This window comes from Myotis nattereri (genome assembly GCF_964212035.1).
Source record: "Myotis nattereri genome assembly, chromosome: X".
Lineage (NCBI taxonomy): Eukaryota > Metazoa > Chordata > Mammalia > Chiroptera > Vespertilionidae > Myotis > Myotis nattereri.
The window spans coordinates 51,013,194-51,085,282 of NC_138078.1; the positions used below are offsets into that span (position 1 = coordinate 51,013,194).

The 72,089-nt window shown below is 41.3% G+C and overlaps 1 protein-coding gene across 1 annotated transcript; it reads left to right on the forward strand.

The window, feature by feature from the left end:
- Nucleotides 1-1,126: 1,126 nt before the first annotated feature.
- Nucleotides 1,127-46,264, forward strand: DGAT2L6 (diacylglycerol O-acyltransferase 2 like 6; the record flags this gene model as incomplete). The annotated part of the gene is made up of 7 exons (XM_081080845.1): nt 1,127-1,211; nt 37,751-37,861; nt 38,556-38,626; nt 38,963-39,167; nt 40,582-40,756; nt 45,482-45,693; nt 46,110-46,264. The coding sequence occupies 7 exons, from the start codon at nt 1,127-1,129 to the stop codon at nt 46,262-46,264; spliced, it is 1,014 nt and encodes a 337-aa protein (XP_080936971.1).
- Nucleotides 46,265-72,089: the final 25,825 nt, after the last annotated feature.

The following is a 72,089-nucleotide window of genomic DNA, read 5'->3' on the forward strand; positions in this document are numbered from 1 at the left end:
CAGCACCAGAAATAGTGCACAGCAAACAGCAGTCACTCAATAAATAATTAAAGAAAAAATGAATCCAGCAGTCTGGGACCTGGGGACAATCTTTAATTTTGCAAAGGCTGGTATGCAGGAGAAAGCCTCTTACCCTGAAACCTAGTAGATATTCAATAGATATTAATTGAACTAGACAAATTATAGTAACAGGAAACACTTACTTAATGCCTATTGTGTGCCAGGCCCTGTGCTAAGCACTTCATATTCATTCACTCATTTAATTCTCAAAACAACTCTATGAAGTAGATATTATTATTATTATTATTATTGCCATTTTAAAGATGGGGAAACCAAGGCACAAAGGTTTACCAATTTGTAAGTGGCAGAGCTGATATTTGAATCCCAGCTATCTGACTCTGAAATCCATGCCCCTAACCACTACACTGCCTCCCAACAGTGAATGGTCAAACTGAGATGTAGAGAGATGAGCAATTTCCAAAGGTGTCATAGGAAAAACATAGTGGAGCTAGGACTGGAACTTAGGTTTGCTCTCTGTGAAATGGTTTTCCCACTCTATCATATGGTGTCTGACCACTGATACAGAGACTCTGTGAATAGAGGCACAAAGAGGTATTTGAGAAGTATAGATATCCATGCAGAAAAATACCCCTCAGCAGGAGACAGGAGGAGGCAAAGAGTAGCTACTAGGGCAGAAACAAATGTGGTCCCTAGGTCCCCTTTCTTAAGCAGTGAAAGGTAGCAGGTTGCTTTCAGAGGTCCTATTTGAGGCCTAAGCCATTCTTTTTTCTGCACAAATTTATCAGGGACTCCCTCCCCATACACACATAGCTAGAACCACCCCAAGGTCATTTCTGCCTCATTGCAACTGAGCACCCATGGAGAAAGGATATATGTATATTAGGGAGATTAGCTCGTAGGATCTGAAATCTGATGTGTGTAGGAAGTTGGGGCGGGGCAGAGAAACAGAGAGGACTGGAGGAAAGTTTAGGTCAACCCTAAAATCTCGAGCAGCTAAAGGGACTCTCTGATAACAGATTAAAGCAAAGCACCTGTAAGCACCTCAGCTTTAGAGGTGCTGGCCTTCCGTTTGGGCTTCTTGCCACAACAGAACAGCACCACGGTCATGGCCTTCCTCTCCCGACAGAATCTTCAGGAGATCCTCCAAACCCTCTCAGTTCTGCAGTGGCTCCCAGTCTACATATTTTTAGGTGAGTGAACCCCAAGAGCTAGAGAACACATGGAAACAGGCTAAGAAAGAGGCCAGGAATCCACAAATGAAGAGGGCTCCAAAGAGATCATTTGGTTGGTGCCCTCCCTCTGGGAAGGACTGTGCCTCCTCACTCAAGATATGGCTACTGTTGAGTTCACTGGATTTCTCTCCTCCCAACTGAGGGGTGTGAAGGTCAGGAATGAGGCTGTAGTTGTTCTAGTTTAAAGATCACCGCAGCCTTCTCAAGACTGCCCCCTCTAGTTCAGAGTCAGATTCAGACTGGAGCAAAGGTGGTGATGGCTTGCAGCATTGGTGTTAGTAGGTAGGTATAAGATGATTTCCCAATATAAGGTAATGGTGAGAGAATTCTGAAAAATCTCAGGGTTTCCTGAGTAACTCATTATACAGAATTTTGAGAAAAGGCCAATTGTTCAGTGGACTCTCTGTCAGAAACCAGGACTTTGTGGGCAGCCAATTAAGGGGCAAGCTTGGAAATTGGACAGGGAGAAATGTCATCCTGAAGGATGAGACAAGAAGGAGGCAGCCTATTCCAATCCATGGACAGCTGGCTGTATGACCCCTTAGAGCAGAGGTTCTTAACCAGGACCTCGAATTGGGGGTTGGGCCACTTTGAATTTGGATGGAAAAAAATTGCCTCTTTATTTTCACTAATTTCAAATAGAATTGATGAGTGTAAGCAACAAACCACAGAAGTGTTAGCAGTACCTGTGAACGTGTTAGTAACAGACATCGCAGAGATGTGCAAATCATATGCAAGTTGCAGACATTTCATTTATGCTCATGATTGTTTCAAAATTCTTATAGATATTTGAACTACCATTAGGTATGGTTATTTAATGCATAAATCAAGAAGCCCATGTTACTATGTCACTTTTTTGTAATGTTTTGATAACTGTGCTTTAATATGTTGAGTTTCCTTCGTAAATCTGTATTTTATTTTGTGCATTAAAAATATTATTCAGAGAAGGGTCCACAGGCTTCACTGGACTGCCAAAGGGTCCCATCACCCCCCAAAGATGCAAACTTATTGAGCCTTATTGAAGTTAAATCAAGTCCATCAATGGCTTGACTCTGGTAATAAGAGAAGGAAGCACTTTTTCTGTAAATGTATTTGTTTCTAGTGTTTCATATTTTCTTCTTGTTTTCCTTTGTATTCATCTTAATGTCCTCAAAAAGACCCTGTTGATAAGTTCCAGCCCTTAGCTAGGAAAGTGAGGGGTACAGGAATGTCCTAGGAGACTTGGCATTGTGATGGCAGCCACCATTTCAAGTCTGGATCCCAGAAAGATGGGACAAAGAGAGCAGGAAGAGAAGGTCAAAAGAGAAAGAGCTGTGTGAGCTGGCCCTTTTAGGTGTGAGGTCTGTCCCACCACAGAAAGCTTTTGTATGGTATTTGACACAAGGGCCCAGATTGTTCTGGCTCTTCTGGGGAGCTGTCCTCAAGAAAATGTTCTCACTTTTCTCCCAGAAAATGGTTTATTCTTGTTTTAAAATTTTTTTATTGATTAAGTTATTACATATGTGTCCTTATCCCCACATTACCCCCCATCCCCCCCAATCATGCCCTCAGCCTCCTGTTGTCTGTGTCCATTGGTTAGGCCTATATGCTTGCATATAAGTCCTTTGGTTGATCTCTCCCCCTTACCCCCACCTTCCCCTACCTTCCCTCTGAGGTTTGACGGTCTGATTGATGCTTCTCTGCCTCTGGATCTGTTTTTGTTCATCAGTTTATGTTGTTCATTATATTCCATAAATGAGTGAGATCATGTGATATTTATCTTTCTCTGACTGGCTTATTTCACTTAGCATAATGCCCTCCAGTTCCATCCATGCTGTTGCAAATGGTAAGAGTTCCTTCTTTTTTACTGCAGCGTAGTATTCCATTGTGTAGATGAGCCACAGTTTCTTTTGGTTTGTTTGTTTTTTAAAAATATATTTCATTGATTTTTTACAGAGTGGAAGGGAGAGGGATAGAGAGTTAGAAACATCAATGAGAGTGAAACATCGATCAGCTGCCTCTTGCACACCCCCTACTGGGGATGTACCCGCAACCAAGGTATATGCCCTTGACCGGAATAGAACCGGGGACCCTTCAGTCCCCAGGCCAACGCTCTATCCACTGAGCCAAACTGGTAGGGCGTGTACCACAGTTTTTTAATCCACTCGTCTACTGATGGGCACTTAGGCTGTTTCCAAATCATAGCTATGGTGAATTGTGCTGCTATGAACATAAGGGTGCATATATCCTTTCTAATTGGTGTTTCTAGTTTCTTGGGATATATTCCTAGAAGTTGTATCACTGGGTCAAATGGGAGTTTCATTTTTAGTATTTTGAGGAAACTCCATACTGTTCTCCACAGTGGCTGCACTGCATTCCCATCAGCAGTGCAGAAGGGTTCCTTTTTCTCAGCAGTACTTGTCGTTTGTTGATTTATTAATGATAGCCATTCTGACAGGTGTGAGATGGTACCGCATTGTCGTTTTGATTTGCATCTCTTGAATGATTAGTGACTTTGGACATGTTTTCATATATCTTTTGGCCTTTCTTCTGTCTTCTTTCGAAAAGTATCTATTTAGGTCTCTTGCCCATTTTTTCAATGGGTTGTTTATCTTCCTTTTGTTAACTTGTGTGAGCTCCCTGTAAATGTTGGAGATTAAACCCTTATCGGTGATAACTTTTGCAAATATGTTCTACCATGCAGTGGGCCTTCTTGTTGTTTTGTTGATGGTTTCCTTTGCTGTGCAAAAGCTTTTTATTTTGATGTAGTCCCATTTTTTATTTTCTCTTTAGTTTCCATTGCCCTAGGAGCAGTATCAGTGAAGAAATTGCTTCGGCATATGTCTGAGATTTTGCTGCCTGTGGATTTCTCTAGTATTTTTATGGTTTCCCATCTTATGTCCTTTATCCATTTTGAGTTTATTTTTGTGTATGGTGTAAGTTGGTGGTCTACTTTCATTTATTGCATGTATCTGTCCAATTTTCCCAACACCATTTATTGAAGAGGCTGTCTTGACTCCATTGTATGTTCATGCCTTTTTTGTTGAATATTAATTGAGCATAGTGGTTTGGGTCGATTTTGGGGTTCTCTATTCTATTTCATTGATCTATATGTCTGTTCTTGTGCCAGTACCAGGCTGTTTTGAGAACAGTGGCTTTGTAATACAGCTTTATATCTGGTATTGAGATCCCTCCTACTTTGTTCTTCTGTCTTAGGATTGCTGCAGCTATTCAGGTTTTTTTTTTTTTATTCCAGATGAATTTTTGGAAAGTTTGCTCTAGGTCTGTGAAATATGCCATTGGTATTTTAATGGGGAGTGCGTTGAATCTATAGATTTCTTTGGGTAGTATGGACATCTTGATGATGTTGATTCTACTAATCCATGAACTCGGTATGTTCTTCCATCTGTTTATGTCTTCCTCTATCTCCTTTTTCAGTGTCCTGTAGTTTTCCACGTATAGGTCTTTTACCTCCTTAGTCAAGTTTAGTCTTAGGTATCTTAATTTTTTCGTTGCTATGGTAAATGGGATTGCTTTTTTAGTCTCCCTTTCTATAAGTTCACTATTGGTGTAAAGAAATGCCATAGATTTCTTGGCATTAATTTTGTATCCTGCTACATTGCTGAATTCATTTATTAAGTCTAATATTTTTTTATGGAGTCTTTAGGGTTTTCTATGTACAGTATCATGTCATCTGCAAATAAGGACAGTTTTACTACTTCTTTTCCAGTTTGGATGCCTTTCATTTCTTCTTCTTGTCTGATCGCAATGGCTAGTACTCCCAGTACTATGTTGAACAGGAGTGGTGAGAGGGGGCATCCTGTCTTGTTCCTGTTCTTAGGGGAAATGGTTTTATTTTTTGCCCATTGATTATGATGTTGGCTGTGGGTTTGTCATATATGGCTTTTATTATGTTGAGGTATGATTCTTCTATTCCTATCTTGCTGAGAGTTTTTATCAAGAAAGGGTGTTAAATTTTGTGAAATGCTTTTTCTGTGTCAATTGATATGACTATGTGATTTTTATCTCTCAATTTGTTTATGTGATGTATCACATTTATTGATTTGCGGATATTGTACCATCCTTGCATCCCCAGGATAAATCCTACTTGGTCATGGTGTATGATCTTTCTGATGTACTGCTGGATCCGATTTGCTAGAATTTTGTTGAGTATTTTGGCATCTATGTTCATGAGGGATATTGGCCTGTAATTCTCTTTCATTGTGTTGTCTTTACCTGGTTTTGGTATTAGGGTGATGCTGGCTTCATAGAATGAGCTGGGAAGTGTTCCTTCCTCTTGAATTTTTTGGAATAGTCTGAGGAGGATAGGTTTTAGCTCTTCCTTGAATGTTTCGTAACACTCCCCTGTGAAGCCATCTGGCCCCAGGCTTTTGTTTGCTGGGAGCTTTTTGATGACTGCTTCAATTTCCTCCATAGTTATTGGCCTATTGAGATTTTTAGTATCTTCCTGATTGAGTTTTGGAAGGTTGTATTTTTCTAGAAATATGTCCATTTCCTCCAGGTTGTCTAGTTTGTTAGAATAGAGTTGTCCATAGTAATTTTTAATAATCCTTTGTATTTCTGTGGGGTCTGTTGTTATTTTGCCCCTTTCATTTCTGATTTTGTTTATTTGGGTCCTCTCTCTTTGCTTATTGGTGAGCCTGGCTAGAGGTTCATCAATCTTGTTAATCTTTTCAAAGAACCAGCTCTTGGTTTCATTGTTCTTCTGTATTTTTTTTTTTTGGTCTCTATGTCATTCATTTCTCTTTTTTAAAAAATTTCTTTATTGGTTAAGGTATTATAAATGTGTCCTCATCCCCCCATTAACCCCCAACCTCCCCTCCCCCACTCATGCTTTAATCCCTCTGTTTTCCGTGTCCATTGGTTTGGCTTATGTGCATGCATACAAGTCCTTTGGTTGATCTCTTCCCCTTAACCCCACCCTCCCCTACTTTCCCTCTGGGGATTGATAGTCTGATTGCTGTTTCTCTGTCTTTGGATCTGTCCCTGTTCATCAGTCTATGTTGTTTACTATATTCCACAAATGAGTGAGATCATGTGGTATTTATCTTTCTCTGATTGGCTTATTTCACTTAGCATAATGCTCTCCAGTTCCATTCATGCTGTTGCAAATGGCAAGAATTCCTTCTTTTTTACTGCAGCCTAGTATTCCATTGTGTAGATGTACTACAGTTTTTTAATCCACTCATCTGCTGATGGGCACTTAAACTGTTTACAGATCTTAGCTATGGTGAATTGTGCTGCTATGAACATAGGGGTGCATATATCCTTTCTGATTGGTGTTTCTGGTTTCTTGGGTTATACTCCTAGAAGTTGGATCACTGGGTCAAATGGGAGTTTCATTTTTAGTTTTTTGAGGAAACTCCATACTTTTCCCCACAGTGGCTGCAAGAGTCTGCATTCCCACCAGCAGTGCAGATGTTTTCCTTTTTCTCCACATCCTCTCCAAAACTTGTTGTTTGTTGATTTGTTGATGATAGCCATTCTGACAGGTGTGAGATGATACCGAATTGTCGTTTTGATTTGCATCTCTCATATAATTAGTGACTTTGAGCATGTTTTCATATGTCTTTCGGCCTTCTGTATGTCCTCTTTCAAAAAGTGTCTATTTAGGCCTGTTGTGCATTTTTTGATAGGATTGTTTATCCTCCTTTTGTTGAGTTGTATGAGTTCCCTGTAAATGTTGGAGATTAAACCCTTATTGGTGATATCATTGGCAAATATGTTCTCCCATGCAGTGGGCTTTCTTGTTGTTTTGTTGATGGTATCCTTTGCTGTGCAAAAGCTTTTTATTTTGATGTAGTCCCATTCTTTATTTTCTCTTTAGTTTCCATTGCCCTAGGAGCAGTATCAGAGAAGAAATTCCTTCGACATATGTTTGCGATTTCGCTGCCTGTGGATTCCTCTAGTACTTTTTTAATTAATTACTTTTATTTATTTATTTATTTATTTTTTATTGCTTAAAGTATTACAAAGAGTATTACATATGAATCCCTTTTTTACCCCGCCCTTGACAATCGCCTGGCCTCCCCTACCCCCCAGTGTCTTATGTCCATTGGTTATGCTTATATGCATGCATACAAGTCCTTTGGTTGATCTCTTACCCACCCACTTCCTGCCTTCCCACCCTCCCCAGCCTTCCTGCTGTAGTTTGACAGTCTGTTCAAGGCAGCTCTGCCTCTGTACCTATTTTTGTTCATAAGTTTATAATGGTCTTCATTATCTAGAAATGAGTGAGATCATGTGGTATTTTTCCTTCATTGACTGGCTTATTTCACTTAGCATAATGCTCTCCAGTTCCATCCATGCCGTTGCAAATAGTAAGAGTTCCTTCTTTTTTACAGCAGCATAGTATTCCATCGTGTAGATGTACCACAGTTTTCTAATCCATTCATCTACTGATGGGCACTTAGGCTCTTTCCAGATCTTAGCTATGGTGAATTGTGCTGCTATGAACATATGGGTGCATATATCCTTTCTGACTGGTGTTTCTGGTTTCTTGGGATATATTCCTAGAAGTGGAATCACAGGGTCAAATGGGAGTTCCATTTGTAGTTTTTTGAGGAAACTCCATACTGTCTTCCATAGTGGCTGCACCAGTCTGCATTCTCACCAGCAGTGCACAAGTGTTCCTTTTTCTCCACATCCTCTCCAGCACTTGTCGTTTGTTGATTTGTTGATGATAGCCAGTCTGACAGGTGTGAGATGGTACCTCATTGTTGTTTTCATTTGCATCTCTCGGATGATTAGTGACTATGAGCATGTTTTCATATGTCTCGTGGCTTTCTGAATGTCCTCTTTTGAAAGGTGTCTATTTAGATCCTTTGCCCATTTTTTGATTGGATTGTTTATCTTCCTTTTGTTAAGTTGTATGAGTTCCCTATAAATTTTGGAGATTAGGCCCTTATCAGATATGACATTGGCAAATATGTTTTCCCATGCAGTGGGTTTTCTTGTTGTTTTGTTGATGGTTTCTTTTGCTGTGCAGAAGCTTTTAATTATGATGTAGTCCCATTTGTTTATTTTCTCTTTAGTTTCCATTGCCCTAGGAGCTGTATCGGTAAAGAAATTGCTTCGGCATATGTCTGAGATTTTGTTGCCTTTGGATTCTTCTAGTATTTGTATGGTTTCCCATCGTATATTTAAGTCCTTTATCCATTTTGGGTTTATTTTTGTGTATGGTGTAAGTTGGTGGTCTAGTTTCATTTTCTTGCATGTATCTGTCCAATTTTCCCAACACCATTTATTGAAGAGACTATCTTGACTCCATTGTATGTTCTTGCCTCCTTTGTCAAATATTAATTGAGCGTATTGGTTGGGGCTGATTTCTGGGCTCTCTGTTCTATTCCATTGATCTATATGTCTGTTCTTGTGCCAGTACCAGGCAGTTTTGAGAACAGTGGCTTTGTAATACAGCTTGATATATGGTATTGAGATCCCACCTACTTTGTTCCTTCTCAGGATCGCTGAAGCTATTCGGGGTCGTTTTTTATTCCAGATGAATTTTTGGAGAGTACGTTCTAGGTCTGTGAAATATGCCAATGGTATTTTAATGGGGAGTGCATTGAATCTATAGATTGCTTTGGGTAGCATGGACATCTTGATGAAGTTGATTCTACCAATCCATGAACTCGGTATGTTCTTCCATCTCTTTATGTCTTCCTCTATATCTTTTTTCAACGTCCTGTAGTTTTCTGAGTAGAGGTCTTTTACCTCTTTAGTTAAGTTTATTCCTAGGTAGCTTAATTTTTTTGGTGCGATGGTAAATGGGATTGCTTTTTTAGTCTCTCTTTCTGCAAATTCACTATTGGTGTATAGAAATGCCATAGATTTCTTGGCGTTAATTTTGTATCCTGCTACTTTGCTAAATTCTTTTATTAAGTCTAATAGTTTATTGATGGAGTCTTTAGGGTTTTTTAAGTATAATATCATGTCATCTGCAAATAAGGACAGTTTTACTTCTTCTTTTCCAATTTGGATGCCTTTTATTTCTTCTTCTTGCCTAATTGCAATGGCTAATAATTCCAGTACTATGTCGAACAGGAGTGGTGAGAGGGGGCATCCTGTCTTGTTCCTGTTCTTAGGGGAAATGGTTTTATTTTTTGCCCATTGATTATGATGTTGGCTGTGGGCCTGTCAGATATGGCTTTATTATGTTGAGGTATGATCCTTCAATTCCCACCTTGCTGAGAGTTTTTTTTTTTTTTATCAAAAATGGGTGTTAAATTTTGTGAAATGCTTTTTCTGCATCAATTGATATGACCATGTGGTTTTTTTCTTTCATTTTGTTTATGTGATGTATCACGTTTATTGATTTGAGGATATTGTACCATCCTTGCATCCCTGGGATAAATCCTACTTGGTCGTGGTGTATGATCTTTCTGATGTACTGCTGGATCCGATTTGCTAAGATTTTGTTGCGGATTTTGGCATCTTATGTTCATGAGGGATATTGGCCTGTAATTCTCTTTCATTGTGTTGTCTTTACCTGGTTTTGGTATTAGGGTGATGCTGGCTTCATAGAATGAGCTTGGAAGTGTTCCTTCCTCTTGAATTTTTTGTAGTAGTCTGAGGAGGATAGGTTTTAGTTCTTCCTTGAATGTTTGGTAAAACTCCCCTGTGAAGCCGTCTGGTCCTGGGCTTTTGTTTGCTGGGAGCTTTTTGATGACTGCTTCAATTTCTTTCATAGTTATTGGCCTATTGAGATTTTTAGATTCTTCCTGATTAAGTTTTGGAAGGTTGTATTTTTCTAGGAATTTGTCCATTTCCTCCAGGTTGTCTAGTTTGTTGGAGTAGAGTTGTCCATAGTATTTTTTTAGCAATCATTTGTATTTCTGTGGGATCTGTTGTTATTTCACCTCTATCATTTCTGATTTTGTTGATATGGGTCCTTTCTCTTTGCTTCTTGGTGAGCCTGGCTAGAGGTTTGTCGATCTGGTTTATCCTTTCAAAGAACCAGCTCTTTGTTTCATTGATTTTCTGTATTGTTTTTTTGGTCTCTATGTCATTTATTTCTGCTCTAATCTTTATTATCTCCTTCCTTCTGCTCACTCTGGGGTTTTCTTGTTGCTCTCTTCCTAATTCTTTGAGCTGTAGATTTAGATGATTTACTACCATTTTTTCTTGTTTGTTGAGATAGGCCTGTAGAGCTATAAACTTCCCTTTCAGGACTGCTTTCATTGCATCCCAGAGGTTTTGGATTGTTGTGTTTTCATTGTCATTAGTTTCCAGGATGTTTTTTATTTCTTCTTTGATCTCATTGGTAACCTAATCAATATTTAATAACATGCTATTCAGCTTCCAAGTGTTTGAGTATTTTGGGTTGTTTTTATTATAGTTTATTTCTAATATTATGGCCTTGTGATCTGAGAAGATGCTTGGTATGATTTCAATCTTCTTGAATTTGGGGAGACTTTGTTTGTGACCCAATATGTGGTCTATTTTTGAAGATGTCCCATGAGCACTTGAGAAGAACATATATTTTGTGGCTTTGGGGTGAAATGTTCTGAAGATGTCAATTAAGTCCATCTGATCTAGTGAGTCATTTAGGATTGCTGTTTCTTTGCTGAGTTTTTGTCTAGTGGATTTATCCAGTGATGTCAGTGGTGTATTAAAGTCCCCTACTATGATTGTATTGTTGTCGATCTCTCCTCTGATATCTTCCAGGAGTTTTTTTATGTATTTGGGTGCTCCTGCATTGGTGCATATATGTTTATCAGGGTTATATCCTCTTGTTGTATTGATCCCTTTAGTATTATGAAGTGGCCTTCCTCATCTCTTGTTATGGCCTTCACTTTGAGGTCTATTTTGCCTGATATAAGTATTGCTACCCCAGCTTTCTTTTCATTTCCATTTGTCTCAAAGATATTTTTCCATGCCTTCACTTTCAGTCTGTGTGAGTCCCTTCTAATGAGGTGGGTCTCTTGTAGACAGCAAATATATGGGTCATGGTTTTTTATCCATTCAGCCACTCGATGTCTTTTGATTGGACCATTTAGTCCATTTACGTTTAAAGTTATTATTGAAAGGTACTTGTTTGTAGCCATTTCTATTTTTTGTGTGTGACTGTTTTCTTTCTGGGCTTTTTAGTTCTTCTTCTTACACCAGTCCCTTTAGCATTTCTTGCATTGCTGGCTTGGTGGTGATAAACTCCCTTAGCCTTTTTTTGTCTGTGAAGCTTCTTATTTTCCCTTCAAGTTTGAATGATAGCCTTGCTGGATAGAGTATTCTTGGATTCAGTCCTTTGCTTTGCATCACTTTATAAATTTCTGTCCATTCTTTTCTGGCCTGATGTGTTTCTGTTGAGAAATCATTTGATAATCTGATGGGGGATCCTTTGTAGGTAACTCTCTGTTTCTCTTTTGCAGCCTTTAAGATTCTGTCTTTGTCTTGTACATTTGCCATCGTTATTATGATGTGTCTTGGTGTGGGTCTTTTGGGGTTCATCTTGTCTGGGACTCTCTGTACTTGTGTAACTTTTTTCTTCCCCATATCTGGGAAGTTTTCTGACACTATTTCTTCAAATAGATTTTCTAATCCTTGCTGCTCTTCTTGTCCTTCTTGCAGCCCTATTATGCGTATGTTACTTCGTTTCATGTTGTCCCGAAGCTCCCTTAAGCTCTCCTCCTGCTTTTTAGTTTTTTTCTCCAGTTGCTGTTCAGATTGAGCTTGTTTCCCTGCCTTATCTTCTAATTCACTAATTTGGTCCTCTGCTTCTTCTAGTCTGCTGTTGAAACTTTCCATGGTGTTTTTGATTGTAGCTATATCACTTTTCATTTCTTCCTGATTCTTGCATAGGTTGTTGATTTTCTCATCCATCCTGTGAATGAATTGTACAACCATTATTCTGAATTCTTTTTCTGTCATGTGGCACGCTTAAACTTCATTAATTTCCTTTCTTGGAGATTCCTCATTGTCTTTCCTCTGGGTGTTGTTTCGTCTCTCCATTCTGATTATCTCCTGATGGTTCAAATGTCAAGTTGCGTGGGCCTGGGCCATGTGTAGTGGGAGCCTCCCGCCACCCTAGTGTCACTGAAGAGCTCTGACACTAAGATGTGTGGTTGTTGTGGGTTGGTGGGAACCAGGCTCGCTCAGAGTCAGTGTTGTCAGCGCTCAATGTGGCCTCGTACGCGCCCTTAGAATCAGGGACCCTGCTTGCACCGTGCTGAAACAGAGACCCCCCTGAAGCATGTTGAAAACCAGAGCCCCCTAGCATGAGCCAGGAGTCAGAGTTCCCCAGAATCCAGTATCAGAGTCTCTGTTGCTTCGCGTGACCTTACCTTGAGAATCAGGGTCCCTGTGTGCCCTTGCACCAGGAATTGGAGTCACTGGCTCTTAGTATGAATGCACAGGAAATCAGGATCTCAGGCGCAGGTGATAAGAAACACAGTCAAGTCACTGGTGCTTGGTGCTGCTGCCTGCCCAGAGAATCGGGGTCCCTGGGCCTGTGATATGCAGTACAAATTCCATGTGTTCGTGCAATTGCTCCCAGCCCAGGGCTCAGAAGCCGGCAGTGCGCCTAGGCTCAGTTCCTGGGGTTCGTGCGTTTGCTCCCAGCCCAGGGCTCCTGAACCCAGCCCTATGCGGGATCAGTTCCAAGGTGCTCGCGAGCACTTCCAGGCCAAAGTTCCTGGAGCGCTGAGGCCCCAGCAAGGGGTGGGTCTATCAGTTAGTTACTCTGGCGCTGCCCGAAAGCCTGTGGGCAGGGGGGATGGGCTCTGTTACTCATGGATCTGCCAAGGGGATTTCTGAACTTTTGGTGTCCACAGGTCTGTAGCTGTGGTCGCAGGTCTCTGTCCCCACTGGCTGCAGGGTCCTGGTATGCGTCTGAGATCAGACTGGGTGGTGCTGAGGCCAGGATCCTAGTCTCCAGCAGCTCTGTTTCCCAAGATGGCGTGGTCGCTGTGCCTGTGCTGGCCGCCCAGGAGTGTCCGCGCAAGGAGCGGGACTCTGCTGCCTAAGACTGCCCGGTTTAGCAGCCCCTTAGAAGACCTGCAGAATCTATCTGTCCCTAGCTCATACACATACACCACACACGTCCACACACTCCTCTATTGCCGGGGTCCAACCCCAGCGGGTCCAGGGGTCCCCAAAGGTGTGGACGGAGTCGGCGAAGAAGGAATGACATGGAGACGGAGTTCACTTGATCAGCAGCCTAGCCAGGATCTCTAGCCAGGATCTCCAGCCAAGTTCTGGTCTGGATCTCCAGAGAGGTTCTGCTTAGGATCTCCAGCCAGGTTCTGTGTCCATGGTCTCTTGCTAGGTTCTCCAGCCAGGTTCTCCAGGTTCTCCAGCCAGGTTCTGTAGCCATGTTCCCTCGCTAGGTTCTCCAGCCAGGTTCTGTCCAGGTTCTCCAACCAGGTTCAGTCACCAGGTTCTAGTCAGGTTCTCTTGCCAATTTCTGTAGTCAGGTTCAGTCCAGGATCTTTTGCCATGTTCTCTCCAGCGAAGTTCTTCTGTCTCTAGAGAACGTTCTGTGTAGGTTCTGTGCCAATTTCTGTCTCTCCAGCGAAGTTCTTCTGTCTCTAGAGAACGTTCTGTGTAGGTTCTGTGCCGTTTTCTGTCTCTGTTCGTTCTGTCTTCTTACATCTGTATTTATACCAGTTGATTCCAATCCTACCAATCTCTATTTCAAAGGTTAGGGCGTTTCTTATCTCCATTCCAGGGAGTAAAGATTATGTAGCTTAAGCATGATTGTTCGTAGTTAAAGTGATTAATTACCCACCTGGCACTTAGTTAAGAGGTTTTATTCCCTCCCTAACTTCAGGGGAAAATCCCTACCTGGGGAAACAACCTTTCTCAGAGACCTTGGTTAAAACACATAGTGCCAAGAAGGTGAGCAAACATATTAAAAACAGTATGCCATATATGCCAGGTCCCTTGAAACAGCAAGCATGGACCGGCTCCCGGCACTCTATCACTTCCTTGCGCTCTCACACTTTCTCCCTCCCTCCCTTCCTGCTGGTCGCCATTTTTCCTTCCAGAAACAATATCTCCTCTAGTATTTTTATGGTTTCCTGTCTTACGTTTAAGTCCTTTATCCATTTTGAGTTTATTTTTGTGTATGGTGTGAGTTGGTGGCCTAGTTTCATCTTTTTGCATGTGTCTGTCCAATTTTCCCAACACCATTTATTAAAGAGACTGTCTTGACTCCATTGTATGCTCTTGCCTCCTTTGTCGAATATTAATTGGGCATAGTGGATTGGGTCGATTTCTGGGTTCTCTATTCTATTCCATTGATCTATATGTCTGTTCTTGTGCCAGTACCAGGCAGTGTTGAGAACAGTGGCTTTGTAATACAGCTTGATATCTGGTATTGAGATCCCTCCTACTTTGTTCTTCTTTCTCAGGTTTGCTGCAGCTATTTGAGGTCTTTTTTATTCCAGATGAATTTTTGAAACGTTCGCTCTAGGTCTGTGAAATATGCCATTGGTAATTTAATGGGGATTGCATTGAATCTATAGATTTCTTTGGGTAGTATGGACATTTTGATGATGTTGATTCTACCAATCCATGAACTCGGTATGTTCTTCCATCTGTTTATGTCTTCCTCTATCTCCTTTTTCAGTGTCCTGTAGTTTTCCACGTATAGGTCTTTTACCTACTTAGTTAAGTTTATTCCTAGGTATCTTAATTTTTTCGTTGCTATGGTAAATGGGATTGCTTTTTTAGTCTCCCTTTCTATAAGTTCACTATTGGTGTAAAGAAATGCCATAGATTTCTTGGCATTAATTTTGTATCCTGCTACATTGCCAAATTCATTTATTAAGTCTAATATTTTTTTTTATGGAGTCTTTAGGGTTTTCTATGTACAGTATCATGTCAACTGCAAATAAGGACAGTTTTACTTCTTCTTTTCCAGTTTGGATGCCTTTCATTTCTTCTTCTTGTCTGATTGCAATGGCTAGTACTCCCAGTACTATGTTGAACAGGAGTGGTGAGAGGGGGCATCCTGTCTTGTTCCTGTTCTTAGGGGAAATGGTTTTATTTTTTGCCCATTGATTATGATGTTGGCTGTGGGTTTGTCATATATGGCTTTTATTATGTTGAGGTATGATCCTTCTATTCCTATCTTGCTGAGAGTTTTTATCAAGAAAGGGTGTTAAATTTTGTGAAATGCTTTTTCTGTGTCAATTGATATGACTATGTGATTTTTATCTCTCAATTTGTTTATGTGATGTATCACATTTATTGATTTGCGGATATTGTACCATCCTTGCATCCCCAGGATAAATCCTACTTGGTCATGGTGTATGATCTTTCTGATGTACTGCTGGATCCGATTTGCTAGAATTTTGTTGAGTATTTTGGCATCTATGTTCATGAGGGATATTGGCCTGTAATTCTCTTTCATTGTGTTGTCTTTACCTGGTTTTGGTATTAGGGTGATGCTGGCTTCATAGAATGAGCTTGGAAGTGTTCCTTCCTCTTGAATTTTTTGGAATAGTCTGAGGAGGATAGGTTTTAGTTTTTCCTTGAATGTTTTGTAACACTCCCCTGTGAAGCCATCTGGCCCCAGGCTTTTGTTTGCTGGGAGCTTTTTGATGACTGCTTCAATTTCCTCCATAGTTATTGGCCTATTGAGATTTTTAGAATCATCTGGATTGAGTTTTGGAAGGTTGTATTTTTCTAGGAATATGTCCATTTCCTTCAGGTTGTCTGGTAGTTAGAGTAGTGTTGTTCATTGTATTTTTTAATAATCCTTTGAATTTCTGTGGGGTCTGTTGTTATTTCACCTCTTTCATTTCTGATTTTCTTTATTTGGGTCCTTTCTCTTTGCTTCTTGGTGAGCCTGGCTAGAGGTTCATCAATCTTGTTTATCCTTTCAAAGAACCAGCTCTTGATTTCATTGATCTTTTGTACTGTTGTTGTTTTTTTGTCTCTATGTCATTTATTTCTGCTCCAATCTTTATTATCTCCTTCCTTCTGCTCACTCTGGGTTTTTCTTGTTGCTCTCTTTCTACTTCTTTGAGTTGTAGAGTTAGATGATTAACTATCATTTTTTCTTGTGTTTCTTCCCCCCCCCCCCCTTAGGTAGGCCTGTAGTGCTATAAACTTCCCTCTCAGAACTGCTTTCATTGTGTCCCATAGATTTTGGATTGTTGTATTTTTATTGTCATTAGTTTCCAGGATGTTTTTAATTTCTTCTTGATCTCTTTGGTAACCCAATCATTGTTAAATAACATGCTTTTCTGCTTCCAAGTGTTTGAATTTTTTGGATTGTTTTGATTGTAATTGATTTCTAATATTATGCCATTGTGTTCTGAGAAAATGCTTGAGATGATTTCAATCTTCTTGAATTTCTGAAGACTTTGCTTGTGACCCAATATGTGGTCTATTTTTGAAAATGTCCCATGTGCACTTGAGAAGAACGTATATTCCGTGGCTTTGGGGTGAAATGTTCTGAAGATGTCAATTAAGTCCATTTGAGCTAGTGAGTCATTTAGGATTGATGTTTCTTTAAATGGTTTCTTCTTAAGCATTTTTTCTCTCTTCCTGTTCCCTCTCAAGGCACACTGTCTCTAGACAGGAATAGGGTAGAAGGCATAGCCAACACTGCATATGTAAGGGTCCAAGAGGGTGAGAGCTCACTTCCTGGTAATGCCCACCCCCAATCTCCACAGCTTCTAGTCATCCTGATAGAGCTGGAGAAGTGGACTGAGGATGTCAGGGACAAATGATGGCATTGATGTGTCGTATGTGAAAACACTAATAATAAATGTGAATGTTTTCTTTCACCTGCATTTTTTTATTTTTTATTTTTATTTTTATTTTTTTTAGAATTATAAACATACTCAAACTTAACTTTATTTTTTTTTATTGCTTAAAGTATTACAAAGTGTATTACATATGTGTCCATTTTACCCCCCCGCCCTAGACAGTCCCCTAGCCTCCCTTATCCCCCAGTGTCTTATGTCCATTGGTTATGCTTATATGCATGCATACAAGTCCTTTGGTTGATCTCTTACCCACCCACTTCCTGCCTTCCCACCCTCCCCAGCCTTCCTGCTGTAGTTTGACAGTCTGTTCAAGGCAGCTCTGCCTCTGTACCTATTTTTGTTCATAAGTTTATAATGGTCTCTATTATCCATGAATGAGTGAGATCATGTGGTATTTTTCCTTCATTGACTGGCTTATTTCACTTAGCATAATGCTCTCCCAGTTCCATCCATGCCGTTGCAAATGGTAAGAGTTCCTTCTTTTTAACAGCAGCATAGTATTCCATCGTGTAGATGTACCACAGTTTTCTAATCCATTCACCTACTGATGGACACTTAGGCTGTTTCCAGATCTTAGCTATGGTGAATTGTGCTGCTATGAACATATGGGTGCATATATCCTTTCTGACTGGTGTTTCTGGTTTCTTGGGATATATTCCTAGAAGTGGAATCACAGGGTCAAATGGGAGTTCCATTTTCAGTTTTTGAGGAAACTCCATACTGTCTTCCATAGTGGCTGCACCAGTCTGCATTCCCACCAGCAGTGCACGAGTGTTCCTTTTTTCTCCACATCCTCTCCAGCACTTGTCGTTTGTTGATTTGTTGATGATAGCCAGTCTGACAGGTGTGAGATGGTACCTCATTTTTGTTTTCATTTGCATCTCTTGGGTGATTAGTGACTATGAGCATGTTTTCATATGTCTCTTAGCTTTCTGAATGTCCTCTTTTGAAAGGTGTCTATTTAGATCCTTTGCTCATTTTTTTAAATATATTTTATTGATTTTTTACAGAGAGGAAGGGAGAGAGATAGAGAGTTAGAAACATCGATGAGAGAGAAACATCGATCAGCTGCCTCCTGCACATCTCCCACTGGGGATGTGCCCACAACCCAGGTACATGCCCTTGACCGGAATCGAACCCGGGACCTTTCAGTCCACAGGCCGACGCTCTATCCACTGAGCCAAACCGGTTTCGGCCTTTGCTCATTTTTTGATTGGATTGTTTATCTTCCTTTTGTTAAGTTGTAGGAGTTCCTTATAAATTTTGGAGATTAGGCCCTTATCAGATATGACATCAGCAAATATGTTTTTCCACGCTCACCTGAATTTTTTAAAGTTTTTAAAAATCATGCTAAAATATACATAACATAAAATCTACCACCTTAACCATTTTTAAGTGTACAATTCAATGACATTAAGTACATTCACAATGTTGTGCAACCATCACCGCCATCCATCACTAGAACTTTTTCATCATGCAAACCTGAAACTCTGTACCCATTAAACAACAATCCCCATTCTTGCCTTCTTCTGGCCCCTGGCAACCAGCCTTCTAGTTTCTGTCTCTGTGAATTTGACTACACTGGTACTTCATATATGTGGTCTCATACTGGTACGCCATTTGTTCTTTTGTGACTGGCTTATTTCATTTAACATAATGCTTCAAGATTCATCCATGTTATAGTATGTGACAAGATTTCTTTCCTTTTTAACCCTAAATAATATTCCATTGTCTGTAAATATCACATTTTGTTTATGCATTCTTCTATAGATGGACGCTTGGGTTGCTACCATTTCTTGGCTATTGTGAATTGTCCTGCTGTGAACATGGGTGTTCAAATATCTTTGTGAGACATGATTTTAATTATTTTGGATATATACCCAGAAGGGGAATTGCTGGGTCATATCGTAATTCCATTTACAAATTTTTAAGAGCTGCTATACTGTTTTCCATAGCAGCTGCACCATTTTACATTCCCGTCAACAGTGCACAAGAGTTTGAATTTCTCCACATCCTTGCCAACACTTCTTTATTTTCTTTGTTATAGTAACCATCTTAATGAGTGTGAGATGGTATCTCCTTGTGGTTTTAATTTGCATTTTCTAATGATCAGTGTCTTTTTAATTAAATCTTTATTGTTCAGATTATTACAATTGTTCCTCTTTTCCCCCCCATAGTTCCCCTCCACTCGGTTCCCACCCCACCCTCTGCCCATACCCCCCCCCCACTGTCCTCATCCATAGGTGTATGATTTTTGTCCAGTCTGTTCCCGCACTCCCACACCCCTTTCCCCCCTGAGAATAGTCAGTCCACTCCCTTTCTATGCCCCTGATTCTATTATATTCACCAGTTCATTCTGTTCATCAGATTATTTATTCACTTGATTTTTAGATTCACTTGTTGATAGATGTGTATTTGTTGTTCATAATTTGTATCTTTACCTTTTTCTTCTTCTTCCTCTTCTTAAAGGAAACCTTTCAGCATTTCATATAATACTGGTTTGGTGGTGATGAACTCCTTTAACTTTTTCTTATCTGTGAAGCTCTTTATCTGAACTTCAATTCTGAATGATAGCTTTGCTGGGTAAAGTAATCTAGGTCGTAGGTTCTTGGTATTCATCACTTTGAATATTTCTTGCCACTCCCTTCTGGCCTGCATAGTTTCTGTTGAGAAATCAGCTGACATTCGTATTGGGTACTCCCTTGTAGGTAACTGACTGTTTTTCTCTTGCTGCTTTTAAGATTCTCTCTTTGTTTTTTGCTCTTGGCATTTTAATTATGATGTGTCTTGGTATGGTCCTCTTTGGATTCCTTTTGTTTGGGGTTCTCTGTACTTCCTGGATTGTAAGTCTATTTCTTTCATCAGGTAGGGGAAGTTTTCTGTCATTATTTCTTCAAATAGGTTTTCAATATCTTGCTCTCTCTCTTCTTCTGGCACCCCCATAATTCAGATGTTGGTATGCTTGAAGTTGTCCCAGAGGCTCCTTACACTAATTTCATATTTTTGGATTCTTTTTTCTTTTTGTTTTTCCAGTTGGGTGTTTTTTGCTTCTTCGTATTTCAAATTGTTGACTTGATTCTTGCTATCCTCTAGTCTGCTGTTGGAACTCTGTATAATATTCTTTATTTCAGATCTGTATGCTTAATTTCTAGTTGGTCCTTTTTTATATCCTTGAGGATAGATTTCTTGAGGGTCTCACTAAATTTATTGGCGGTTTCTAGAAAATTCTTGAAAAACCTTAAAAGTGTAGTTTTGAACTCTATGTCCAGTAGTTTGCTTTCCTCCATTTCTGTCATTTGTGACCTGTTTCTTTGTCTCTGCATTTTGGCTGCTTCCCTGTGTTGATAGAGTGGCTTTCTATGATAGGTGTCCTATAGGACCCAGTGGCTCAGCCTCCCCAATTACCTGAGGTGGACACTCTTGGTGCACTCCTCTGTGGGCTTTGTGCACAGTCTTGTTGTAGTTAATCCTTGATTGTTGTAGGTATCACTGGGAGGAATTGACCTCCAGGCCAGTTGGCTGTGAGAATCAGCTGTGTCTGCAGTGGGAGAACTTCTGTGCTGGAGACACCCTTCTGGGGCAAGACTTGCTTCAGTGGGGCTTTGGTGCTCACTGAGTCTGCCTCCTGAGTGTGTCTGTTGTGGATCTGAGGAGTTGTATTCTGGATCGTCCCACTCTGACCACTGGGTACACTGGCTCTTGGATCTCTAAGGAGGTGGTAATTTAGCCTCTGCCTGAGGCTACCCCGCAGGAGCTATGGAGATATCTTCAGATTCCTCTTCTTTGTTTGGGGTTTGGAGGTGCCCTGATGAGGCCCAGCTGTGAAGAAATGCAAGCTGCTGTGGGGCCTTGGGCCTTCTTTTGGATGTTCTGGGTCTCTCTGACCCAGGTGTAGTCTGTTAGGTAATTTTCAGATTGCAAAGGGCCAGGCCTTTCATATGCAAAAGCCTCTGCACACAGCTTGGGTGGGGCGGGGTCTTAGGGAATCAACAGGATGGAGCAAACAGCTATGGTTGATCCTCAGTCCTACCCTAAGAGGCCCTGAGTCTCAGTTTCCCAGTAATCGCTGCAAGCACCTCTGAGAGAAAGCTGCCTTCGAGGTCCTGTTTCTTCCCATATGAGTCTGGGTCCCCAAAGACTTGCCCGGAACTGGGGTTCAGAGCAATCGGGAACTTGAGACTCCCTCCTGATTGAAAAAGACAACCGTGTCCTCAGTTGCCAGTCCTTTGCACATGTGCCTCCATACCTCTGCACTTTACTTCCGCACCTCCTCTGAGTCTCAGTGTGCTTTTCTATTTCCTTCTAGTTGTAGAATTTCCACTCAGCCAGACTTCCTGTGGTTCTGGATGATGTCCGTTTTGTCTTTTAGTTGTATTTTTGAAATGGTTGTGTGAGGCAGCAATTTCCGGTGTTTACTTATGCCGCCATCTTGGTTTCTCCTCTCATTAATGATCAGTGTTTTTGATCATCTTTTCATATGCTTGTTGGTCATTTGTCTTGACTCTTTTCCAATTGATTATCTTTATCATTCCAATTATCTTTCTTGACTAGTTTAGGTATTATACATTCTGTTTCTATTCTTTTAGTAATTATGCTAGAAATTACAACACGAATCCTGAGTGTTGGAGGTTACCAAGGTAGCCATAGCACCTAACAGTTGTGATGTGCACAGAGGTACCTAAGAGATCCTTAAATCGGTTCAGCAGTAATAGATAAAATACTAATTATAAGACCTTGGCTGTCTATGCCACTACTATCTAGTAACAAAGATAAACCAATCACTCACTCCACCATTGTTCACCATTGTTCATTTTATGTGTTAGTGCTGGACATATGCACAAGTCACTACAATGTAAGACAGACTGTGGTAAGTGAAAGAAAGAGCCACAACAAATTGATATTAGGGTTTCAAAAAATAAATTATTACACTAAGTTGAGAGGATCAGGGAAGGCAGGAAAGGAAAGCGGTGTGGCATGATGAACAGGATGTCGGTTCTGGAGTTTGTCAGACTTGGATAAAACAATTCGCTGTGTGACTTCAGACAAGTACTGTAACGCCTTTATACCTCAGTATCTCCATCCTCTAGCCTGGTCCACAGTAAATGCTCCATACAAAAAAAAAAATTGTCCTTCCTCCATCCTCTCCTCCCTCCCTTTTCCCCTCCTTCCTCCCCTCCCTCCCTCTCTTACATTCTTCCTTCCTTCCTTCCTTCCTTCCTTCCTTCCTTCCTTCCTTCCAACTTCTTTCTTCTTTCTCTTTCTCACCCTCTTTTCTTGATCCCTCTGTCTTGTTCAGAGCATCTCTCAGTGCTTCTCCTTCCCAACTGATGTTCAGAATCATGGCTAATTACTGAGCATTACTGGAAGTGATGGGCAAGGAAAAATGGAAAAGGGGAAGAAAAAGGCAAAGAGATAAGAAGGAGGGAGGGAAGGAGTGAGAAGAAAGAAATTAAAAAACTGTTTGAGGGAGATGTGGAATACAAATACTCATGACCCTTAGAATTAATCAACAGCCCTGAGAACCCTCTGAAGGCCAGCTCCTATATAAAAGATGGCTTTCAATCTGTCTCCTCTTTTCTGGGCTTATATCACCATCTACCTAAAATGTTACAATATTCTCTTTCCTAGCCCTCTATTCTCTACTCTCCACCCTCTCCAATCTACTCCACTGCCTGCTCCCAGAAGAGTCTTTCAAAAGCATGTTTAATTATAGCCCTCTCTTGCTCAAAAATAGTCAGTGGTTTCCCATTGCCTACTCGATGGAGCACACATGTGTTAGCTTGGACATTCAAGGCCCTCCTCCACTCTCTGGCTCCCTATACCAGCTCATCCTCCTACTCTTCCCCTGGAAGCTTGTCTTCCAGACAATCTATTCACAAAACAAACACAAATGGTACTCTCCCACTGCTTCACCTCTGCTCTATTTCCTCCACTGGAAATGCCCTGATCACTCTTCCTGGATTATCCATGGACAACCCCTCCTTTTAGATATTGCTTAAGTCACAGCTTCTCTGCAATGTTTCCCAGAGAGCCCGAGACTACATCAACTCCGAAAGTCCAGCGTACTTTGTACAAACAGGTTGGGTAGCAGCCTTTATATTTGTTGTTCCCTTCTACCCAATAAACTCCATGAGAAGAGGCATCAGCCATGTCTTGTCATTATTATATTTCTCATAATACCAGGCTTGACACTAAGTTGACAATTCTTCCAGATTTCTGCTTCCTCAGTAGAGACCTTTAAGTCCACCTCTTGTTCTTTTTTTCCCTCTCCTGAACATCTGTGTGTGTGTGTGTGTGTGTGTGTGTGTGTGTGTGTGCGTGCGCGCATGCACACACGCCTGTCTTCTTTCTCTAGTTTCTTTTTTAAAATTATTTTTCATAAATATGCATTATTTATGTTTCTAGTTTCTGATACTACAAAACAGATCATTGTCTTGGAAGTCACTCAGACCAGGTCTGCCACTTACTTGCTATGTGACCCTGTACAAGTAAGTCACTATTGTTTTCTATGTGACTTTGAGCAAGTCATTCACCCTCCACCATTGTAGAAACAGAGCATAATACCTGCCTTTGAAGACCATTCCAAAAATTAAAGAAGCAAGAAAATCCTTAATAGATATTCATTTTCTTTCCTTCTGTTATAGAAATTAGCATTAACTAGATCTTAGAAAATTAAGCAAATAGAGACTTTGATATAGTGCCAGCATTCCCATAGGCCCCTTCAAAGCATTATTCACTAATCCCTCTCCTTCACCCCATACATACAATCAATCACCAAACCATGAAAATTCTACCTCCATATTATCTTTCAAAATGGTTTGGTAAATAGCAACCCATTTCAGGTTCCCATTGCCTCTCATCTAAATCATTGAAACTCTTAGTTTATCTCCCTGCCTACAGTTTCTCTTGCTCCCACAGTTAGCCTAAAATACTTTCCTGATACACAGATATGATCATACCACTCCTCTGCTTAATAACCTTTACTGGTGTCTCATTCCCTTCAACAACAGGCCTAATCTACCCAGCTTCTTTCCCAGCTTCATCTCCTATTCCATGGCTTCCTGAGTTTGGAGGTTATGGTGTTACTCATGGGCTTTGGACTCCTCTACCTCCAGGCCTTTGTTCAATTTTTTCCTTGTGCATGGAAGGCTCTTCCTTCACTAATCTATATGTAAAAATTCTATTCTTCTTCCAAAAATTCAACTTAAATCTTGCCTTCTACAAGAAGTCTTTCTTGATTCCCCAGTAATAAGGAATAGTCGTTTCCTTAGGTTCCCGTAGAATGACATTTGAGCTCTGACTACATAGTTCTTACTCTCTGGGATGTATTTGTTATTTATGGTTCAGTCTTCCCCACTAGACTGAATTTCTGGAAAGCAAGAAATTTATTTTCTACGTGTTAATATGAGCTAACACACACATTGTACTTAAAATAGCTCTTGGCACATAATAAAGAATCAACAAACACTACACTCACTCCCTCAAAGCTTGCAGTGAAGGTATATGACCTCTCCCAACCTCGGCTTTTTAAAAAATATATATATTTTATTGATTTTTTACAGGAAGAAGGGAGAGGGATAGAGAGTTAGAAACATCAATGAGAGAGAAACATCCATCAGCTGCCTCTTGCACACTCCCTGATGGGGATGTGCCCGCAACCAAGGTACATGCCCTTGACCGGAATCGAACCTGGGACCCTTCCGTCCGCAGACTGATGCTCTATCCACTGAGCCAAACCAGTTAGGGCTCAGCCTTGGCTTCTTCATATGTAAAACAGAGATGATAAAATTATCTGCTCTCAGAGTCATGAGAGGATTAAATGAGATAATGTACATTAAGTGCTTCTTAATTTAAAATGCTGGGTACATGGTATCAATGACTATACTTAAATTATTTTCATTATTTCCATATTTATTCTCTTCACCCTCCTCATTCCAGTCCCCAATCCTGTCTGAATGGCCTCTAGCACAGAGATTTCACATGAGGTGTGCCCATTCAATGTTTGTTGAATGATTAGCTTACCTTTGATTCCCACAGATTATTAGATCTATAGTTAATTTGGATCCAAAAAGTAACTACAAAACCACAGAAATTCATCTTGGACATACCAGCCATGTTCTTAGATTTTTTAAGGCTTTGATTAGAATGGTGGGTCTTTGCTTTACACTGGAAATAACTGATTGCCTATAGCCTTATACACACATGCACGCCCTGGAACCTCAGAAGGCCTTTCCTTGTTTGGAATAAGGGCTTTGGTGATTTCTCTTACTCTTAGTTTTCACCTGCCCCTGGAGAATTTTGAAATCAAACTTCTACTAGTAGTACAATTTAATGTAACATTTTATCATGAGTCATCTTGCCCCTGCTTGGCACTGTGCTAATGGCTGTTTTCAAGAATCTTACTGTGTAGTAGGGAAAGGGCCATACATGTAAGCTACTAACTACATAAGCAGCAAAATCAAACAGGGCAAATAGAAGTATAAGTAATGTGCTGTGGGTATGCGGAGGAGGAAGCCCTTAATTCTGACTAGAGAAGCAGCAAACATATCACCAAAGAGGTATCATGTGAGCTAAGCCTTAAAGGTTGGGAGAATTTTGATAGGTAGAATGTTGGGGAGAGGGTAGTCAGAACAACAACAGCATCCCCAAAGGCATAAAGATGTGAAATTACATGGTGGGCTGAGGGGATAGGAGTAAACTAAGGTAGTTGAGCCCCTGTTCCCCATACTCCAGCCATTTACATCCCACCTTCTGGTTCTTTCAATGTCTGAATACCTCCTATGCTATTATTACTGAACATTTTTCCAAATTAGTTCATTTCTGTAACCTAAATTTATATATTTCAGCAAGAAACTTTATATCACTGCCATAAATTCACTTTTATTCATTACATATTAAAATAACTTTTTATCCATACACCAACTCACATCATCTAGTGTCCTTTCAGTGGTATGGGACCACACTTTGAGGAATACTGGGCTAAAGCATAAGGGCTGTGAATGAAGGTACTGAGAGATGAAGCTAGGAAAGTGGGGGAGGGGGGACAGTCCATAGAGAGCCTTAAATGCCAAGCTAACATGTTCAGACTTTATTCTGTCAGCAGTGGGAAAACATTGAAGGTTTCTGAGGAAGCAAAGGACATTATGACTGTGCTTTAAAAAATTATCTGACAGTAGTATGTAAAATGAACTGGAGAGGAAGAGACCAGCAGGAAAAGAGTAGACACACAACTGCAATCTAGACCAGAGGAGATCAAGTCCTGGACCAAAGAAGTAGCAATGGAGACAGAGGCAGGAGGGTGAATTGGAGAGTTTTGTTGTTGTTGTTGTTTTGTTTTTGGAAAGGGAGAGAAGTCAACAACAGCTCCAAAATATTGAAACTGAGATTTTTTTCCTGAGGTCTGAAAGATGAATAGCAACTAGTCAGGCAAAGAGCTGAGGAAAGAATCTTCTAGGTAAAAGGAACAACTTTCACAGAAGCCCAGAGGCTTGAGAGCAGAATGAGTTGAAAGAACGGACAGAACAGGTGGTGGAATGCAGAGAACAAAGGGGTGGCTGGGGCTCCATCATGGAGGGCCTTTGAAACCAAGGTCATAAGACTGGACGTGATCCTAAGAGTAGTGTTGAATTATTAAATCAGCATTTATTCCCACAGCTTATGATATCTATAGTTAATTTAGAACTACTAAGTAATCACAAAGGCACAGAAATGCCTCTGGTAAGCCAGCCATTTTTGATTATATGCTGCAGGGGGACAGACTCTGATTTTTATTCAGCTTGCTGCTGTGTCATGGCTCAAATGGAAGCACAAGGCCTACTTAGGAATAGTAGCAGTCATCTGGGAGCTAGGTGATGGAGGTTTGGACCAGGTAGTAGCATGGAGGCGGAAAATAGGATAATTTGAAAGATGTTTGGAAGACAGAACTGACAGGAAGCAATAACAACAGCTTAATGGTTAAAGGTACAGTCTCTGGAATAAGACACTTTGTGTTCTCAACTCTGGTTTCCCCACAAGCTAGCTATGTGACCTCAGGTGGTTATTTAACCTCTCTTAGCCTGAGTTACTCATCCACAAAATGAGAATTACTGTCCTAATGAGGTATGTATGAAGATTAAATAAAATATGCATGTAAAACAGTTTTACATAATGAGTATACAGTAAATTTTGGCTATTATTATATAGGGAAAGTGAGCAAGTGAGATGAATCAGAGATGATTTGAAGAGAGGACACACTTAGATTCATATTGGTACCATCTTTAACTTAAGTTAGTAATCCTTTGTAATTTGAGGCTGTACAGGTTTAAGAAAGTCAGTACCAGAGATAAAGAGGTATATTACATAATAATAAAAGGGTCAATTTACCAAGAAGACATAGCTATCCTAACTGTATGCACCTAACAATAGAGCTTCAATATATATGAAACAACAACTGACAGAACTGAAAAGAAAAATAGACAAATCAGCAATGGTATTTGGAGACTTTCTCAAAAACTACAAACCAAAACCCACCCTAGATAAAATAGGTAATCTATAACTACTAATTAAATCAAATTAAATATTAATTATAGAAGGTTAAAAACTTTCTAAAACAGAAGAACTGATCATGGGGAGAACCAAGATGGCGGCATAGGTTAACGCTGGAGTTTGCTGCCTTGAACAACTACTTCAAAAGTGAAACTAAAAAACGGAACGGACATCACCCAGAACCACAGGAACGCTGGCTGAATGGAAGTCCTACAACTAGGAGGAAAGAGAAACGCATACGGACACTCAGAGGAGGCGCAGTGCTGAAGTCAAATTCTGAGGTGCGGAGTGTGCGGAGTGGGCTGACGGCAGAGGGCGCGGTTGGCGTTTTCAATCGGGAGGGAGTCTCAGACTCTGAGCTCCAGATACAGGCGAGTCTTTAGGGACCCAGACTCAAACGGGAGAAGCGGGACTGTCTGGCTTCAGTCAGAGCGAGTGCAGCTTTCTCTCTGAGGTTTGCAGCGGGTGCTGGGACTCAGAGAGGCAGAGCCCCTGGGGACAGGACTGAGAGCCACCATAACTGCTCTCTCCAGCCCCAATATATGGTCTATTTTTGAATATGTCTTATGAGCATTTGAGTAGAATGTATATTCCGTGGCTTTGGGGTGAAGAGTTGTGAAGATGTCTATTAAGTCCATCTGATCTAGTGAGTCATTTAGGATTGCTGTATCTTTGCTGGTTGTTTGTCTAGAGGACTTATCCAGTGCTGGCAGTGGTGTATTAAAGTCCCCTACTATGATTGTATTGTTGTCGATCTCTCCTTTGATATCTTCCAGGAGTTTTTTTATGAATTTGGGTGCTCCTGCATTGGGTGCATATATGTTTACCAGGGTTATATCTTCTTGTTGTATTGATCCCTTTAGTATTATGAAGTGGCCTTCCTTATCTCTTGTTATGGCCTTCACTTTGAGGTCTATTTTGTCCGATATAAGTATTGCTACCCCAGCTTTCTTTTCCTTTCCATTTGCCTGAAAGATATTTTTCCATCCTTTCACTTTCAGTCTGTGTGAGTCCCTTCTAATGAGGTGGGTTTCTTGTAGACAGCAGATGTATGGGTCATGTTTTTTTATCCATTCAGCCACTCGATGTCTTTTGGTTGGAGCATTTAGTCCGTATACGTTTAAAGTTATTATTGAAAGGTACTTGTTTGTAGCCATTTCTCTTTTTGTGTGGCTGTTTTCTTTCTGAGCTTTTTATTTCTTCTTTTTATACCAGTCCCTTTAGCATTCCTTGCATTGCTGGCTTGGTGGTGATAAACTCCCTTAGCCTTTTTTTGTCTGTGAAGCTTCTTATTTCCCCTTCAAGTTTGAATGATAGCCTTGCTGGATAGAGTATTCTTGGATTCAGGCCTTTGCTTTGCATCACTTTGTAAATTTCCGTCCATTCTTTTCTGGCCTGATGTGTTTCTGTTGAGAAATCATTTGACAATCTAATGGGAGATCCCTTGTATGTAACTTTCCGTCTCTCTCTTGCAGCCTGTAAGATTCTCTCTTTGTTCTGAACATTTGCCATGGTAATTATGATGTGTCTTGGTGTGGGTCTTTTCGGGTTCACCTTGTTTGGGACTCTCTGGGCTTGTGTGACTTTTTTCTTCCCCACCTCAGGGAAGTTTTCTGATATTATTTCTTCTAATAGGTTTTCTAACCCTTGTTCATCCTTCTGTTGTTCTGGTACCCCTATTATTCGTATGTTGTTTCGTTTCATGTTGTCCCAAAGCTCCCTTAGGCTCTCCTCCTGTCTTTTAATTTTTTTCTCCAATTGCAGTACATTTTGGGTGTGTTTTGCTTCCTTGTCTTCTAATTCACTAATTCGGTCCTCCGCTTCTCCTAGTCTACTGTTGATACTTTCAATGGAGTTTTTCATTGCAGCTATATCACTCTTCATTTCTTCTTGGGTCTTAAATTGTTGATTTTTTCATCTGTTTCTTCTAGCTTCTTCCATATGTTATCGATTTTTTCATCTGTTTCTTCTTGCTTCTTGCAGAGGTTGTTGATTTTTTCCTCCATCCGGTTTATGCACTCTAGGACCCTTATTCTGAATTCTTTTTCTGTCATGTTGCATGCCTCTGTATTACTTAGCTGCTTTTCTGGAGAGTCCTCCTTTTCTTTCCTTTGGGGGTTTCTTTGTCTACCCATGTTTGATCTCACTGACATATCTGGACGTTGAGTCGTTCAGTGGTTGCTCCCGTGGTGGCAGTGACTCCTTGGTCTGTGGTTGCTCTTCGTGCGGTTGTGGTAGCAGCTGCTCTTCAGTTGGCAGCAGCTCCTGTGGTGGGTGCTGTTCACAGCTGTGGTGGCTCTTCTGGCTGGTGGGGCGAGGTTTCACGTACAGCTGCTGTTCCTCAGCAGAGGGTGTGGTGCTCAGGAGGTTGCTGTTTCTTGGATCTGCTGTGTTGATTTAAAGGCACAAAATACAACACAACAAGGCACCACATACCAGGCACTATACACAAATATATTCACGATATTAATAACCCCAAATAAAGGTGACCACCCGAATTAAGAGAATTAGGGGATAAGGAAGAAGGAAGAGAAAAAGAGAAAAGAGAAAAAAGAAAAGTAGGGACCAAAAAAAGGAGTGAAAAAATGAAATTGGGAAAAAGGAGGGGGGGAAATAAAAGCGAGAAAAGAAAATAAAAGAAAAAAAAAAGAGCGAAAAGCGAGAATGAAGTGGAAGAGGGGAAGAGACTTTTTATATGAGGAGAATACTCCTATAGAAAAGCCACTAATCCCAACAAATTCCAGCAACAGCTCCCTGGAGATGAATGCAAACTAGAAACAACCAATAATATAATGATGAAAATAGAATGGAGAACACTAATCCCAAAATAAAATAAAGAGAAAATAAAATGGCACTTTAAAAAATGGTAAAATGGTAGCAGTAATAATACTGGTTAAAAATAAGAAGGTAGTAATTAAAAGGGTAAAATCAGGTGATGGAAAAAGAAGGAAAAAAAAGAAAGAAAAAAAAGAAGAAGAAAAAAAAAGAAAAAAATTTGGTTTCTTAGTTAAAAGGTGAAAAAAGAAAAAAAAAATGCAGTAGTGAAGATCCTTCGGTTCTTCTATTCTTCAGTGTGGCTCGCCTTAGACCTGCCAGGTATTCAGGAGAGTGTTGAGTTTCCCTGCGATACACTGTTCCTCTGTGTTGTAAACCACAGTCCTTATTTTAAAGCAGACCGCATTTGTTTCCCAGACTGCCTTATTTTGTGTTTAGCAAAGAGTCAGTTTGTGGGTCAGCCTCTGGGTGGCAGTGTTCTGGGGTTGGCCTCTGAGGCTATAGGGCCTCTCTCTCCAGTGGAAGTTCACTGCCCAGAGCTGGCTGCGTAATAGTTAGTTACCTGCGCTGTGTTGCTGCTGACCCTGTTAACTCCCAGGGACTGATCAGGTTATTTTAATCCTTGATCTCCTACAGGGTGGAATCTGGGTGTGGCTGTGCTCCTTGCCTGGGGGCTGGGGAGAGGAGTCTCACTCTCTGGAGAGAATGGCTGCCCCAGTCCTGGGCTCAGGGGTGTCTCAGCACTCAATTCGCTGCCACCACTCTCGGCCCCCCTTCTCTCCTCAGTCTCTCCCCAGATTCCACTCCTCCGCACACTCTCCCTCTCTTCAGCACAGGTGAGTGTCTGTATCCGAAATGTCCCATGAACAGGATTCAGTGAAAACAAACAAACAAACGCCGGCTGCGGAAACGGGGAAGGCTTGGTTACTGTAAGCTTCTTCTCTTACTGGGACTGCATGGTCTGGTCAGCTCTTCAGGCTGCCCCCTTTAGGCTCAGTCCTCCGTGATCACAGAACCCAGCTCTCAAATCCCCCGGCGGCGCCAGGAATCCCGTGGTTCTCCTTTCCCCCCGTCAGGGGCTGTGCCTGTCCCAAGGGACGTGGCTGTCTGCCACGCGGTCTCCCTCCGACTCTCTGGGCTCAGAGGTCTGGCAAACTTTCCTGCCCAAATCCCTGTTTGTTTGTTTTTACCTTTCCAGGGGAGTTCTGCTCCTCCCGGCTGCAAACCGTCTCACCAGCTGAGCAATTTCGCCAATTCGGTGTGGGTGTTACTAGTTTCAGCTGCTCACTCCATTTGCTCCGGGACACGACCTGGGACGCGTCTGCCTATATCGCCGCCATCTTTTCTCTCTTGGTCCTTGCTTTTCATCACTTTATTTCTTGCCAATTCTGTTTGGCCTGCAAAGTTTCTGCTGAGAAATCAGCTGACAGTCTTATGGGAGCTTCCTTGCAGGAAACTAACTGCTTTTCTCTTGCTGCTTTTAAGATTCTCTCTTTGTCTTTAACTTTTGGCATTATAATCCTGATGTGTCTTGATGTGGGCCTCTTTGAGTTCATCTTGATTGGGACATTCTGCACTTCCTGGACTTGTATGTCTATTTCCTTCACCAGCTTAGGGAAATTTTCTGTTGTTTTTTCAAATAAGCTTTCAATTTCTTGTTCTCTCTCTTCTCCTTCCAGCACTCCATGATGTAAATGTTGATACACTTGAAAATGTTCCAAAGGCTCCTTATTCCATCTTCATTTTTTTGATTTTTTTTTTCTGTTCTGATTGGGTGTTTTTTGCTTCCTTATATTCCAAATCACTGATTTGATTCTTAGCTTAATCTACTCTACTGTTGATTCCCTGTAAGTCATTCATCATTTCAGGTAGTGTATCCTTTATTTCTGACTGGTTCGTTTTATGTTTTCTATTTTCATTTTTATGTTTCCTATCTCTTTGTTGTTCTCACTACATTCATCTACTCTTCCCCTAAATTCATTGAGCATCTTTATAACCAGTGTTTTAAACTCTGCATCTAGTATATTGGTTGTCTCCATTTTGTTTAGTTTTTTTTTTTCCTGAAGTTCTTTTCTGTTCTTTAATTTGGGTCATGTTTCTTTGCATCCTCATTTTGGCAGCCTCCGTGTTTGTTTCTGTGTATTAGGTAGAACTGCTATGTCTCCCAAGCTTGGTAGAGTGGTCTTGTGCAGTAGTTATACTGTAGATTCTAGTGGCACAGCCTCTCTGATCACCCAAGCTGGGCACTCTTGTTTCCCCCCTCACCCCATGTGGGCTGTGTACACCCTCCTGTTGTAGTGAGCATTGATTGCTGTTGGTACATCAATGGGAGGGATTTATCCATAGGCTGATCCACTGCAAGGACTGGCTGTACCACCATGGAAAATCAGCTATGCAGGGGCCTAACCCATGGAGTAAGACTTACTTCAGCAGGGCCTGATTCCCGCTGAGTCCACCCCTTGAATGTGTAACTTGTGAAGGTGGTTGGGTGGTGCTTGGACATCGTCTGAAACTGTCTACCAGGTGTGCTGATTCTGGAGCCTCCCAGGAAGTTTAGGATAATGTCAGCTGCTGCTTGTGTTCTGCTCAGGGCCATCCGGCTTGAGCTCCAAAGCAGTCTGCAGCTGCCTGCTACTTATTCTGGGCTTGAAGATGGAGATACCAAGTTACAAAACACAGCTAGCTGCTGCTAGTGCCAGGCCTGGGGGCAGTTAGCCAGAGGTATGGGGCAAGCTAAGGCCAGATGCTGCTTGTTTGAGAGCTTTTAGGAAAGTCTGAAGTGGGAACCAAGACAGGTCATTCATATGGTAAAGGCATTGGATAGAGCTTTGGTGGGCTCACAAGTTGGGTGGGCTAGGGTCTCAGAGAATCACCGGGGTTGGGCAAACAGTGATAGCCAGGTTGATGGAATCTAGATATGGTGCCCACCTGCTGGCTCTGTGGGGGAGACGGGCATCACATCAAAGGAACAATGACCTCTGCCAGCACTTCTGTCTGGGAGAAAGCTGTCCCCCCAGCTCTAACCCCGATGACAGATAGTTCTGTTCCTCCCATATGTCCCTGGTGCCTTTTGAGCTGCTTCCCCAGTGCTGGAGCTCAGAGTGAGTGAGTGAGTCTAAGTCTGTGAATAGGTCCTTTAAGAGAAATTGCCTGGGATTTCAGCAGCCTTCTATCTCACTCAGCCTCAATTTCCACTGGTTTTTAAAGCCAGAAGTTATGGGGACTTCTCTTCCCAGCACTAGAACCCTAGGCTTGGGGGCCTGATGTGGGACTGGGATTCCTCACTTCTCAGGGTGAACCTCTGTAGCCGAGATATCCCTCCTGATTTTTATCCACCACACGTGGGTGTGGGGCCATGTCTCTGCTCCTCCTACCAGTCTCAATGTGGGTTCTTCTTTATATTCCTAGATGTAGGACTTCTATGCAACTAGATTTCAGACAGTTTTGTTGTAGGCAGCAGGCAAAGCAATAGGAGTTAGACCCGTGTGGTCAGAATGGACCTGGGTTCAGCAATCTCGGAGCTTGAGTCCTAGCTAGAAAAGAATTCAGAGCCAAGATTCAAACTATAAGAGAAAATTTATTTATAAAATCACAGAACTGGAAGAAGTAATTCATAGAAGAAATAGGCTGAAGAAACAAATTATAAATTGGAGCGTGGGTTGAGGAAGGTAATGGTAGTGTATCTGGGGGTGGGGAGCAGGAGAGGGAAAGGGGCGGGAATGTTTCCAGGAGGGAGAGAGCACTGGGTACTCTGCCCTAAGGGTTCTCATGATGGAGATTCTAGGGGAGGTCCCAGGGAAGGTCTCAATAGACTATTCAGCAGTTTTCCAGGTGTGTCCTTTCCAGGTTCTGGTCTCCACTGATTGATTGGCTGGAACCAGGGCAGGGGTCATTATCCAATGCAGCTGGTCCTGAGGTCAGCTTGGCTGCTTTTGTTGCTTATCTGGTCCTGGAGCTGAAATACAACTGAGGCTTAGATGTTATCTCTAGGGAGGAAAAGTCAGGGGGTCCAAACCGCTTGACCATAGATATGCTAGGGGAGGAAAGGTCACCCTGGGGCAAGGTCCCACCCTACAATTGTCCTTTGCTAGGCACCTGGGGCTTTCCACCCTGGTGCCCTTCGGTACCTGGCCCTTCCTCCTTGCTCTGTTCATGTCTGTCTAACTGTCTACCATAGTTTGAATGATAATTGTTCTGTAGAGTAGTTGTAATTTTGATATGGTTATGGAAGGATGCAAGTACTGCATTTACCTATGTCAGTATCTTGACCAGAAGTCCTGGCCAATTCATTTTTGACAAAGATGCAAAGCAATTCAATGGAGGAAGGATAGTCTTTTTAACAAATGATGTTGAAACAATTGGATATTCATATGTAGTAAATAAAGCTTGACCAAAACCTCACATTTAATTAAGAAATTAACTCAAAATGGATTACAGATCTAAATGTAAAACAGAAAACTGTAAAACTTTTAGTAAAAAACATAGGAGAAACCCTTTATGACCCGTGGTTCTGTAAAGAGTTCTTGGATTTGACCCCAAAAGCACAACATGTAAAAACAAAAACAAACCAAAAAAAATGATAAAATGGACTTCATCAAATTTAAAAGATTTTGCTCTAAGAAAGTCCTTGTTAGAAAAATGAAAAGATAAACACAGACCGGGATAAAATGTTTGCAAAGCACATATCCAACAAAGGACTTGTATGCAGAATACATAAAGAACTTTGAAAACCCAACAGTGAGAAAACAAGCCAATTTAAAAATTTGCCAAATATTTGAACAAACACTTTACCAAAGAGGATATATAGAAGGCAGATAAGCACATGAAAAGGTATTAAGCATCATTAAATACAGTCAAACCTCAGTTCTCCAGCGTCTTCCACCTGGAACAATTCAGTTCTCCATCAAGTTGTTGACGAAAAAAAAATGTTTCGGCTGCTTCAGTTTTCAACCTAATAACCCTTTCATTATGATACCTCAGCAAGACAAAAAGAGTCTCTGTGGCAACAAAGGAGAGAATGCTTTTGTTGCTGAAGAAGTCAAAGATTAGCACAATTTTAAAACATAAAGAGACCATCAAGAATGCCAATATTGCTGAGGGTGTGAAAGTGTTCACAAAACAACAATCACAGGCAATTGAATAGGTAGAAAAACTGTTGGTTGGATAAATGAAAAGCAGTTTTCTGGTGATAGCATTTTGGAGGCAGTGATATATGAAAAATTCATTTAAGGCTAATAGTGGTGGTTCGATAAATTTAAGGAAAGAAGTGTTTATAGATTAAACAGTACATTTGGGGATTTGGAATGGATTAATTCAAATTACATTCTTTCCAATGGGAAAAGTGATTCAGTTTTCAAACAAATCGCTTCTCAAACAACTTTCTGGAATGAATCAACTTCGAGAATAGAGGTTAAACTGTATTAGGAAAATGGAAGTTACAATTATGATGAGATACCACAGTACATATCTAGTTGAATGGCTTGACTACTAGTGTCTTTAATACAAACTAAATTAGATTATTTTATGTAAACTTCCTCATTGATAATTTACTCCAAGAGTCCTCCCTTGAACATGGACAAAATGCTGTAAGCATCTCCTGGTATCAAGGCCATAATATCTAAGGAAGGGTCACACATACATACATACAAATGGTTGTTCTTCATCATTCTTGCCTCAGATCCCCTCACTTTTTGTCAAGGAACTTCTTGTTCCATGAGTTTTAGCTCTTCCATGTTTGGCTTCTGTTCCTCCTACTTCTTTAAATCCCACTTCTGTCACCTTGAGTGACAATGATTACATTCACACAGGCTGGGTCTGGCAGGCTTGCCCTCATAGGACACTTATGGTCTCCTGAGATGCCACACCTGCAGTTCAAATAGATTCCACAAGGGGGATGGTGTTTATCCAGGTATGACTCTTTTAGATTACCTTTAGGACTTGTGGATAGTTGAAAGAGATTGGATATAAGGCACACAATTAATCCATCTATGCTTTTAAAAAATAACAAATCACTTAAATAACGTAAATGCTGACTAAACACTAATCATTTAAGTTCACCTACTCTTGAAAAGAGAAAACATTTATTTATCTTTCAGTCAGTCTACAGATATTTGTTAAACACCTTCTGTGTGTAAGGCTCTATTCTAAATGTTAAGGTCACAAAGTAAATTTATTTGAAGCAAGATATAAAAGAAAGGATACACTTAGACTACCTTTAATTAATAATTATTCTTATTAAACTTTGTCGGGTTTTCTTCTGAAGCTTACTCAGCAAATTAACTCTCATATTTCATGAGGGTCAGAGGTATTAAGACTTTCATCCATGACAGGCTTCTCATAAAATTCCTCCCACTACTATCTCTTATTTAATCAGCATGCTTACAACAACCATCCCAGTCACCTCTTACAAGGGGAATTCAGCCTATCACTAAGGTTTCTTCTATTCCATAACATAACTTTTTAAAGAAATGCCCATTATGTCTTTTTTGTTTCTGTTTTGTTTTGTGTTTTTCATCTCAAAATGTAAGAGACAAACCTATGGGTAAGTAACTCTTGATTTTCTTCTCCTTCTCTGAAATATTTTCTACCATGATGTGGTTACCTGGTCAAAGAAGTCATTCCCTTACCTGGCTCTGTTTTTATTCACAATACTGGAGGCCTGGTGCATGGGATTTGTGCACTGGTGGTGGGGGGGCCGGGGGGGGGGCCCTCAGCCCGGCCTGTGCCCTCTTGCAGTCCAGGACACCTCAGGGATGTCCACCTGCAGCAGAGGCAGGAGAGGCTCCCACCACACCACCTCTGCTGCGCCCGCCAGCTGTGAGCCCAACTTCTGGCTGAGCGACACTGTGGGAGCGCACTGACCACCATGGGGCAGCTCCTGTGTTGAGCATCTGCCCCCTGGTGGTCAGTGTGTATCATAGCGACTGGTCGTTCCACCATTTGGTCAATTTGCATAATATGCTTTTAGTATATAGGATGTGTACTTAACCCCTTTTTCATGAATGCAGATTTTAAAATGGAATTCAATTTCAACTGCTATAAGGTATATCACATTTGCATATCACAGCATTCTGTGGCCCTTTGCTAACAGAGATCATCCTCTCCACCCCCCCACCCCAGTGAACCTTTGAGAAATTTTTAATTTGCCAAAATTGAACTAAGTAAAAAGCAATTTCTAAAAAGTTTCCCTCTCAGCAACAAACAGCCTGTGCACCGCAGGCAGCCCCTCTCCACTGGAATGTGCTAACTTGGTTCTGCTGTTTCCTTAAGTAAGATCTCAGTGATCAAGGGGGCCCAGATTCAGGGACTCAGCAGCCAGCCCGGACCACAGAAGAACTAGATGGAGATTGGGGGAGAAGGAGAGATGGGTCTCACACCAGCTTTGACTTGCTCCTTCAGTATAGAGCCAAGATCAGAGTTATGAGAGGCCTATTAAAATTGAAGAGAACTGAAGGGCATGAACCCTTTGTGTCCCCTCAGGAGCTATTCCCATTGTCCTCATACCCTACTTTCTGGTGTTCACGAATTTCTGGACCTTGCCCGTGCTCACCTTAGCCTGGCTTGCCTATGATTGGAACACCCACAGTCAAGGTAAGAGACCGGAAGGGTGGTGGTCCCTGTCTGTCTGTGCCAAGGGTATAACTACAGGGAGGGAGGTGGAAGGAAAGAATGGGAGAGGCAGAGGGAGAAGGACTGGGGAGAGGAAAGAAAGGGAAATGAAAGGAGGGGGTGATGGAGGGGGGGGAGGTGCAATAGGGGTTTAAAGGGAAGGGGAGGGAGAGAGAGCAGCAAGGCTCAGCATGGAACAGAGGTCTCTGCCAGGCTTCCCAGGAAGAATTAAAACGTTGAGGTTTGGCTCAGTGAATACAGCACAAATACTGAAGGGTCCCGGGTTCAATTCCAGTCAAGGGCACCTACCTCAGTTGCAGGCTCAATCCTAGGTTAGGGAGTGCATGTGGAAGCAACCAATTGAAGTGTCTCTCTCATATCAATGTTTCTCTGTGTGTGTGTCTCTTCCACTCTCTCTAAAAATCAATGGAAAAATATCCTTGGGTGAGGATTAACAAAACAAACAAAAAAAGTTGAGGTTTTGGGGCAGGTGCAGGGGCGTCCCATGGTTGGATTCAGAGACAGTAACTACAGCTCTGTGCCCTAGAAATGTGGAAGTGTGAGAAGAAGGCCCCTCTTTTGACCTGAGGACTGTAGGAAGATCCATCCACCTCTGGTAAAGGTAGAAGAATTGGCAGTATCTCACCTGTTCTTCCCTTTCCTTCTGTACCCACAGGTGGTAGGCGTTCTGCTTGGGTACGAAAATGGACCCTCTGGAAATATTTCCGAAATTACTTCCCAATAAAGGTGACTACCCCTTCTTCTGGGTGCATTTGGTCCCTTTCCACTCAGCTTCATGTTTTCAAAGGGTTTGGTGGCTAGTAGTGAAGGTCAAAGCTCAGAGGTGTAATGCAGAGTTGGGGCCCAAAATGGATGGGCAGGTGAGGAGATGGCTCGATAGCAGCCTTTCCTCACAGTGACAAACCCAAGTCAGCCTCTCTGAGCATCATAACCCCTGGTGACATCCCAATGAACAGGAATTTGGGCTCCCCAAGGGTAACACAGGTTACCTGCTGGGATGACTCTGCATGTTCTCTTTTCCTTCTTCCTATCCACTGTTCTGATTCAATCTCCCCCTGACAGCTGGTGAAGACTTGTGATCTCTCTCCCAAACACAACTATATCATTGCCAACCACCCCCATGGTGTTGTCTCTTACGGTGTCTTCATCAACTTTGCCACTGAGGCCACTGGCTTTGCTCGGATTTTCCCAGGCATCACTCCTTCTGTAGGGACCTTGGAAGGGATCTTCTGGATCCCAATTGTGAGAGAATATGTGATGTCTATGGGTGAGTATAAGAAATCATTCCATCCTCTGACCTACCTCAGGGCTCCAACCTCACTAAGCTCTGAGAGTCAGTCTAATTCTTACTCCCTGCTGGAAGAGGACTTAGTAGAAAATGAGTCTAGAACCCACTGGACCAGTAAGGGGAGTATGTGGCTAAGTATCAGATTCTGTCCAAGATCTGGGAGGCAGGGTTTCATTAGGCAGCAAGGTAAGTTACTGGCATTCATAAGATTTACCATGAATACATTCAAAGGAGGAAGGAGAAGGCTGGAGTTGAGGATCAAAGCCCAAGTGGAAAGCAGAAGGCAAAAGCCAAATATCATACCCAAATGTCAGGGAAATTAGTCATGAAAGAGGTATCTCAGATGAATTTTGCCAGATTCTTTCTGGGATATCAATTGACTTCTTGTGGGCAGTCATTTATAAAGCAGCTCTCATCCCAGGGAGTCTTAAAGACATTTTTAAGTCTTTCATATTAGCTGGTACTTTCCTGGCCCATGACCTTCATCTCCTGGGAACCCCTTCAAACTTGCATAAGACGTCAAGGGATAAAGAATAAACATCCATCAGAATCAAGGACAACCTCCCCATGCCAGGCTTCAAGCCAGGGTACTGTGACAAATGTCCTTCTCTCTGGATGAATATCCATCCTCTGGACACCAGAAAACAACTGAAGCCATATATTAAAAGGTAAGAAACATTTATCTGGAGGGACCAGGTGAGAACACTGGAGTCCCAGAGGATGGTTCTACTCTCCTCTGAGGTTGGCATGAACCTGGAGCAGCAATATCTCTCAATTATTGAGGCTTAGAGGCAATTTCTGCCATCCCAGGAGAGAATAGAAGGTAAGTTCATGGCAAAGATAGGAAGCAGGAGTGAGGAAAGACTCTGTGACTGTTGTTGAACAATAGGGTGTCATCCTTATTCCATGGTTCATCTATATTTCAGTTTGGCTTGGGCAGGCTCCTGGGCCTGCCTACTCTCAAGAAACCCCAGCCAATGGCTCCCCTTCAGCAGATGCTCTAGGGAGAAAGCAGGTTGGTGGTGGCTAGTCCTGATCACTCTAGGAGAGAGAACTCTGGTGAGTCTCCAGTGTTGTCACTCTGGGGAGAGTAGGAGATGGCTGTGGTTCATGAGTAGAGAGAGAAGGGATAGGCTTAAATACTATTGAAGTAAGAGGAAGTAGGCAGAGGAACTCAATGTCACCTAAACTGTGGTAGCATAGACTCCCAACATAAGCAACTGACCCTAAGAACCAACCTCAGACTAAGGGTAACCCAAGATGTGGAGGTTAAAGACAGAAGAGTGGAAACAGCAGTCAGGAAACAGAAGAACTGTGTCCATCATTAGGAGCACAGAGGAATCCCTTTACCCCATCCTCAGACACCAAGCTTGTTGACTCTTTGGTTTCACAGGTGTGTGCCCCGTGAGTGAGTTGGCCTTGAAGTATTTGCTGACTCAGAAAGGCTCAGGCAATGCCGTGGTTATCGTGGTGGGCGGAGCTGCTGAAGCCCTCTTATGCCGGCCAGGAGTTTCTACCATCTTCCTTAAACAGCGTAAAGGTTTTGTGAAATTGGCACTGAAGACAGGGTGGGTCCTTAGGTTCTGGTGCCCTATTGTCTGGGTGCCATAGATTCTCTGAAGCACCTCTCCAGAATGGTGTCCTTCCTTGGAAACCTGTTAGAAGGGGCTCCCTCTTCACTCTGATTAATTATCTCTACTTCCTCACACTGTATCTTAAAGTGTTTTAGCCTCCAGACAGGTTTCGGTGGGCACTATTTTACTTGAAGTTGAAGAAAGAACAATAGAAGAAGACCTTTATCTTCTACTCATTAGCCTTCTGGCTAGGGGTGTGGACAGTGCAGATTTACTCTATATCAACCTATTAACTGAGAGGCCAAGAGAACTTACTCAGGGCAAGGAAGGCATTAGGCTTGATGTTGTAGGAATTGCAAAGATGAATAAGACATGTTTACTAAGGGAAGGCAGGGAGGAGGAGGTAGAAGAGGATAAAGAGGGTATAAATGGTGATGAAAGGAGACTTGATTTGGGATCGTAAACACACAATACAATATGCAGATGATATATTGTATACCTGAAAACGATATAATTTTATTCACCAATGTTACCCCAATAAATTTATTTTAAAAAGACATGATTACTGCCCTCCCCATCAAAGAGCATATAATCTGGTTTGAGAAATAGAATAAATTTATTCAGCAGTTATTGAACACCTACTCTGTGCTAGACATAGCACTATGCATTGAAGATATAAAAATAAATAAGACCTAGTCCTCGCCTTTAAGGAACTCAGTCCAATAGGGAAGACAGACATATGCACATATAATTACAAAATATATCCAAAATCCAACCACTTTCCATCCTTGCCTCCCCCACATCTGAGAGTCTATTCCCAATTGTAGCTAAGATGATCCTATTTTTAAATTGAATTTATTGGGGTGACATTGGTTCACAAAACCATATAGATTTCAAGTGTACCACTCAGTAAAGCACCATCAGCACACTACAACATACACCCTCAGCCCCAAGCAAAGTCTCTTTTCATCCCCATGTACCCCTCTTTTGCCTACCTCTACTTACTTCCTTTTCCCCTCTATCACCACACTGTTGTCTGTGTCTATGTGTCTATATATATATAGATTGCTTAATCCCTTCATCTTCTTTCATCCAGCCCCCAACCCCCTCTGCTCTCACAGCTGTCAGTCTGTTCCGTGCCTCTGTTTCTATTTTGTTTGTCAGTTTATTTTGTTCATTAGATTCCACATATAACTGAGATAATATGGTATTTGCCTTTCTCTGACTGGCTTATTTCACGTAGCATAATCATCTCCAGGTCCATTCATGCTGTTGCAAAAGATAAGAGTTCCTTCTCTTTTATAGCTGGGTAGTATTCCACTGTGTAAATGTACCACAGCTTATTTATCCACTCATCTGCTGGTGAGCAGTTGGGCTGTTTCCAAATCTTAGCTATCTATAATAATAAAAGCGTAATAGGCTAATTAGACCAGACATCCTTGTGGACGACCTTCCAGACTAACCCGGGGCTGTGAGGGAAGCTCGGGTCCCAGGTGCCAGAGGGAATCCGGTGCTGGCAGCCAGGAGAAGGAAGACCTACTCTTGCATGAATTTTGTGCATCAGGCCTCTAGTTGTAAATAATGCTGCAATGAACACAGGGGTGCATATATTCTTTTGAATTAGTGTTTTGGGTTTCTTGGGATATATTCCCAGAAGTGGGATCATGGGTCAAAAGGCAGTTCCATTTTTTATTTTTTGAGGAAACTCAATACTGTTTTCTACAGTGGTTACCAATATGCATTCCTACCAATAGTGCATGAGGGTTCCCTTCTCCCCACATCCTTGTGTATTTATTGATGATCACCATTCTGATAGGTGTGAGGTGAGATTTCATTGTAGTTTTAATTTGCATCTCTCTGATAATTAGTGACGTTAAGCATCTTCTTTTTTTTTTTTTTTTTGAGCATCTTTTCATATGTCTATTGGCCATCTATATGTCCTCTTTGGAGAAGTCTTTGTTCAGGTCCTTTGCCCATTTTTTAATTGGATTGTTTATGTTTTTTTGGTGTTGAGTTGTATGCTATTTATAATTTTTTAATATTAACTCCTTATTAAATTTATCATTGGGGAACATGTTCTTCTATTCAGTAAGCTGTATTTTCATTTTATTGATAGTTTCCTTTGCTGTGAAAAAAGTTTTTAGTTTTATGTAGTCCCATTTGTTTATTTTTGTTTGTTTCCCTTGTCCAAGGAGATATATTGGCAAAAATATTACTAGAAGAAATGTCTGAAATTTTACTGCCTATGTTTTCTTCTAAAATTTTTATGGTTTCATGCCTTACATTTAAGTCTTTAATCCATTTGAAGTTTGTTGTTGTGTATGGTGTAAAAAGGTAGTCTAGTTTCATTTTTTTTGCATGTATCTAGTTTTCCTAGTGCATTTATTGAAGAGACTGTAAAATATGAATTGACCATAAAGGCTTGGGTTTATTTCTGTGCTCTCTATTCTGTTCCATTGCTTTATATGCCTGTTATCATGCCAATACCATGCTGTTTTGATTACTATGGTCTTGCAGTATAGTTTGATACCAGGTAGTGTGATCCCTCCAATCTTGTTCTTCTTTCTCAAGATTGCTGAGGCTATTTGAGGTCTTTTGTGATTTCATATAAAATTTTGGAATATTTGTTCTATATCTGTGAGATATGGCACTGCTATTTTAATAGTAATTGTGTTGAATCTGTAGATTGTTTGGGATAATATAGACATTTTAATGATGTTAAATATTCCATCCATGAACACGGTATATGCTTCCAGTTATTTGTATCTTCCTCAATTTCTTTCTTCAGTATCTTATAATTTTCCAAGTACTAGTCTTTTACCTCCTTGGTTAAATTTATTCCTAGGTACCTTCTTGTGTTGCAATAGCAAATGGAATTGTTTTCTTAATTTCTCTTTCTGATAGTTCATTATTGGTACATATAATTTCTGAATATTAATTTTTTGTCCTGCTACTTTGCTGAATTCATTTGTTAAATCTAGTGGGGGTTTATTTGGTGGAGTCTTTAAGGTTTTCTATATACAGTATCATGTCATCTGAAAATAATGACAGTTTTATTCTTTTCCAATTTAGATGCCTTTTATTTCTTTTTCTTGTCTGATTACTGTGGCTAGGACTTCCAGTACTATGTTGAATAAGAGTGATGAAGTGGACATCTCTGTCTTGTTCTTGATCTTAAGGGAAACACTTTTAGTTTTTTCCCATTGAGTATGATGCTGGCTGTGAGTTTGTCATATATGGTCTTCATTATGTTGAGGTATGATCCCTCTATCTGGATGATCCTATTAAACATGTCAAATCATGTCACTATTCCAAATGTCCCAACAACTCCCATTTCACTACAAGCAAAAGCCAAAGTCTTTCCAAAATCCTTCAAGACCCTAAATAATCTGACCATTGGCCACCTCTCCGACCTCATCACCTACTGATCTCCCCCTTGTTCACTCCATTAGAGCTATACTGGCTTTCCTTGCTGTCCCTCCAACAAGCTATATGCTCCTGCCTTAGAGCCTGTGCTCTAGCTGTCTGTCTTCTCAGTAAAGTCTGTCCCTACTATCCTGCTTTCTTTTCCCCATTGCACTTATCATTTGCTTATATATTACCACTTTGATTTATACCAGTTTATCAGCTTTTATTTATTTATTATTATTTATTATCTGTCTTCCCTCAATAAAAGGTAAACTCCATAATGACAGAGATTTTTTTAAAATCCATTGTGTTCAATGATGTATCCTCAGGGCTTAAAACAGTACTGGCACATAGAAAGAACTTATTAAATATGTATTGAATGAATGATGTGTTATAATGGATATATGTACAAAGTGCTATGAAAGCACCGGTTGATGGAAAGATTTTCACCCAAGGTAAAAGTTTCATTAGTGGGTGACATCTGAATTGTGAATTGAAATATCAGTAGGACTTGCCAATCAGACCAAAAGGGAGAAAGATCTTGGGAATTTTTCATATCAGGCACTATGCCAATCCCTAGGAATTCATAGGTAAATGATACAGTTCCAAACTTTGATTAGCTTGACAGATAACTGGGGAGTCAGACAGATAAGGAGATGACTGTATTAGAGTTAAGATAGTGTTGGTGCAGGAGAAAGGTAAGCATTAGGCAAGGAGTACCTAATCCACATTGTGGGGAAGGAAATTGGAGGTGGTCAAAGTTTCTTCAGGGGATGAAATCAGAGCTGAGTATTGAAAGGCAAAATAGAATTAACCAAGTGAAGACAGAAGGAAGGCATTTCTAGAAGAGGGAGCAGAATACGCAAAGACGCACAAAGAACTTGGCACACTTAGTATGGCTTAGCACATTGCAAAGAAGAGGTGGGGAGAGGGGAAGCTAGCCAGGTAGGTAGGGCTACAGAACAGAGGCCATGTTAAGCAATGTGGTACAAAGTTGAGAGCTCTGGAAGAGTTTAAAGTGAGGAGATACAGGTCCAGATACACAATTTAGGAAGATCCCTCTGGATGCTAGGTGCAATAAAGGCAGTCAGGTTGCCTGAGATTGGTTTCTTCCAATCATGGGGAAATGTGTAGCAGCTACCCACAAAGGGTTCAGTTGGGAGGATGGGGGATGGCAAGAATCAGACACAGGCTGAAGATATTTGGGTTCTTGTCCTATAATGGAGAGATTTACAGGTTTCCCACCTTGGTGAGGATTTCACTGAGGGAAGTTTCCTGGAAGAACTTATACTTCTGTTCCTTTCTTTGCAGAGCACACCTTGTCCCTTCATATTCCTTTGGAGAGAATGAGGTGTACAATCAAGAGACCTTCCCTGAGGGCACATGGTTAAGGTTCTTCCAAAAAGCCTTCCAGGGCACATTCAAAAAAATCCTGGGACTAAATTTCTGTACCTTCCATGGCCGAGGCCTCACTCAAGAATCCTGGGGCTTCCTGCCTTTTAATCGGCCCATTACCACTGTTGGTGAGATTTTTAGTATCTCTGAACCACCCTGGTCCTTGATTCCCATATCAAGTCCCAGGGGAACTGGCACACAGCTGTGATGGGCAATGGAAAGTCCATTGGGTGTGGTTGAGGGCAGGGTGGGGAGGACAAGATAAGAGTTATGGCCATTCACAGTGGGACAGAGTTCAACAGCTACCATGAGAGCATCAATATTCCTTCAGCACTCTCTTGAGCTTGTTCTCATTCTCTTGAGCATATGTGAGGTTAGGTATTTGGAAATTATGGGAAAGGATGAGGTTGAGACAGAAGGAAAAAAAAAAAAACAAAGGAAGGGGAGGGGACCCAGACACTGAGTGTCAGTATGTGGCTCCCTTTGAGGAATGGGTAATTTGAGTGGGGAGGGAGCTCTGATGCTTGTCTCTTCTTCCCCACAGTTGGGGAGCCCCTGCCAATCCCCAGGATTAAAAGGCCAAATAAGAAGACAGTGGACAAATACCACACACTCTACATCAGTGCCCTGCGCAAGTTATTTGATCAGCACAAAGTTCAGTATGGCCTTTCTGAGACTCAGGAGCTGACAATCATATAACAAGAGCTGGATTCCCTTATTGAACTCACAAAACATTGAGGGATCCAAGCAAGGTCACATAGAAGGAAGAATTTGGGGAGAGTAGAGGATCTCAGGTGTGAGATAGGAGCCAACCAAGCCAGAAAGTACTTAATGAGTCAAGTTTGGGGGAAGGAACTAGAGGAACAGGGGAAGGCTGGGCAACAACCCAGTTGAGCAAGCAGTCTTGTGAGTCAACAGATCTTTATTGCCCCCTGACTCCAGCCAACTCTCTGATAAGAAGAATGAGAAGCCAAAGAACACCATGCTCCTTCCTCCTGAGGCTTAGTGACACCATCACTATTTGGGTTTAGACTTAGAAGACTTGTTGAGAACAGGGATGGTTTGTTTCCTCCTAAACCGTTCCCTACAACTTGGGACCACTACAAGATAAACTGGTGACTTGAACTGTGGTTTCCTGACCCAAGCAGAGAGTATTCCCTCAGTTGTGACACAATTCCACATTGACAAAAATGTTTGCATGCAGTTATGCTGTTTCTTTTTATTAAAATAAAGCTCTAGATATATAAAACAAGATATGACTATTTCTTACTTTGTGGTTCTCTACTGTACTTCCCTCTAACCTGGCCAGAAAGCTGGTCTGTGGAGACCCATTTTCCTCTTCATCTGCCCTTTATACTGCTCCTGACAGAAAATGTGAGGGCATGGAACTATAACTACTGCACAGTGTAGGAGATAGGAGCAGAATGGTGGGAACTGACACTGAGGAGCCCATCCCTCCTGATCCCACATAACTATCCTGGGTCAGAAAGGAGGGAGCCACAAACCATCCACCAGCTGTGAGTCTGCTTTATGTAAAGTATTTACTGTGTACCAGGGTCTATGCCATCATTTTCAAAACCTTTGTCTCTTAATGCTAACACCAACCACTGCAAGATTGCCATCATCTCCATTTCACAGTAGCTAAAACTCATAGAGGTTAAGTAACTTGCCCATAGCTCTAGATAGAACTATCATCCAAATCCAGGTCTTACTAATTCCAATCCAAAATTCATTCTAATGCACCAATCACCACACTTTCTATTTCTCATTTCCTGGAGACCTATTAATCAGCTTCATTTCCCTCAATAAGGTTGCATGGCACCCGACTTAAATTAGTTCATAAGTATGGGCAAAAATGACATGGATTCTACTCAGAGTGGCCCCGCTCAGAGAAAATAACATTGATGAAAAAAACAACACATTTCTATATCAATAGAATGAATTGAGAGTCCAGAAGCAAACCCATACATTTATGCTCAATTGCTTTTTGCCAAAAGTGCCAATACAGTTCAGTGGAGGGAAAGAATACTCTTTTCAATAAATGATGCAGGAGCAATTGTATATTCACTTTAACAAAAGGAAAATTTGATAAATTGGACTTCACCAAAACTAAAAATATTTTATCTGCAAAAGACCCTGTTAAGGAGGATGAAAAAGCAAGCTATAGACTGGGAGAAAGCATCTGCAAACCATATATCCAACAAAGGACTAGTATCTAGACCAGCAGTTCTCAACAAACGACCCTTTCATAGGGGTCGCCTAAGACCATCCTGCATATCAGATATTTACATTATGATTCATTACAGTAGCAACATTACAGTTATGAAGTAACAACGAAAATAATTTTATGGTTGGGTCACAACATGAGGAACTGTATTTAAAGGGCCAGAAGGTTGAGAACCACTGGTAGACTATATAAATAATCCTCAGCAGTAAAAAAATCTAATCAATCCAATTAGAAAATGGGCAAAAGACATGAAGAGACATTTTACTGAAGAGGATTTATAGACAGCAAATAAGTACATGAAAAGATGTTCAATATCATTAGCCATTAGGAAAATTGTAGTAAAAGTGCCTGATAATTAGCTTTTTTATTGTAATGTAAGTGCCTGATATTAACCTTTTTTGATTGCCAAGGCATACATTTCAGAGGCACCCATCTCAAATAAACATATTGGAAGCTACATAATCAGATAAAGAGCCAGGTCACTCCACCCCAAAAATTTCCCTTTTTAGAAAGCCCAGGGTGACCTAGGTAACTGAGTTTTTGAGTGACCTTGCTTTTCCCTCCTTTTGTTAATGTATCAGTTTACATTGGAGTTGTAACAAATTACCACAGACATAGTTACTTAAAACAACAAACTTATTATCTTACAATTCTGGAAGTGAAAAACCTAAAAACGGTCTCACTGGTCTAAAATCAAGGTGTTTGCAAGATTGCATTCCTTCTGGAAACTCTAAGAAAGAATCCATTTTTTGCCTTTTCCTGCTTTCAAAAACTGTTCACATTCCTCACTTTGTTACTTGTGTTGGTGTTCTTAGATTGCCCAAGATAGAAATCAAGAGGAAACTAGAGAGGATTTCCAGACAGATTTTATTAAGCTTATGCTTGAGCACAAGGGAGGCAGCACAGAAGAAAGGAAGGTCCTCTGAACTGGCTTGGGGACCGCCTCTGCTAGGCTGTTTTTATAAGCTGGGGACAAAGTGGGCTTGCTCAAAAAGGCGGGCTTGTGTAGGGTTCAGGAGTGGAATTTTCCATTTCAGGGTGGGGATGCTTTCTCCTTCTGTAAGGTTGCTTGGCATCCATATCTGCATCTCCACACCTGCACTGTTGGGACAAGATGGTGGTGTTGCCAATGGAATACTAAGCAGCTATAAAAAATTAGGATCTCTTATCCCTGGAGTCAGCATGGAGGGACCAGGAGAGTATTATGCTAAGTGAAATAAGCCAGTCAGAGAAAGACAAGTATCATATGATCTCACTTATATGTGGAATTTAATAAACAAAATAAACTGATGAACAAAAAAAGTCAGAGACATTGAAGCATGCAATAGACTGATGTATTTCAGAGAGAAGGGGGGGCATGAGAAGATTAATCAATGCACTTATATGCATATTAGTGGCCCAGTGCATGAAATTCATGCACATTAAAAGGGGATTAATTAGAGGAAATATTTTAATATTGTTATTTGCCCTTTCTCTATAATAGAAGTGTCAGAGATGAAAGAAAATTAAAAAAATGTATATGAAAATGTTCCTCCTGTCAGAGACTGGGGCACACCATGGGATCCAGAGTCAAGTCCCTGCCCACCCACCTGTGCCTCAAAATTGTGCGAGACCCAGACTTGGTGGACCCCACCCCCACTGGGCTAGATCCAGACCTGGCCAGTCCCACCCTTGTCAAGCCCCACTGAGTGGGGTTGCAGCCTCAGGTCCCCTGGCCTGGTGCCAGGCAGGGGGGCGTGGCCTGAGGTCCCCCAGCCTGGTGCCAGGGTGGGGCATGGCCTGAGGTTCCCCAGCCTGGGCTGGGGCAGGGGACACACCTTGAGGTCCCCCATCAAGCCCTGCCGTGTGGGATACACAGCCTGAGATCCCCCATCAAACCCCACCAGGCAGGGGGCACAGCCTCAGGTCCCCTGGCCCAGTGCCAGGAGGGTGGCACAGCCTCAGGTCCCCCGTCAAACCCCACAGGGCGGGGGGTGAGGCCTCAGGTCCCCTGGCCAGGCACCAGGGTGGGGGGCATGTCCTGAGGTCCCCTGTCAAGCCCCGCTGGGCTGGGGGAGTGGCCTGAGGTTCCCTGGCCTGGCGCTGGGGCGAGGGGCACGGCCTGAGATCCCCCATCAAGCCCCACCAGGGCGAGGAGCGTGGCCTGAGGTCCCCTGTCAAGCCCTGCCGGGTGGGGGACATGTCCCCCAGCCTGGCACCAGGGTGGGGGGAGCGGCCTGAAGTCCCCTGTCAAGCCCCATGGGAGGGGTTGGGAGGGCACAGCCTCAGGTCCCTGCTGATTGCTCATTAAGGCTTATTATGGGAACTCAGCCTCCACTGTGGGTGCAGCCATCTTGTGTTACGGAAACCCCCCCACCTCCACTGTGGGCACCGCCATTTTGTGGTGAAGTGATGGTCAATTTGCATATTCCCTCTTTATTATATAGGATATGTATAGCCCATGGACAGATAATAGTGTGGTGAAGACCTGGGGAGGGGCAGGAGTGGGGTGGAGGGGGTCAATTGGGGGAAAAAGGGACATTGGTAATACTTTCAACAATAAAGATAAATTTAAAAAAATTAAAACAATAGCCCTCCCCAGTTTGGCTCAGTGGATAGAGTGTTGGCTTGCAGACTGGAGGTTCCTAGGTTTCATTCTGGTCAAGGGCACATGCCCAGGTTACAGGCTCGATCTCTAGTAGGGGGCATGCAGGAGGCGACCAATCAATGATTCTCTCTCATCATTGATGTTTCTATCTCTCTCTCCCTCTCCCTTCCTCTCTGAAATCAATAAAAATATGTCTTTTTAAATTAAAACAATAGAAACCAAACAAACAAAGAAACAAAACAAAGAGAAAAAAGAAAATGGTGGTGTTGCTCATTATCACCACCCCAGGAAGATCATATAGTGCCCAAACCTTGATCAACTGTGCATGTGGAAGAGTGGTTTTAACATTTTCTGGCTACCTGGTCTTAACTTGGCTTCCTAGACATTCAGTATTTTTCCATTCTCAGACCCAAGTCCCTATTGTGTCAGATTCATGACCCTCTTCCAGCAAAGGCATCATTCCGAACTCCACTTTTATTGTCACATCTTCTCTGCCTCTTACCTTCTTGGCTCCCTCTTATAAGGACCCTTGTGATTACATTGGGCCCACATAAATTATTCAGGATAATCTCCCCATCTTTCAATCATATCTTCAAAGTCCGTTTAAAATTCCAGGAATTAGGATGTGGGCATTTGGTGGGGGGAACCATTATTCAGACTACTACATGGCTCTTGTTTTGGTGTCATGTCTAAGAACACTTCTCCAAGCCCTATGTCCCCACAATTTTCTCCCATGTGTTTTTCTAAAATTTTCTAGTTTTATGTTTTACATTTAAGCTCATGATTCATTTTGAATTAACTTTTATATAAATCATAAGGAAATAATAAATTTTTGATTATGTACAAAGTGTAATCCAGAGCAAATGGAATCACTGTACCTCCCTCTGAGAATACCACAAAGATGGTTCATTTCCTTCAAGTGTTTTCATTGACAGTACCTGATCCAAAACAGAGACAACACACATGCCAAAAAGGAAACTATAGAATAATATCACTTATGAACAAAGATGTACTAGTAAATCTCTTGAATAAAATAAGAATAAATTAGAATCAAAATTCCCTTAACAGAAGGTTCCACTATCAAGAAGGGTTTATCCCAAGAATTCAAATATGATTAAATATTAGAAAATCTATTCCTATGACATAACAATGGGTCAACAAAGAAAAACTGTGCAATTACCTTAATACATACTAAAAACACATAAAATAAATGCCCATTCTTGAACAAAAACTCTAAAATCTATGACTAGAAGATAATTCTATAATATCATAAATGATATCCATCTCAAATCAATAGCCAACACCATACAATACTGAAACCCTATAGACATTTCTATTAAAATCAGAAACAAACAAAAAAATGTCCCTTACCAATACAGTTATTTATCACTATTTTTAAATTTCTGGCCAAAGTAACAACAAGTTGTTAAAAATAAAATTCAAATGAGTACATTTAAAGATCTACTTAAGCAATTTATTAAGCAATTCATGAATCAGGTAGCATCCCACCTAGCAACTAGAAGAGTGTTCAAGGGGTTGTAGAAAATGGAAGGTTTTTATAGGAAGAAAGGTGGGGCAAGGGAGCTATTAACGAAAGAAAAAGGATTATTTTCTAACCAGGACATTTTCTTTGGGGGGAAAAGAATAGGCAAGGTTTTTTTTTTTTTTACATGCAGATTGCCTCTTCTTTTTATGGGGAGGGCTTGAAGAAGATTCATCTTGATAAATTACTTCACTGGTGTTGACCAGAAAATTCCAGACTGGTTGATTTAAGGTTTTGTTTCTGGGAGAAGTTGAAACAGCAATTAGGTCAGGTATTAAATCCAGGTTTAGTGTCATTGGCTTTAGCATAAGTGATACCATCTTGGGCCTGTGTTTTTCTCTTTCAGAGCAGGAGAGCTGGAGGCTTGGGGGGATGTGGCTCCCTTGGTTGGAAAAAACCCAGAGCATGGGGAGCACCAGGAATTCTGGGAATAGTAGTTTTGGTGGCAGCCACAGGACTGGAAGCAGAAGCTCAGAGTACGGGGAGCACCAGGAATGCTGGGAATCATAGTTCTGGTGGCAGACGGCTCTCCTGGACACTAGAGCAAAGTGAACCTGGAGCACTGTTGTGGTTAGGGATGGAGGGGAAGCAAAGGTGAGAGACATAAGTAAAATCAGAGTGTCTAGGAAAACTTAAAGGGAAGATATCCTAAAACTTCCAGGAAATCTCCACCAATGGAGCAAAGAAAAAAAAAAGCCTCTATTATTCTGTGAGCAACAAACCAAACTGGGTTGGGGGTCTCAGACAATTCACTCATATGATTGCAAAGACAGACAGAAACTCCCGGGTTGGAGAGGGCTCCCCTGAGGGATCCCAGATTGGAGAGGGTGCAGGTCGGGCTGAGGAACCCCCTCCACCCCTACCCCCCAGTGCACTAATCTTCCTGCACCGGGCCCCTAGTCAATTGATAATAAGCTGAAGTGTGGGAGAAGAATAAGAATAGGGTGGGAGAGATAAGCAGGAATCAAATTACACAAGGTGTTGGAGGTCATGGTAAGTAGTTTGGATGCTATTCTGAGTTATATGGAAAACCACTGAAAAGTTTTGTATAGGGAAGTAACAATATCTGATCCCTTTTAAAAACACTCTTCAATTATTTTGGTCACCTTTCTTTAAAATTTTTTTACTCTCCTCAATATATGAAAAAAGAAATCAGTAAAAAAGAAAAGCTATAACTTAAAATTAAAATATTGTATTTTGACTCCATTAATGCATAATGAGCCAAGCAACAAATTGGACCAAAAAAAAAAAAAAAAAGCAAAAAACAAAAACAACAAAAAACGCATAATCTTGCTTAACGAACACACAAAAACAACCAGCATGAGCTCTCCAAGGAAAACAATTTATCCTGAGCAAAGTGTACTTCTGATTTAACAGGGAAAAGGTGAGAACTGTTTGTTGTAACATCAGAATTGGCAGAGGGGGTATCTGCAGGTCCCATCACAGAAGCATTGAACAAGTTCCTGGCAAAGTTAACTGAATTCATTGAAGAGGAAGGCAACTCTGTCCAAATAGGTGTCTAATATCAATGAAACAGGACTTTTTGTAATCTAATGTTATCACAAATCTATAATTCCAAGAAATACAAATCAAGGCCTGGGTACAAAGCAGAGGCATTTGAATTGGTAGATTCTCAAAGGAATTCAGTTATAAAGATTTTATTGAAATGACAGAGCAAGAGGTCACTGTTAGAGTTGCCATAGAAATGAACCTGCTCCATATATTAGCCATGTGTCAATACACATGTCATCAACAAAAACTTTCCAGAAAGATGACTCTATTCTAAATACACTTGGGAAGTACTGAGAGTAATAAAGAATACCTATGTTTAACATTCAAGGAATATTTAGCAGAAAAATGTGATGCTGAGAACTGAGATCAACAGTAATTAATATAAATGCGAGAAATCCAGTCAGAAGGCTGAATTGGGCTCTTTGACATTCACACGGTGAATATTTGCATTTCATTACCTACTGATGACTCAATGGCCTAAAGCTGTGATGGTGAACCTTTTCAGCTCGGTGTGTCAGCATTTTGAAAACCCTAACTTAACTCTGGTGCCGTGTCACATATAGACATTTTTTGATATTTGCAACCATAGTAAAACAAAGATGTATATTTTTTATATTTATTTTATATATTTAAATGCCATTTAACAAAGAAAAATCAACCAAAAAATGAGTTCGCGTGTCACCTCTGACACGCGTGTCATAGGTTCGCCATCACTGGAAGCAAACACCCCAACCTGATAATCTTACTGCTCACTAAACAATCACCTCTGATATGCCTGTTGGCATTCCTGAAAGGCAATTTTGTATTCTAGTAAATAAAAGCAGATGGGAATGGAGACTCAGTGGAACTTGGTCTCTTGTACCAAGCTCACTACTGGCTTCCCCCATAATTTCAAATTTATATTTCTTGTCTTGTGTTTTAATTTGCACGTCAGCCCTTTCTCCAAGTCTTTGAACCTAAGGCCATGCAGGCCGTGGCTTCACAATGTGACACTTTAATTCCAAACTTCAATAACTTGTATTCTTTCTTATGAAACATAATTCACAGACCATATAATTCACCTTTTTAAAGTATACAATTCAGTGTTTTGTTTTGTTTTTTCATGTAATCACAATGGACATCTCAGACAAACCAGCCCATGAGGGAAAATAACCTCCAAAAGAAGTATTTATGACACAGAATTTCTATTTAGTGTTTTGTTTTGCATAGTTAATAAAGGTTTTTTTTTAAAAAACATATATTTGGATTTTCTTTTCATTATCAAATTTGGTATTTTTACAGTGTGAGATGACTTTTTATGAACAAATTCCAATGAACAGGCATCCCTTGTTTTATTGTGTTTTGCATTATTGGGCTTCATAGATGTTGCAACTACAAAACCAGGTCAAAATAGTCCTATACTGTTTGATGAGGTGCTGAGTTGTCCAGAGACAACAGACCAAAACCATAAGTCACATAGCTGCAGCACGTGCAGAGGAGAGAACATTGGTCTCCAGGTGCACCCAGAACCAAAGTCTCTTGCCTCCCACCCCCATCCCCCACCCCCACACAGAGAACCAAGGGACCTGGACATAACTGGAATTTGAACACCAGAACCTTTTCAGAAGCCAATGGGTCTATTGTACAGGAAGATCCAGTGTGGATGCCCCTTTACTCTAAATAGCCAAATTCCAAGTTTTTCCAATTAAAATTTGCACTTCCACAGACCTGTTCCCCCAACCCTTGGCCTGGTCCATTAAATAAGATGGATTTGAGGCATCATTAAGTCTCCTACCTTATCCATTGGCACCTTCTTGATCAATAAACCTTTCCTTATTCCAAACTCTGATGTTTTGAGTTTTGGCCTTTCAAGCATGAGCACATGGACTTTGGTTTGGTAACAATTTTACATTTTTTTACAAATCAAAGGCAAGACTGATCCTCCACCAGAAAAAGATTACAATTTGATTTATTGTGATATTGCCTTTATCACAATGGTCTAGAACTCAACCTACAATGTCTCAAAGTATGCCTGTATTATATTGTAACAATAGAATATGAGTTTACCTTATGAGAGCTTAATTACTGAACTTGGTCCAGGAACCAAGAGTCTACAAGTTACTTGCAAACACTGATTGTTTAAAAACTCAAGAACATAAACTGAGAAATTGTTAGAATTGATGAGTTCAGTGCAGTGTAGCTAAATACATGATAATATATGAAAAAATCAATTTTCCTGTAAACTAATAATAAGCAATTAAAATAGACTAAATAAAAGATTATAAAATTTTATTGTGATATATAAAGGAATGGGTAAATAAATGGAGAGATATACCATGTTCCTGGATAAGAAAACCCATTATTGTGAAGATATTATTTCCAAATTAAATTGAATGCTTAAGGCACTGCCAATTAAAATTCTAATAGGGTTTTGGCACTTGAAGTTATTCTAAAATTCATCAAAAATACCCAGGCAATTTTTGAAAATGAAGAGTAATGAGGAGGAACTAGCACAACTAGATGTTAAAACACATAAATATTCAAACATTAAAACAGAATATTATTGGTACAATAATAGATACATAGGTCAATGGAATACACAGAAACAGAGATAGATAGATGATAGATGACAGACAGATAGATAGATAGATAGATAGATAGATAGATAGATAGATAGACTGATTTTCTATATCTATATCATATAAGTCTATCCATGCCATATCTTGGGAATATTGCAGGTTCAGTTCCAGACCACCACAATAAAGGGTATTACACAATTTTTTTGTTTCCTAGTGCATATAAAAATTATGTTCACTCTATATGATAGTCTATTAAGTGTGCAATAGCATTATGTCAAAAAAATGTACCTAACTTAATTAAAAATATTTTATTGCTAAACAATGCCAACCATTATCTGAGTCTTTGGCAAGGTATAATATTTTTTCTGGTGGAGGTTCTTGCTTCAATGTTGATGAAAATGCAGTATCTGCAAAGTGCAATAAAACAAGCTATGCCTATACTGAACACAAGATATAGAAGGCCTCACAAATAAATGGGAAGGGGTTGATTGTTCAATAAATGGTATTATAGTGGAAATATATATCTGAGGGGATGAGCTATAATGTCACTTGATATTGTATACCTAAATACAGGGTGGGGCAAAAGTAGGTTTGCAGTTGTTCATATGAAAAACAATACAATAACAAATAATAATACAAGAATAAACTGTGTTTTGCATACTCACAACTGTAAACCTACTTTTGCCCCACCCTTTATATTCTAAATAGATTTAAGAATTTAATGTAAAGCTCTAAACCATAAAAATAGCAGAAGTCATATATCTGGGTTGCGGGCACATCCCCAGTGGGGGGTGTGCAGGAGGCAGCTGATCGATGTTTCTCTCTCATCGATGTTTCTAACTCTCTATCTCTCTCCCTTTCTCTCTGTAAAAAAATCAATAAAATATATTAAAAAAAATAGCAGAAGAAAATGTGGGAACCTCAGGAAATGGGCTCAGGGTTTAGTCTCTCTGCTTATAGTTCCCTCATGTTTTCTTCCCTCATGAAGCTTTTCCTTGGCCTTGGTGTTTTCTAGGCAAAAGCAAGAGCCAAACCCAAAGCACAACGCTGTTGTCTGAGTATGCAGCAAAATCAGTGGCCAAGGTCCCTCAGAATTTGTTGAGCTGAATGGGGACTCTGCTCAGGCATCCTTGAACAGGCTTTCCTCAAGTGCCACAAGCCCAAGCTCATTTCTGTCTTGTGGCTGCATAACATAACAAGAGAGTATCAAGAGGTCCAATGGAAAGAGGTTGGAGGGAAAATAGATGAGGGGGAGGTTTCCTTTTTGGAGGGAGGAAAGAGCTCCCAGGTCCAAGACTATCATAGGGAACACCCTTTTGGGGTATCCACAAAGAAACCACCACAGTCTCAAGGCATAATATCTGAGGAAAAACTAAGACATTTTTAGAGCCTAATCTCAGGATCGCAGGATCTCAGGACCTGGTGGAGCTTTTTCTCAATAACTAGTGTTCTTTCCCCCAGTAACTGGAGGCAAACTGAGCTTAGGGATGGTGTAGGACAGGGAACTGGTGAGTCAGAAAACAAAGCAGTTAAGATGATAAGCTGGAGGGGGACTCCACCTTCTTGGCAAACCCAACTGCCTGGAGGTAAGCCAGGGGCCACAGGCCAAAAGCATCTGTGCAAACAAGTCCTCCCTGAACACAAGCAGAGTCTGGGAGATGCCTCACTCCTTATCCCCAAGATCTCTCACACCACATGACGTATACAGGTCATTACAGCACCTGTTGTTTGTAGAGGATTATCAGTTCAGCAAATGTGTGAGGCTGAATTGCTATCGGTCCCACCTCACTCAGTGTTTTCAAGCTATCACAACATGATTTTTTTCACTATTTTAATAAATGCTTATGGCATGCTTACTATGTGACAGGTACTGTTCTAGATGTAGCACTGAATAAAACAAAGACCCTGCCTCACAACATTTATCAAGCAAGCAACACCACCAGATACTGATAAGTGCCATGAAGAAAAAGAAAGTCAATAAGGGGTGGGTGGGTGATGAGGAGTTCTATTTCAGCAAGAGTGGTGAGGGAGAACTTCCTTGGAAAGGTTCTATTTGAACAGACATCTGAATGAAGTGAGGCAGCCAGTCATGTTAACATTGGGGGTAGATCAGTCCTAGTGGAGGTACCAGCGAGGACAAAAAGCCTGAGAGGAAATCTACTTAGCAGACTCAGAGAACAGCAAGATTGCCTGGTAACTTGTTAGAGTGGAGTGAACTGGGAGGATGGAAGATGAGATGGGAGGCAGGAAAGTTAGATGAGGGAGCAAAGAACTCAAGCTCCACCCCTCCCCTTCTCCATCTTGGCTGAAACATCATAGACCAGACCTTCACTGACCACCTGTTCCCTGCGTCCCCCTCCCTAATTACCTCGAATTGGGAGACCAAACAAAATCGCTATCTGGAGAAGAGGGACAAGGACCAGCTGCATGGGCAGTCACCCCACCAGCGTGAAAAGCAGAGGACCACCTTATCCCATCCTTCCCATGTATAATAAAAACCTTATACCCAGACCCCATTGGGACATCTGATTCTCTGATATCAACTGCCCTCACTTCTTAAATACGTAGTATCACTTTAATAAATTTGCTGTGCTTTGCTAAATCCTTCTGCCACACTCTCAAATTCCTTCTTGGGCCATGACAGGAACCTGGATGGGGTTGAAACCTCCCTTAGCCTCCCTGGTGCCACCCAGTATCAAGGTGAGAGAGGCAGACAAGCACTAGATCAAGTAGAACCTCATAAGCCAATGTGTTGGCTTTAGATTTTCTGCTGAGGTGAGGAGTTGTTGGAATGTTTTTAAAAAAATGTTATGAAACATTTTAAACATACACAAACTAGAGAGAATAGTATAATGAACCTCCATAAATGTCACCTGGGTTTAACAATTATCAAGATACTGCCATTTGTTTCATCTATTCCAACTTTTCCTTTTTTTTAGCAGAAATATTTTAAAACAAATTTCACCCTTATGTATCTCACGTCTAAAAAAATGACCATTTTCTTACATAACAATAAAGCCAATATCACACCTAAAAAATGGCTATCATCCCTTAGTGTCATCTGATATTCAGTCCATAGTCAAATTTCCCCCATTGCCTTCAAAATTTTTTTTACAGTTGGTTTATGGCATTCTATAATTATTTTAATCTAGAACAGTTCTCCCTTTCTCTTTCCCTTATTTTTTTTTAAAATATATTTTATTGATTTTTTACAGAGAGGAAGGGAGAGAGATAGAGAGTTAGAAACATCGATGAGAGAGAAACATCGATCAGCTGCCTCCTGCACATCTCCTACTGGGGATGTGCCCGCAACCCAGGTACATGCCCTTGACTGGAATCGAACCTGGGACCTTTCAGTCTGCAGGCCGACGCTCTATCCACTGAGCCAAACCAGTTTCGGCGTCTTTCCCTTATTTTTAAAATACCATTGTCTTCTTGAAGAATCTTGTAAAAGTCCCATATTCTGTGTTTGTCTGTTAGCCTTCTCATGGTGTCTAACTTGTTTCTTTATTCCTCCTATTTCCTGTAAACTGGAAGTTAGCCAGAGCCTTGTTTAGATTCAGGATCAACTTTAGAGGAAAGAATACTTTATAGGTAGCACATTGGGGCTATCTCCATTTTACTACTTGTAAGATTGATTGAAAGTGTGGGTGGTGATAGCCTGATCTTTTTCATTGTGACATTCCACATCGACCTTTCACCTCATGGTTTTAGTAATCAATGATAATCATTGCATGACACAATAATTTCATAAGAGGTTTTACAATATTTTTCTATTTCTATCATTCCTTCCATACTTATTAGCTCACTTAATGCAATATATCTATTTTTAAATTTAAAAAAATATATATTTTATTGATTTTTAGATGGAGGGAGAGAAAGTGAGCGAGAGAAACATCGATTTGTTGTTCCACTTATTTATGCATTCATTGATTGATTCTTGCATGTGCCCTGACTGGGGATCCAACCCACAACCTCAGCGTATCAGGCATATCAGGATGACGCTCTAGCCAATTGAGCTACCCGGCAAGAGCCATAATGCAATATGTTGATAAGTCTCACTTCCAACCCCTTCTAATCTCCCTACAGGTAAGCATTTTTGTTAATTTGAGGGGTTTTTCCCTTCTAGAGTTCTTTTTGCAATTAGAAGCATTTGTATTGTATACATTAGTATATATATATATATATATATATATATATATATATATATATATATATTTGTATCCCCCCCCCTTCTTGACAAAAGTTGCATTACTATACATGCTATTCTGTATCTTCCTTTTTCAACTTAACTATATCCTGGAAATCACTCTATATCTGTATCTCTAGATCATCTTCATTATTGGAGGAAGAGCTTCCTCATCATTGATTTTGAGCAAGAGAATGGCAAAAGAGTCTTCCTCTGACTGCCTTATAAAAAATAGATTTTAAAAGAACAAATACCAATGCAGAGAGATCATTAAGAGGCTGCTACAATTATTTAGGAGATGTAGTGATGAGCCATCTTGAATCATCCCAACACCCTAAGGATGGAGGGGCCTGGGACCCTGACAACTTCACTGAGTACACCTGCACAACAGCTCAGACATCTCACAGTGTCTGAGAGATAAATAGATCTTTATCTTATTTAAGCTACATTTTATTTTGTATCTCTGTCACATGCACAGAACCTACATCCTAACTAATGCAAATCATTCCAGTTCTTTTTTTTTAAAATAAATTTTATTGGTTTTTTTACAGAGAGGAAGGGAGAGGGATAGAGAGTTAGAAACATCGATGAGAGAGAAACATCACTCAGCTGCCTCCTGCACACCTTCTACTGGGGATGTGCCCGCAACCAAGATACATGCCCTTGACCTGAATCGAACCTGGGACCTTTCAGTCCGCAGGCCGACGCTCTATCCACTGAGCCAAACCGGTTAGGGCTCATTCTAGTTCTAACATGCTCAGATTGCCATGACTGGAAGTCAAGACAACTTGATTCTATTGGTAATGTGACCTTAAGCAAAGAAGAACTGAGAGGGTGTTCCTGGTAGAGGGAATAGCATAGATGAGGTTTCAGAGACTGTGCAATTTGGCCTTTATCTCATAAGCAATAGAGAGCCACGGAAGGTGATAATAGGAATTTTCAAAAGATTAAGTGAGTAGTAGTATAGAAGGGAAGATAAACCAGAGACCAGGAGACCAGAATAGGAACCCAGGCTTATGCCTTGCTTCTATCCAACAGGTAGTCACTGATGACCCAAGAGAACTTATTTTCTCAATGACTTACCATGGCTAACTCTATCACTACCTCTCGAACTCCACTTCTTACTATATTCTCTACTTGTTGCCAACTCCACTCCAGCTTGCTGTTAAATACATTCCGTGAACAAGTATGCTCCTGCTTGGAAGGCCATTGTACTTGGTGTTTCCTCTGTCTGAAATGGTTCTTCCTCTACATAGCCACATGCCTTCCCTAACCAATCTACCTAAAATGGCAGCCCACTTCCCATTCCCCTTACTTGGATTTATTTTACTTCACAGAATGCATCACCACTTTACATTATATTATATGTTAACTTGATTTTTGTTGTCTTCCCTCCCTAGACTATAAGCATCAACATGTAAGTGTAATCCCAACACCTGAAACACTACATAAAACATAGCTGCCACACAATAAGTATTTGTTGAATGAATGAATGAGATATTAAATAGATTTCACTTAAGTCCTTTGACCAGTACTTTAAGGAGTGTTGGCTAAAGAAAGTGTGAGGCAACATAGGTGAAGAGGGGAGGGCTAGAATGGAAGGTCATCCCTGAGCCCCGGCCAGTGTGGTTCAGTTTGGTTGGAGTGTCTTTCTGTGCAAGAAAGGTCACGGGTTTAATTCCTAGTCAGGGCACATACCTAGATTATGGGTTTAGTCCCCAGTCAGGGCATGTATGGGAGGCAACTGATCAATGTATCTCTCTCACATGGATTCTCTCTCTCTCTCTCTCTCTCTCTCTCTCTCTCTCTCTCTCTCTCTCATTTTTATCTCTCTCCTTTCCTAAAAAAATCAATAAAATAAAATAAAAACTCAGCCCTGAGACTAAAATCACAGGGGAAGGAGCTTGAAGAGGATCTAAGAAATTTAGCCAAGCCCCATTACAAACTTAAAAGCACTCAGATTAACTTTTGTGGAGATTTTAAAGTTTTATATAACTAACTAAATCTGCTATTTTTGCATCTCTGTCTTTTTCCTAAACTTATCAATTTGTTTAAAGAACAACAACATTTTAAACTTTTGGAAGAAAATACAAAAAATAACTTCATAACCTGAGTGGGGAAGACTTTTTTAAATGACACACAAAAGTACAAAGCTTAAAGAAAAGGATTGAAATTCAATCACATTAAAATTAAGAACTTAAAAAGAAATCTCTTAAGAAAGTGCAAAGACAATCTACAAACTAGAAGAAAGATCATTCAGCAACTATTATTGAGCACCTACGATGTCAAGGCACTGTTAATGGTTTGTAGGATAAACCAGAGAACAAATCAAAACAAAATATCTCCTCTTGAAGATAATCCTATTAAAATATATTTGTTTACCACAGGCCAGACACCATTCTAAGTACTTTGCATATACTAACTCATTTAATTGGCACAAAACTCTATGAGTTAGGCACTCCACAGATGAGAAAAATGAAGCTCAAAGAGGTTAAGGAAATTAAGACACAGAGAGGTTAATTGCCTGAGATCACAGTTATTGAGGGTGGAGCTGGGATTTGAACCCAGGCAGTCTGGCTCCAGAAGCCATGTTCTCTATACCTTATTGCAAATTGGTACAATGACCTTCATAGAACCTAACTCACAAAGGATTAGTATATAGACTATATTAAGAGCTCCTACAAATCACTAAGAGAAAAACAATCAGTAGAAAAATGAGCCGAAACCGGTTTGGCTCAGTTGATAGAGCGTCGGCTTGCGGACTGAAAGGTCCCAAGTTCGATTCCGGTCAAGGGCATGTACCTGGGTTGCGGGCACATCCCCAGTGGGAGATGTGCAGGAGGCAGCTGATCGATGTTTCTCTCTCATCGATGTTTCTAACTCTCTATCTCTCTCCCTTCCTCTCTGTAAAAAATCAATAAAATATATTTTAAAAAAAAAAGAAAAATGAGCAAAAGGCATAAGCAGGTATTTTCCAAAAGAAATATGGCCCATAAATATGTGAACCGAAGCTCAACTTCTTTCATAATTAGGGAAATAAAAATTAAAACTGCAATAAGGTAGCATTCAATACTAAAATGATTGGCAAATTTTTTTAAAGTCACTTAAAGCCACATGTTAGGATATGGAGCAATGTGAACTCATGGCTGGTGAAAGCATATTATACAATCACTTTGGAAAACAATCTAGCATGTCCTAGTAAAACTGAATTGCACAGAACCTATGACTTAGCAGTTCCATTCCTAGATATATATCCTAGAAAAAATTTTACACATGAGTACCAGAAGACATGTATAATAATGTCCTAGAAGCATGGTTCATAATAGCAAAAACAAGCTGGAAACAATCCAAATTTCTATCAATAAGAGCATCAATGAGTCCTGTCCAGTGAGACTCAGTTCATTAAGGCATTGTCCTGTTCAATGGAAGGCTGGTGGTTCAATTCTCCATCAGGGCACATGCCTGGTGTTTGGGTGATCCCAGGTAGGAGGGTTGCAGGAGGCAGCAGTCTGTTTGACATCGATATTTCTCTCTCCTTCTCCCTTACTGTCTCTCTAAAAAGCAATTTTAAAATTTTTTAAAAAAATAAGAGAATGGGTGAATAAATCATGGTATATCCACCCATTTTTTTTTACAATGGGATACAAAAATCAGAGATACATATGTCAACAAAGATGTATCTCAAAATCTTACTTTGAGTGAAAATAATGAAGTCACAGAGGAATACTATTATATATATATTAGTGGCCTGGTGTACAAATTTGTGCACATTGAAAGGAAATTAGAAGAAATATTTTAATATCGCTACTCGCCCTTTCTCTGTAATAGAAGTGTCAACCAAATTCACGATCCACAATGACAGATTGAAATACACACATGTGACTAGTGCCAGTGAGAGCTTTATATGTATTGCGCTCCGACTCTCTGACATCCCCTGAGGGGTCCCAGATTGCGAGAGGGTGCAGGCCAGGCTGAGGGACCCCACTGGTGCACAATTGGGACCAGGGAGGGATGCAGGAGGTTGGCCAGACCCCAATAGCAAGCCAACTTACCAGTCAGAGTGTCTCCCCCTGGTGGTCAGTGCACATCATAGCAAGAGGTTGAGCAGCCTTAGCATATCATTAGCATATTACACTTTGATTGAATGGATGGCCAGACACTTAGCATATTAGGCTTTTATATATATAGCATCTATCCTATCTAATAATAGAGAAACATGGTAATTTACCATAACTTCACTACCCTTCCCATTGGCTAATCAGCAAGATATGCAAATTAACTGCCAAGAAAGATGGCGGCCGGCAGCCACGCAGCTGAAGCTAACATGAGGCTTGGTTGCTCCAGTGACTAAGGAAGCCAAGGTTCCCCGCCTGCCACAGCCCAGCTCTGAGCTCTGGATGCAACAATGTTGCAATTATAAAAACTAAACAAACTCCAGATACCTGCTTTCAGCTGGCAGCGGGCTCAGAGCTTAGAGCGCCAGTGATGGTAACAGAGTTTCAATTATAGAAGCTAAACAAACTCATATACCTGCTTTCAGCCAGCCACAGCCTCAGAGCTGGAGCCAGCTCTCAGCTCCAGTGACAGCTATAGAAGGTAAATAAATCCCAGAAAAAAGAAAAAAAGAAAAAAAAAAGAGGCTGGGAGCTTCAGTCACCCGCCAGCCTGAAAACGGCCCTCAGCCCCTCACCCAGGCTGGCCAGGCACCCAGTGGGGACCCCCACCCTGAAGGGGATGTGGCCAGCTGCAAACAGCCATCAGCCCATCATCCAGGCTGGCCAGGCACCCCAGTGGGGACCCCCACCCTGAAGGGGGTGTGACCAGCTGCAAACAGCCATCAGTCCATCATCCAGGCTGGCCAGGCACCCCAGTGGGGACCCCCACCCTGAAGGGGGTGTGACCAGCTGCAAACAGCCATCATCCCCTCACCCAGGTTGGCCAGGCACCCAAGCGGGACCCCCACCCTGATCCAGATCACCCTTCAGGGCAAACCAGCCAGCCCCCACCCATGCACCAGGCCTCTATCCTATATAGTAAAAGGGTAATATGCAAACTGACCCTAACAGCACAAAGACTGGGAATGACAGGTCACTATGACACACACTGACCACCAGGGGGTAGACGCTTAGTGCAGGAGCTGCCCTCTGGTGGTCAGTCCCTCTCACAGCGGGGAGCTCTGCTCAGCCACAAGCCAAGCTGATGGCTGCCAGTACAGCGGTAGTGGTGGGAGCCTCTCCCGCCTCCTCAGCAGCGCTAAGGATGTCCGACTGCAGCTTAGGCCTGCTCCCCGCTGGCAAGTGGGCATCCCCCGAGGGCTGCCGGGATGCCAGAGGGATGTTTGATTGCCATCTTAGGCCCAATCCCCCGGGGAGCAGGCCTAAGCCAGCAAGTGGTCACCCCCGAGGGGTCCCAGACTGCAAAGGGGCACAGGCCGGGCTGAGGGACCCCCTACCCCCGAGTGCACAAATTTTTGTGCACTGGGCCTCTAGTATATATATAAAAGCCTAAGCGACTGTTATAACTGAATGACTGGAACAACTAGAACGACTGGTTGATGAGTTGCTATGATGCACACTGACCACCAGGGGCAGACACTTAATGCAGGAGCTGCTCCCTGGTGGTCAGTGTGCTCCTACAGCGGGAGCACCACTCAGCTGACCGACCCATCCCAGCAGCCCACCAGTCTGGCAGCAGCCACTCACTCCCTCGGGAGTCCTACAGGTCTAATCTCTGGAGAATGGGCCAAGCACCAACAGACCAGCACTGCTAGCATGATCCTGACAGTGCTGTCAGCACGATCTGGAAAGTACCGCTGGCCTTCTGGAAGTTGGCCTCGGGCACCGCAGCCACTTCCCTTTCCTAGATGCTCCTCAAGGAAGAAATAATATAAAAGTGGCCGCCAGGTAGCTCCTGACAACAGGCACGAATGTCAGCAGGACGGATCTGGATCCTGGGCTGGCAAGGGTGTCCCACTGCCCTCCTGGAGGGCTGATCATGTCCCACCCCACCAGCCCCCAAACCCCCTGGGGACCCCACCCATGCACAAATTCATGTACCGGGCCTCTAGGATATATACATACATATGTAATTCAACTACAAATAAAAACAAGGGAATGATAGACATGTATAAGAATGTCTTGGAAACATCAGTATGATGGTTATTGATGGTGGAGGAAGAGATGAGGGGGAGGCATGTAGGGGTCTTCAAAACTACTGGTTGCATGCTATTTCTTTAGCTGGGTGGTAAATACATGTGTTCTCTTTATTATTCTCTTAACTCTTTTATATGTATGCTATATTTCACAGTAATACAAAGAAAACAAAAAGAAAAACCCTAGCCAATATAGAAAGGATTATATACTTTTTTCAGCAACAAGAAGGCTGGGGAAGAGCTGCAAAATCATGCATATTTCTATCGGTCCACCCTTTGCTCTATGTCAGATTTCCAGATGCTGACTGGACTCCTAGGACTTCCTCCTGGCACCCCATACTTGGTCGGTGCTCTTCGTACTAGTCCTTCTTTGCAGTCACAAATTAGCAGCCCTTGGGCAAAATCTGTTTGCAGTTGCATTTTGTTTAGACAGTACAGTTATTATTGTTTTTAAAATTAGAAATGGTTCAGGAAAAGAAAACACACATTCTACATAAACGTACATCCATCCATATTTATACAATGGAATACAGAAATCAGAGGTACATATGTCAGCAAAGATGAATCTCTAAATCTTGAGTGAAAATAGTCAAGTCTTGGTGCATATGTACATACATTCATATGTAGAGAGATAAAATAAATATGTAAAGTATTGATAATTGTTAAATGGAAGAGGTAGATAATATACAGGTATGTATTATGCTATTAACTTTCCTGAATGTTTCAATTTTTTACAAAAAAATTTGGAAAAACTACCTTTAAAGGACTTTAGAAGGAGCATGGTCTCTCCAGTTCACTGCCACCCCCACTATTCCTTATTAATAACTCTCAGCCTGTTCCATTGTTTCTAGAACCTCTGACCCCTAGAGACATTTGAATTTGCAACCTGGGGCCCTGCTTATTGGTTCTGGTCCCTCCTAGATCTCCCTATCTCCTGCATGTAAACAGATCATGGTGTAGGAACATGACAGGCATTTCTCTCATTCCCATAGGCCAAATAAACCATACATGAAATTTTGCTTTTTAGAACAAGTTAAGTACAACATGAGCTGATATAATTCCCCACAATCGTGCAGTGGAGAGTAAAGCCCTCTTCACCCACTTCCCAGCAGCTACAGCAACTTTGGCAAGTGTACTATAACTGACAAGATAAAGGTGGGACCTTTATCCCAGAAGATAAGATGAAGAATTTTATGATTTTTATGACTCTTGTAGTGTATCTGGCACCAAAGATAAAAAGGGTGGGAATGTAAGATCTTCCAGGAACATCAAGGGACCAGTGGGGCAAACTACTGGATCAGGAATACAATCCTATATAATAAAAGGGTAATATGCAAATTGACCCTAACTGCAGAATGACCAGTAGCTATGATGTGCACTGGCCACCAGAGGGCAGACACTCAATGCCCCCTGGTGGTCATTGCACTTCCACAGGGGGAGCTCCACTCAGCCAGAAGCCGGGCTGATGACGGCGAGCGCAGCAGCAGTGGTGGGAGCCTCTCCCACCTCCACAGCAGCGCTAAGATGTCCAACAGTGGCTTAGACCCGCTCCTTATGAGGAGTGGACCTAAGCTGGTAGGTGGACATCCCCTGAGGGGTCCCAGACTCCAAGATGACACAGGCCAGGCCGAGAGACGCCCCCCCCCCCACCCCCGTGAGTGCACGAATTTTCATGCACCAGGCCTCTAGTCCTATTTAATGAAAGGGTAATAGGCAAATCAACCGAATGCCAGAACGACCGGTGGCTATGATGCACACTGCCCATTAGGGGGCAGAAGGTAAATGGAGGAGCTTCCCCCTAGTGGTCAGTTTACTCCCACAGTGGGAGTGCCTCTCAGCCAGAAGCCTGGCTCAGGGCTGGCGAGCGCAGCAACAGTGGCAGGAGCCTCTCCCACCTCTGAGGCAGTGCTAAGGATGTCTGACTGCAGGCTTAGGCTGTCAGACATCCTCCAAGGGCTCCTGGACTGTGAGAGGGCACAGGCCAGGCTGAGGGATCTCCCCCCACCCCGGAGTGCACAAATTTCGTGCACCAGGCCTCTAGTGGATGAGATAAATGACTGTTATCTCTGCTTGAACTTGGGAGTGAAAAGAATTAATTGATGATGCACAGGCACAGTATTTGTAGGCAATAAACCATTTCTCTACAAACTGATTGTTTCTTAGTTTCTCAGAGTCCAATGACATTAGGGAAACTGAAGCAGCTTCCCAGTTAGCATTTTTCTAGCCATGTTCAGTGATATGACATGTGCTTTCTTTGCAAACTCTGGTTTTCACTCCCACAGCTATTGCATTGCACTAAACAAATCCTTGATCCCTGCCACCCCCAGCTTGGTTATTTCTGTACACACCATACAGCATGAATTCATCTAATTGTTTAGCAGGCAAAACAGGCTTAGAAGGGACAGGCAGATAGCCAGAGGCAGGCAGTGTCCATTGGGGGATAAACTGAGGTTGGCCAGTGACACTGCATGACAGGCTGGACCAGCAGGCCAAAGCAGGTGGGGAAATAGCAAGACCCCTGTCTGATTGTTTTAATCACCTGAACTGAGAGTTCAAGATCATTTACCTTTCATCTTTACTCATCTTTGACCTAGTACTAGACCTGGGTGGTTTTCACTGGCTGTGTCACCTTTGAGAATGGCCTTGCTTTTTGATTTATTCTTTTTTGGTTTATTCTTGATTTTATCTCCACACCTTATTGACTTCCCAGATCTTAGAACTTCAACTACATCTCCATATGACCAGGCATTGGCTTAGGTGGAATATTGATGCCTGTCAATACTTCTCTGTGACTTGTTTTAGCTATTTGCTGCCCACATCCTATTGTGACAGAACTCACGTGAGGACTTGATGCTGCTCTGATAAATCCTTACCAGGCCAGGGACTGAAGGTAAGGGAAAGAAGGAGTCTATTACCAAAGCTGTAGTATCAAGAAGATACCTGCAGGCCTCTGAGAAGGAAGTGAAGTCCAAGATCAGACAATTAGCTGCTAAATTGGGACCCAGGGCAAGGACAATACTTCTCCTGTATAGGGCTAAATAGGAAAGTCCCTACTGGAAAAATGTGGATCAATAAAGATAGAGAAAAGGACATCCATAAAACAATGATGAGAGTATGTCATCAACCAAAGAGTATGATTAATACAATTCTGTGAGATCACATTAAAAAAAAAGTAAGGATCAGTGTTCTTGCTAACAACAGGTTCTCACATTCCCAGGTTTCCTCATTTCTTTGGCTATCACTCCATTTTCTTTGATACAGTTTAGGATGGCCAGGACCACCCACATACCAAGAAAGTCTCTAGCCTAGGAAATTCCAATCACTCTCACCTTTAGTTCAGGTGAGATCTGATTTTTTTTCCTCAAAAAAGAAAACAATATGAAAGTATAAAAAACAACAAAGTGATAGAACAGATTTCTTACCCTAGTTTTTCCAAGGTATAGGTGGATCTCAGTGATCTAAAGCTAACAAGTCTCATTTTTCACACTTCAGCTCAGTCCTGGACTTAACTTGCATTTGAACATTCCCACATAACTTGAGCTGAGGTGAATCTATGCAGCAGCCTTGCCAGGTCTAGTAGGATTTTGGGGGTTTTCATGAAGAAATTTGTTTCCAGACCTGTTTGAATAAGAGACTCAATCTCTTTCTTTAGACCCAGTCATCTCCTCAGAAGGAGAGGCCAATTCTGCTGACCAGGCTATCTGGGTTCCTGGACCCTACCCAGGCTAATGGAGGCTTGAGGAAGTGTCCAACTTTCTGCACCAATAAATCCTAAAACCTTCTGGGAGAGAGGAAACTGAGCAGTGCCACAGAAAGGGCTGTGGGTAAGAGGGTTTCTGATCAGTGACTTTTCACTTACCATCAAAAAGACCTAGAAATCTGACCAGTTGATGGAACAGGCATGCCTAAAAATTAATGCTTCCTCTGTAATAGGAGATTGGTTAAATGAATCATGGCATACCCACACAATGAATGCTCTGTATAATGTTATAGAAGAAAAGTGACATCAAAAATATCCACGATGTACCATTAGGTGAAAAAGCAGGACACAAAACAGTATAATGTGATTCTAGTTTGGTTAATAAGTTGTACATAATAACTAACAAATATGAACATATATATGAGCAAGGCACTAAGTAATGTCTTACATTAATTACTTTATCCTCATGACAAACTTATGATGAACATAGGTATTATACTCATTCTTCTACTGATAAGGAAACTGAGGCACTAAGAATTAATTTGCCATCATTCACTTAAGTGGCAGAGCTGAGATACAAACCTAGACGTGTTGAAGTCAAGAGCCCAAACTCTTCACAATGAACTGTATCTATGTCTATATTTGTACAGAAAAAAAGTGAAGAAAGATAGATACTAAGATGTTGATAGTTAACTGTTTATTTCTGGGTAGTGAGATTATGAGTCACTTTTGTTCCCTTTATGCTTTCTTGAGTAGTCTGACATTTTCATGATTTACATGGATTATTTTTATAATCAGAAAAAAACAATAAATCAATTTCCATTTGAAAAAAGCAAACAAGCCATTGTTTCCAATCTGTAGGCAGAAAACTGCTGGCAAATCGGGGGCGGGGGTGGGGGGTGGTGGGGGGGAGTAACTTTATTACAAGGGTTCTGGAAATTCCTACATGGCCCAAGCACTATCTAGAAGGAATACATAATGTGCTTCTATGTAGGTTTTTTTTCCCAAATGTCATGATGTATACTGCCATGATGTGTACCCATAGTCCTTGAGTTTATTTATCAATCAAAAGATATTAAAAATACAACTATTATCATGGGGAAGTCTGTGACATTTTAAGCATTAAAATACAAAAGCAAGGGATGGGACCTGCTGCTAAGAGGAAAAACTGTATGTATAGATCAACTTTCTGTAGTTTTAGTGTCTTTTCAACAGTTTACTTCCTTTTTATGGGTTGGGGGCAGGAAGAAATAGAGGGGAAAACTGAAAAAGCACACATTATTGAAAGTTAATCCAGGAGAAGTCCTGGAGAAGACAATTTACAAGGATGAGAGAGAATGGAGAGGGAGTTGATGTAGACCCAGAAAATTCTATCATGAAAAGACAGAATGCTAATCTCCCCTGTATAGCCAGGGGCTAGTCTCCAACCTCAACCACAGGAATTATCAACAGTTAAGTAGGGTGGAGATGCTGCAATACCTGAGAGCTGACATTTGCTGGAGGGCCAGGCTAGCATCCAATCAGCAAAATCACCTGGAGTGGGGCAGGTCCCCAGGTATAGAGGAGGCAAAATAAGCAGAATTTTGTCTTTTGCCAAACTGACTCAAAGGTTAGCACCTGCCTTCCTTTCTCTCGTTCTTCTTTCCTTTTGTAATGTGTCCCTTGCCCTCTATTTCTGGGCAGCCTCTTTTCCCCTACGCAAAGTCTCTAGGACACACTTCTCCAAAGAACTCTTGTGATCACATTACCCATAAGAAACCATCCTGATCACTGACCTCAAACTAAGATACTTACTGAGGACCTAGACTTTCCAGGCATTGGGGGCAGATGCACTGATAATAAAATGTGGTCCCTATACTTTTAGAAGCATAGTCTTCAGGTGTGAAAATCAAAAGCAAGCAAACAAAAAAAAACCCACCAAAAAACATAAACAGCACTAGCTGGTTTGGCTCAATGGATAGAGCGTCGGCCTGTGGACTGAAGGGTCCCAGGTTCGATTCCAGCCAAGGGCACATGCCTGGGTTGCAGGCTTGATCCCCAGTAGGGGGCGTGCAGGT